Below are 72,089 nucleotides of genomic sequence, written 5' to 3' on the forward strand. Positions count from 1 at the left end.
AGTTCAGAGTTACAACTTTGAACTACACATTGTGAAAGTTCAATGGTAATTTGGTGTGGTTCAGAGTTGTGACTTCGAACTACACCGTGGTATTTTGCAATGAAAATATTTTGATGTAGTTTGAAGATACAACTCCAAACTACACCATGGTGTTTGGAAAATACTTTGGTTTGGTGGCGTAGTGGAGTTGCAACTCCAAACCACACCGCTTGTAAGTTCAATGGGCATCAAAATGAAAAGCATGTAGTTTGGTATTACAAATCCGAACTACATGCTAATCATTGTCATTCGGGTTCGTAACACCGAACTACATGCTAGCATGGGAAATGCAAAGAATAACGGTGTTGTTTGGGCTTATAAGTCCAAACAACATCGTTTCGACAAATCATTCAAACAAAAATCAAAACATGATTCGATGACACAAAAAACACAAAAAACCCTAATCATATTACCGAAATTAGGGCATGAATTTCATCTTCAAAAACATGAATGAAAACTAGTGAGAGAAGAAGATGACTCGAACAAAAATGTCAAATTTTTGAGCTTTGAAGAGTGAATACACAATCTCCAATCGACACACATAAGGCAAGAGTAAGCTTATTAGCAAGAACACATAGAGAATAGCATGAAAATGATGAAAATGAAATGAAAGGAAGAGATTAAAATGGAAAAAGAAACTAATTAACATACAAACACTTAGCATTAAATGCCACACATACCAAACCTAAACAAGTGTATTTCGGGTTTGTAACTCCGAAATGTAGCCTAAACATAAGAGTAAAATCAAAGTTTAAACTTTGAAAATACATATAAAAGAAAAAACTCTCTCTTTTTAAAAGAGCACTTAGTCAAGCTTTCAAAATGACAACTTGGACTCAAATCAAGGCATTTTCATGAGGATTAAAATATTGACAAGGGGAGTGAAAATTCACCTCGATTTTCATGCTTAGAGCACATGGGCTACAAATTTGGACAAATCTTTTTAGGGGTTATCCCATGTTTGTGCCATAGCTGAAAATGGGGATAACATTATTGAAATTTGAAATCAAAATAATGTACTAGAAAAATATATGGACATGGAAAACAATAAACACACTCTTTATATTGCTCTTTAATTTGCCTATATTCTTTAGATTACTATTCGACAAATGATCTTATGTAGCTGCTTTTGTCTATAAATATTTTTTTGCATAGTAATCATTATATTCAAGTGTGCTTATACACAATTTTGGTGGTGATCTAGGATAGCGACATTAAAAGCATAAATGCATAGGCATGCCTACTAGCAACAAAGAAACTCCATTCACACAGTCCAATTTTCCCACCCAACAATGGATTAGTTTTGGTGAGATTGATATTCTACATTTACTCCAAAGATAAATATTTGAACTACCCTAGCTACTCACTTGATAATGATGGATTGCTTCTTATTTATCCCAACTATAAGATTTCATTTTTAAATGCTCCATTTATCTACATTGTGTGCTATTAAGTATGCTTGCCATCAATAAACGAGATCTAGTGAGATTGACATTATGCATTCACTCCAATGACATTATATGTAATCTTTAAATGCGTAGATCCATTTTGAATGCTTGAATTGTCTTCATATATCAATTCGATGACATTTTTCAATTTCTTGATATATGACACTTCTCCCACTAAAAGCTATTGCAAATATAACCTATCAACTAAACCATTGTAATGTAATCCATCAACTAATTAAAATTTGTTTACCCATTATAATTTAATTATTTTGACTAAGACATTTATGTGAGGAGGGCTTTATTTTCATCATACTCTTGAAGTGGAAGCCAGATTTATATACGTTTGCAATGACATTAGGCAGGGGAGAGCTAAGATAAGATGCTCTCTGACCCAACCCCAAAATGTATTGATAAGAACGTAGGTAGCTTTAATTATGGTTGCAAAAGCAATGGTTCCCTCCTACCACATTTCCTTAGGAAGAAAGCAAACAACATATACCTACAGTGAATAGTCAATGTCAAAAAATAAAATGCTCTCTTAGGGGTGGTCCCCCAAAAGGCGATGAAAATGATGACAGCACTATTTGGTTGAAGAACAATTTTCCACAGCACGAGAAAAAGTTGATGCCTCACCAACCAGGGGCCACCACGTTTGGAAAAAGGAAAATATTATTCCCAAAGTACAAAACCTCCAAAACGGCCTCCAAATTTGTCGCGATCTCCACCAAAACCCCATAAATCTACTACTCTCAGTCCGCCAATTAATAGACCAGGACAGCCAGTATTGAGTATGATTTTGATTATGAGTAGGAGTATGAGTAAGGGTATCCGTTCTCCATTTCTGCTAATTTTCACTGTTGAATTCCATCATGCTCACAAAATTATAATGCTCACCTCATATTGCGCTCTTTATAATGCTCACAAAACGCGAAGGAAGGAAAGATTCCAAATCCTTGCGTCTAGGACAAAGTGTTTCTGTATCCGCATTCTCTGGAATTTGAACACCTCGGAAGATTTCAAACCCTAACCAAGAAAACCCTAAAAGGATCTCACAGCCCTTTAATGGATTCCCGTGTTTGGCAGTTCAAGAAGAGATGAACAGGGGCGTTTTGTTCAATTGCAGGTTTGGGGGTTAAATGAGGGCCAAGGGGTTTAGGAATTGTGATGCAGAATAAGGTCGTTGAGCATCAATGGGGCAATGCTATGCTAGAAATGTTATAGTACAGGGGGAGGAGCCCGCTGTTTCGACATCGTCGCAGGATCGAGCCTCGGCCACTCCATTGCATTATGTAAATAACACGTATTCTTATGCTTGCACTCCTCAACCGAGCCCGCTTCCGGCTGGAGTTTCTCCTTCCCCTGGGAGGGCTACTCCGCGGAGGTTTTTTCGCAGGCCTTTTCCACCTCCTTCTCCTGCCAAACATATTCAGGCTTTTCTTTTGAGAAGGCAAGGAGCTCCCAAGGTTAAAGAGGTTCCCCTGCCTGAAGGGGATGTCTTGGAGGAGGATAAGCCGCTTGATAAGAGCTTTGGTTACGCTAAGAATTTTAGTGCGAGGTATGAGCTCGGTCAGGAGGTTGGTCGCGGCCATTTCGGACATACCTGTCAAGCAAAAGTCAAGAAGGGAGAGCTCAAGGGGCAGTCTGTGGCTGTTAAGATCATTACAAAGGACAAGGTAGTTTTCTTTTTTGTTTTTTGTTCTTTTCTGTTATAGGTTTCAGGGATGATCTCAATTTCGCGCTTATAAAATATGGAAAGAATTGACACGGACGTGCATTTTCCCTCACACTATTTTGCAAAGACACTTATTTATGCACGTGTCTGACACACGATCATGAAGAATGAGATTGTTTATATAGTCACAGAGATCGTGTTACCGTACAATTTTTTTAGAATTAAAAAAGAAATAACTAGTATCTTTTCCAATTATATCACTTACTTAAATCAGATTATTGTGTACCCAGACCTTTTTTTGTTTTTTTGCCAGGGATTTGCCTTACAGTCTATTGATTTTTTCTTTTCCTTTTTTAAAATGAAGAGATATTGAAAAGGATAATGCACTCAATTCATTTTTGTTCTACACACTCTTGTAGGTGCCATCATGCTAGATTGTATTATTATGGACCGCTTTGTGGAATCACTAGTTTCTTAAAACGATTTCAATTGCATTGCTCGCGTTGATGCATTTAAGACTTATCATGATATCTGCCAGTATTTTTTTTCGTTATTGGTTTGCACCATTTAGTATCAGATTAGGAGAGTTTTGCAAATCATTTTCAGTCCACAAGTGTTTTTTTTAAAAAAATTGTTAGTGTTTTTTAAACAATTCTTGATTGCAAAAATAATGGAGATGCGCATATGCCAGATCCTTCATTGATTTTTACTATTGCTATGGACCAATTGGTGCAAGATTTCCATGCTTTTTGAAACCATTTTCAAATTATCTAAATCATATTGACTCACTTATGCTAGCCAGATCCACTGTTTTTTTTGTTATAGCTGTGCACTACTAAATGAGAGCTTAGTTTGTATTTTCAAATAATTTCAGTTAATATAATATGGCACTTGTTTTGGTTTGCCTGTAACTTAAGGTACATTAAATGGAAGAACTACTGTAATCTGCAATGGCATTGAATCATTTTCTAATTATGTGTAATTTGGGTGTGTTATTGCTAGATTACTACAGCCATAGGTGTTGAAGATGTACGCAGAGAGGTTAAAATCTTGAAGGCACTCTCGGGACATCACAATTTGATTAGATATCATGATGCATGCGAGGACAACAATAATGTCTATATTGTAACAGAGTAATTGACTTTAACCCAAGATAATACTTTATTTTATATTTACATCTCCAAATTTATAAATTTAGTTAGATATATGCAGATTATATGTTGAATTTTGAAAAGTGTTATTAGATTTTTACTTATCAGAAACTTATATATTGTTGTGTGCAATTCAATTTTAAAGTCCCAAATGTACATTTTAAGAGAATTTTATGTTCTTTGCTGTTTAGTATGCATTTGGGTATGTTCTACAAACCTTGTTCCATTGTAAGATAGGTGAGTCTTATTAGCTATCTAAATTTAATTTTGTGGTGTAAAACCAGGAAGTGAATGTCATGCACAGTTTCATAAATCAAGTATTTAATTGCAATTGCAGTACTTCCTTAACTAAACCTTTCAATGGACATTTTCCCCTCTTCCATTATTTTTAATTACCAATGAGAATCACATGTAAATCGCAATTGATAAATATCAAGCATATTAGATGGCTCATGCTCACCATACTTGTGATATTGGCAGTCTCAATGTATAGTCTATTAGAAGTCCAGATTATATTGTGTATTACGTCTAATTTAAGACTCAATGTTTTTATTGCCAACTAATTATTAAGGTAACCATTCATACTATGCATGTCTCTTTGTTTCTGCTTTGTATATGCATAGCTTGCCGTGAGACAAGAATTCTGAATAAATAATGAATATCGCAGTGTCTGTTTGTTCATTACAAGTATTCTCTAATACCGGAAATAAATTGTGTTATTCACACACACATATTGTTGTATCTTTGCATGTATGTATTTATAATATGTAGGTTTGTGTGTGTTCACATATACATGTGTATTTGTTTATGTATAACCATATATTGAATATCTTATTTTGTGATAAACAATTAGAGTTATGTGAAATCTATTATTTAAATTTTTTATTCATACACCAATTGCATGCTAATTGAAGTTTACATGTTGTCAACCTCTTAGTTTCACAACTATAATGCCAGTAACATTGACCTATGCAGTACTAGAGTGCAAGGTTGTTTTAATACAACTAAATTTGGATATAATCCTATGTTGTAGGCTATGTGAAGGTGGGGAACTATTGGACAGGATATTGTCCAGGTCAGAGTATTTCGTTTCTTGTCAGTGTTTTTCATTTCAGAATTTTGATAAAGAAGTGATTTTGGAAACAGGTCCATTATATGTAGATAGAAGCTTACCTGTCAATTGTAACTAATTTTCTTTATAATATTTGAATTTTAGATATTGAAATATTGTTAAGTTTTTGATGCAGGGGTGGGAGGTATCCAGAGGAAGATGCAAAGGTTATTGTTGTACAGATTTTGAGTGTAGTTGCCTTTTGTCATCTTCAAGGTGTTGTGCACCGTGATTTGAAGCCAGAGGTAATTTAGCAGGTTGATTTATCACATTGATGTTAATCTCTATAGTGGAACTTGATTATTCGCAAGGTTCAGTTGTATTATTTTGAATGTGAAATTTAATGAAACCATATGAAATTTGACATCATTTTGGAAGGTAAATCATGATATACAATTTGCTAGTTCACATCTGAATAAACATGTTCTATATCTATGATTTGGTTATTTAACGTTTCTTTTAGTCATTTTTATCTAGAGGTTACTGCAGTTTTGTCTCTGAATGGTTTTTCATTTTTTAATAGAATTATGTTGGAGCTAATTGGAAGGGGTGCACAATCTATTCAGTGTCTCTCATATCTAGAGACAATGGTTTCTTTCCTCCTTAGGTATATTTGTTAGGTTTCCACACCATAAGTTGGAGTTTTTCCAATGTTCATTCCTGTGGGCTCTGGTTATGGAACATGGACTCTGGTTTGGTTACATAACATGTAAAAAAATTACTGATAAAAGTATAAAAAAATCAATCAAGGTACAAGAAATTACTGGTAAAAATATAAAAAATGACATCTTTTTGTTTCCATGGAACTGCCACGATGCATCTAATGTACAATGAGGACCAAATGAGGGACAAGCTAGGGGTAGCCAAATGCTATCTTTCTTGGAAAGATGCCATGCACAAATAGAAGTCAAAGACAGACACATTCTCTAACCGATACGCATCCATCAAACTTGATCACGATGATATAATATCTCAAATAGCCTAGTGTCCCTAAAATTCCCATGACCCTGCCATCAAGAGCCCTAAACTAGATCAGAAAATTGGCTTATGAAATAAGACTTCACGATTTTTTTGTGGTTTAGATTAAAGGATTAATTTATCAAGCAGCACTTTGTATGACTCATACAAATACTAATTGCCCATGTCAGCATCTTAATATTTATCAAGCAGTAGTTATCTTCATAAAAGCAGAGATTGAAGCATACACTTGTGTACATACAGTGATCTTTATAAGGCACATGTTAGAGATTTGTATGATTTGAATGATTAAAAGGCACATGTTAGAGATTTGTATGATTTGAATGATTAAAAGGCACATGTTAGACAACAATACATCAATAAGGCACATGTTAGAGATTTGTATGATTAAAAGAGCATCAAATTGTGCTTATATTAACATGTGTTATTTATCATTGATATGGAGCAATTACACTTAGTCAACAAACTCAATAAGATTAACAACATCGATTTATTAGCAAAGGGGGGAGGGATATAACTCTTTCAAACTGCCTTAATACATTATAAGTGCCCTTAATTGTTGCGATTCCTTTTCACTCTTCAGTATCCTTTTGTTTTCTTATGCCAGGACAAAAGGCTGTGACTGACTTGTCTTTTGTTTTTATTGCTGATTTGGTTTGTCTAATTCAGCACTTTTGATCTCCTTTGGTGGCTACAAAAATCAGCGGTGGTTAAAAACTAATTCTTCTTGTCCTCTAATGGCTGCATACAGCTGCATCCCCTTTCAAACTACCTCAATAAATTATAGATATTTTAGAATATTTTAATTAGTTTAATTTTGAAGTGGGGACATTACTCTTTACTTAATTTTGATCTTAAGATTTACACATTCAAATGCTCATTTAAAGAGAGCTTTGTTTACTCCAATTATCATCTTTTATCTGCATTTCCAATATATGTTTCTTGGAAACCAACTTCAATTTGTTGCAAATATGTTTACTTTTGGTTTTCTTTGGACAATTAAAATATTCTTGTGATAACTATTTAGCTTGATTGCTTCTTTATAAGGTTTGGGTTTCCTTTGGAGGGTTTCTAGGCCTGCAACTTTTAGAATGCATCTGCGAGAAAAAGGATAATATTTGTCCATTATTCCAAATTTATCCATGTGCCTTTTTTGACTGAGTTTTGTACATAACCTTTGATAGATGCTAATGAATGGTGTGTGCTATCCAATATTAAACTTAATATATATATATGTTTGATCAGACGAATAACAATATTAGATTGTAAATCAGAAAGATCTCTTAAATAAACATTAAAGAGAATATGTATATACTATTCATTCTTGCTACTTCTGTCACTATTTAAGAAGATGGGATTGAGTTGTTTCCAAGAGGGGCAGTCTAAATCCAGCCAATAGGATGATTCCCAAGATAGGGTAAGGGCTTGGATCCGTAAACTTTGAGGGAGCCTATTGAGTTTGGTATCTAAGCGCATGGCAACATAGTCATCTCCTTCCTTAAAACTGGAGTAGTAACAAGGATTGAACTTTGCATTAAGAATTATGGATGATAAAATTAATTATCTAATATGTTAGAATTAATTTTCTAGTATGGTGGATTGAGAATTTATTCATTGAAGATTTGATTTATGTTAAGGAAAGAGCTAAAGCCTAAGAATAGAGTTGTCTCCTAATCAATCTAGTTTAAGTCATAAGTATATTGAAATAGATTAATTATGGTTAAAACAGACCTAAACTCAGTATGGGACATTACAGTTTCTATTTTCTTCGTTTCATTCTTACTGTTTCTCTTGCTTGTAGAACTATGCTATAGGCTTTTGCTCATTGGGAAAAAAGCACAGTAGATCATCTTCTTTTTTATTAATCTGAGCCTAGGGAGACATTAAGTGAACTGATCCAAATTAATTTATAAGTTCCAATTTGTCATGCATGCCTTTATTTTTGCTAGAATATTGTCATACAAGTTATCTGTCATTTACCTTATCATAGCTGTTTCTATTTAGTCATTGTTGGTTTTCTCCTCTATTAGTAAGCATTCTATGCAGTTTGCAGAGAAATATTTCTTTTATCTAAGGTATAATATATTTTTGATCTGTACTTCAAGAAACGTAGATCTTAAATTTTTTTGGACTATTGGTATCCTGTTCGAAAGGCATTTGAATCCAATTGTCGTATATGAAACCATAAAAATTGAATGTAGAGCAACTTTCTATGTCTTGTACTAAATGTCCAGCTTCTTTTTGCACATGCTTCATTCCAGTAACAAAAAATCCTTTTCTATGCATTTTGAAAGTGTGGCCGTTTGTTTCTTTATGGTTTGTTTGTCAACATCTATCACAAGGTCCACACTCCAACTCTATTTAGCTTTTCATTAAGTGGTCCTGACATGTTTCCTTTGTTTAGAACGTAGACTTTGTATTCTTTATTTTCAGTTTTTCTTTTATGCACTGTAGATCATTGCAATGGTCAAAACAGGTAGTTCATTTACAGATTTTATTCTGAGAATTAATTTTTGTTGGAAGCAGTTATGCACATCGCACACAGTGTAGTGTTTTTGGAAAAATGTTGTAGTATGGCTTAATGCCATAGGCTTAGGGATAGCTTTCAAATTTCTGGAGGAGAAAGGATGTGTTTGTGATATGCATTGTTTGAAGTAAAGTTTGGAACCTATATTTGTCTTGTCTCTCTTTTATTTGATGATCATATTTAGTATTTTGGATCTTTTCTTTTCAATTTTTCAGTTTCATAACATGATTTTGTCTTGTGTCATTTTCATGAATTGATGATTTTTTCTTTTATGCACTGTTGATCATTGCAAGGGTTAAAACAGGTAGTTCATTTACAATTTTCATTCTGAGAATTATTTTTTGTTGGAAGCAGTTATGCATACAGTGTAGTGTTCTGGGAAAAATGTTTGAGGATGGTTCAATGCCTGAGGCTTAGGGATAGCTCTCAAAATTCTTGAGGATAAAGGATGTGTTTTTGATATCAAGGGTATTATTTGAAGTAAAGTTTGGAAACTGTATTTGTCTTGTCTTTCATTCATGTGATGATTATATTTAGTTCTGATTTAGTCTATTTTTTCTTTTATGCACTGTAGATCACTGCAAGGGTTAAAACAGGTAGTTCATTTACAATTTCCATTCTGAGAATCATTTTTTGTTGAAAGCAGTTATGCACAGTGTATTCTTCTGGGAAAAATGTTTTAGGATGGTTCAATGCCATAGGCTTAGGGAAGCTCCCAAAACCCTTGAGGATGAAGGATGTGTTTGTGATATCAATGGCATTATTTGAAGTAAAGTTTGGAAACTATATTTGTCTCGTCTCTCTTTTATTTGATGATTATATTTAGTATTTTGGGTTATTTCTTTTTAAATTTTTAGTTTCATAATATGGTTTAGTTTTTTTGTATATTTTCATGAGTTGACGAGATTTGCGTACTTCACAATGATGACATAATTTTCTAATACTTTACAATGATGACAGAATTTTCTCTTCACTACAAAGGATGAAAATGCACCTTTAAAGGCTATTGATTTTGGGCTGTCAGATTTTGTCAGACCAGGTTTCTCCTTTCTTTGAGCTGTTCATTATTGTGAAATAGATGCTTGTTATATCCAGCAATAAAATGGAGTTCTTTTTGTTATCCTTTTTCTTTAACCTTTTAATATCATTTTCTCAATGCTAGTTGACTATTTGACAACCAGAATAATAAAGATTTATATTTCATGATCATTTCTTTGCGTGGACCTTGCAGATGAAAGGTTGAATGATATTGTAGGTAGTGCATATTATGTGGCACCAGAAGTACTTCATCGATCATATAGCACAGAAGCGGATGTATGGAGCATTGGAGTGATAACATATATCCTCTTATGTGGCTGTAGGCCTTTTTGGGCACGCACTGAATCAGGAATATTTCGTGCTGTTTTGAAAACTGCACCTAATTTTGAGGACACACCATGGCTTTCAGTCTCTGCTGAAGCTAAGGATTTTGTGAAAAAGCTTCTTAATAAGGATCTGCGTAAAAGAATGAGTGCGGCTCAGGCCCTTTGTAAGGATTTCCTACTTTCATACAAATGTTTTTTTTATTTTCAGTGGATTTTAGTTGGTGTAGAAAGGAAATACCATAATGTTGTAACTTCCCAAAAATTTCTATTTTGACAGCACATCCCTGGCTTCGTGGACGGCATGTTATTCCATTGGATATTTTGATGTACAAACTAGTCAAAGCATATCTCCGGTACTCGCCACTAAAGCGTGCAGCTCTTAAGGTATTTTTGAGAAATTGATTCTTCGGTTTATTAAAGAAGCAAAGGGATGCAATCTAATGATGTGAATCTTACTCTGATGCTCATTTGGTCGTTGAAGCTTCTAAACCTCGGCAATCCATGTGTATTATCTTATGTACATTGTAAACCATTTAGCTGCTTTCACTTGAGAAATGGAAAGATAGGATGCAATTGTTCAACAGTATAAGCTACATACACATATGACAGTGGCTGGCTGAGCCGAGCCATGGAAAATCTCTTTATGATTTTGAGAATAAAGAGTTATTATAAAGTTGTTAAAATCTGCATAACTTGAAATTCACCCAAAGTTAACTTTCCGAATCCATAAAGAAGTAGGCATCCTTTTAGCTGTTCTGCATCCTACAAAGAAGCCTCAAAGGATAGTTTTAAGTACATTTATTTTAACTGTTACAACTTTACAAGCAAGCCAGAAGTAAATCTTAAGCGAATAATGGCATATCATATAATTACTATACACAACTGTACTTTGTAAGTCAGGAAAATAACTATGCAATGCTCTGTATATTCTATTTTACTAATATGCTGTAGGTTCAAACATAATTTATAGCACTGGTATATGTAGACAAGCATGTTCCTTTGTTGGCTAAAGCTATAACCGTAGATTACCATACACATAATGGCATTTCATATAATTACCTTACACAACTGTACTTTGTAAGTCAGGAAAATAACTATATAATGCTCTGTAGATTCTATTTTACTATCATGCTGTATTTTCAAACATGATTTACAGTACTGGCATATGTACACAAGCATGTTTCTTTGTTGGCTAAAGCTATAACCATTTTAAGATGAATTACTTCTGTTGCTCAGTGATGCTCTTGAGGTTCGGAATTGCAATCTAATTTGGGACTTGCTTCTAATTTGTAGTCGTTATTATGTTGGGAAGTTGCAGTGATTTTATTGATAATTCACTTACTGCAAGTGGATGTGTAAGAACTATGTTTTTAGGACAAGGCTATCAATGGGAACTTAGAAGACAGTTTATAAATTGCCAAAATAAAAGAACAGATTATATTTTTGGAGATAAAAATGGCTTGTGTTAATTATTCATTTTGAATGTTAACTATTAAGGGGAATAAGCTAGGATTTTGTGCGTATTTGGGCTCTTTTTATTGAGTATCAAATGAAAAAAGTTTTTAGTTGGCTGGTGATGGATTTGCTTTAGGTTTTAAGTTTTATATGCTCTAAATTTCTTAGGAGGATAAAAATAGACATCTAACCTAAGCATGGATATTATGAAGGTTTATTTCTGTGTCCAGGTGTCATATACTTGTATATCACAGATTTGCACTTTACGCTTCAAAACTAGTTTAACTCCTATTAATAGGGCTGATGAACTCTTGTCTAGTAAAATCTAAATTTCATTTTCCAGAGCTTTCCACATATCACCATTCACTATAATTTGTTGAACTTTTGACAAGCACTCTTCTTTATGTTATTTACAAAGGTTTGGAATTTTGGTTTATTAGTAATTTTTTAAGCATCAAATTTGTAAGACCAAGGGATTGATATGTTAGCAACATTTTCAGGCATTGGTAAAAGCATTAACAGAAGATGATCTGGTGTATCTTAAAGCTCAGTTTAAGCTCCTTGAACCTGATAAAGATGGCAGAATTTCTATAGAGAATTTTAAATTGGTTAGTGAAATTTATCTTTTCACTTTGTCTGGTCCCTGGAGTTTTTATGATATAAGCTGGGAAATTGTCTGGTTGTGTGTAGTTTGATTTGTATAAATTTTAATGTTGCTAATATGCATTCGTCACCAATGTTTCTAATCTAAGTTTTGCATTCTTTTGCACATTTCTGCTGATTTTTCCTCTGTTTTTGCATATCAGGCATTGAAGAAGAATGAAACAGAGGCCATGAAAGAATCTAAGGTTCTTGATATACTAAATGCGGTATGCATGATGTTATTTTGGTAATTGATCATTTCTCTTGTATGTCATTATTTAATTTATTAGTTTATTACCATATGCTGCTTGCCTGATGAATAAGGCAAGTTTTTGAAATCTTAACTGTCTTGGTTTTTCTTTCAATAACAGCTAATGCCAAGTATATGAAAAATGCCATCAAGATGAATTAGAGTTGAGTCTATATTCAACACTACTAGAAACTGCATAAGATAACTGATTACAGAAATGATTCAACAATCAAGAGTAGCGACTTACACCCTTTTTGTAAACTAGGCTTTACATTCTCAACATGCAAATGAGCTGGATCAATAGTTATCAAGATCAACCTCATTATCATACATTTCAAATTTGGATCCAGATTGATGGGTAACCAAGTCTGTTGTCAGTGTTGCCAAGGCAAATGTCACTGAAGCAAAATGACTTTACTTCTCCAAAATGTAGAAGAGAGATTTGATAATTCAATATCTTCAAAAGCAGTTCCTTATAGGTTAAGGCAACTTATATTTCATCAAAGGCTATTTAGGTGCGTGTACCTGTCCAAAATTGGATCACACCTATTCATGTGCTGGGTAATGTCACAAGGTTTGTGTTTGAGTCGGTGAAGAAAAAAATTTGAAACAAGTTTGTCAACTAATAGAACTCTGAAAAAAAAATGCAATTAAATTTTAATAATATAAATATACACTTTTTAATTTAAGTAAAATATTAACATTAAAAATCTAAAATTAAACTTTAACCTAAATAAATTAAATATTAAAGTAGTAGTTTATAAAACTATCATTTATAAATAATGCCCAAGGAATTACTAGAGAAAACTCAGATAAAGACTGACATATTTTTTCTTTTTCTTTTTGTTGAAACTATAAGTAGCTTCGGTAAGATAAATGATTGAATGAGAGACTTTATTTATCTCTCATTCAATCATCTACCTTATCGATGTAACTACAAGCTAATGGTACACTTCATGATTGAGTGAATAAACTTGTTATAATCATCTTTATATGCATATTCCAAGCATCGGATTGCACATTGCGACACTTGGACATCATTACAAATCTGTCATCGATCGTGCTATGACCATATTTCTTATGCTGTGGTGTGATTATAATTAAGCAGATCGGATTTATGTTATCATAATTATCATATGATAACACCGATTGATGTTATCATATGATAACTATTATAGTTATCGTATTAAACTTGCTCTTGCTTTAATAAAATAGCATTCGAAACATACCGATTTGTTATCGGTTAATATAACAATTAAATAGCATTTTATTTGAACCAATAGTTATTGGTTAATATAACAATTAAATAGCATTTGATTTGAACCGATAGTTATCGGTAAACACCTTAATGAATCGGCGCTTGTGAACCGATCAAGACGTGTCTTGATCGGGCATGTCAAGAGACATGCCTGGTCAAGGCATGCCTTGATCGTTGGGCATCACACACACACACACACACATATATGCCGTGAGGAATGCTGCAGATATCATTGAGATCAATACATGTGATCTACAACAATCTGCAACATAAGAAGGAACAGTCAATACAAACAGTAAAAGATTATATATATTCCTTAAGCATTGAAGTAATTCAATAAGAAAGTAAAAGAATATCTAAATTCTTACAACTTCAGATTTTGAACATAAATTTGAATTACATTTACATGGTACCGAGCCAGGTCGATTGAACCTAAGGCATTCAAATTTGAGAAGTTCAAATCGAGGATATAAACATCACATTTTCCATGGCTAATGCTATTCAATTTGAGGATAGACTTGAAGGAGGCGATAATTTCTCAGCATGGAAATTCAGAATTAAGATGATTCTAAAAGAGAATAAAGTTGAATCATCTGTAAGAGTTGAATCTAAAGAACCAGAGAATGAACCCGACAAATCGACATGGATTGAGGGAAATGAAAAAGCCATGATCATCATAGTCGATGGAGTGAGAAATCATATTATGCCAATAATAATAAAGCATGAGATTGCCTACCATATGTTCAAAGCACTCGAAAGTGCATTCGAGATAAATAATGCAAGTAGAACCTTGGCTCTAAAAAGGGAAATAAATCATATAAGTATGAACAAAGGAGAGTCAATCAATGCATACTTTATGCGGATATCAGCCCTAAGGGATGAATTGGCAACGCTTGGATATGAGATCCAAAGCAAAGAGCTAACGCTCATTGCTCTAGATGGGTTGCCTAGTACATGAGAAACATTCGTCCAAGGCATTAGTGCAAGGGCTAAATATCTGAAATTTGAAAGGCTAAGAGCAGATTGTCTTCAAGAGAAGTCAAGGTTAAATAAGAAGGGGATCAAGCAAAAGAACATAGATGAAGACCTCCATGTTCTAAATACAAACTCCAACAAGAAAAGCAAGAAGAAACATTTCAAGAAGAGAAAGAACCGACGTGAGAAAGGGTCAACTAAGAAAGACATCTCTCACATTCAGTGCTTTAGGTGTGATCAATATGGACATTATGCAGCAAAATGTTCTGATAGAATCAAAGAACAAGCTACATTTGCAAAAGTGAAAAGGGAAGAACATGACTCCGAGAAGCATGTATTTTACTCTGCCCTCTCTAGCCAAGTATCCAATAAATCTAACACTTGAATCATTGACAGTGGGTCTTCAAGACACATCACTGGGTATAGAGAATTATTGGATTCCATGTTAGAAGAAATTGATGAAGAAGTAACCATTGGTGATGACTTTGCACATCCAGTGAAAGGTGTCGGTACCTGCACCATTAAGCCGAAGACATGCATGTCCCACCAACTCATCGGAGTCCTATTCGTTCCCGGCATCAAGAGGAACTTAATCTCCGTATCTGCACTTGAAGATGATGGGTACAAAATAACCTTCATGAATGGTAAAGTTCTAGCATGGCCCCAAAACTCTTCCATTAAGAAGGGTATAACCATAGGGCATAGAAAAGGCTATTTGTACGAGGTATGTACTGAATCTAACCTAGCCCTACTTCATGAGATTGCAGATTCTAATGAAATTTGGCATAGAAGATTACGTCATTTAAACTTTCGTGCTTTATGTTCAATGGACAAATTAGTAATTGGTTTGCCTAAGTTAAAACAATACCATTTTGGTACATGTAAGGGGTGTGCCCTAGGCAAAAATACTAAGAGTTCCTTTCAGAATAGTTCTAGGAAAACAAGCAATGTTTTAGAACTAGTTCACTCTTACCTATGTGGGCCAATGTTTGTACCATCATTAGGAGGGTTCCTTTATTATGTAATATTCATTGATGACTCCAGGAAGACCCGAATCTATTTTCTTAAACGTAAAGAATCTGAAGAGATCCTCAAGAGATTTAAGGAATTCAAATCTCTCTCTGGAAACTCTTCTGGAAAGAAAATAAAATTCCTAAGGACTGATAATGGGAGGGAATATGCCTCAGACATTTTTAGGGAATTTTGTAAAGAAGCTGGGATTAAGAGGGAGTTCACTGTTCCTTACAACCCCCAACAAAATGGGGTTGCTGAGAGGAAAAATAGAACCATTGTAGAAGCAGCCAAAGCCATGCTGCTTGATCAAAACTTAGAAACTCATCTTTGGGCAGAAGCCTCCAACACTGCTGTATGCATACAAAATAGATGTCCTCACTCCCACATTGAAGACAAAACTCTTGAAGAAGTTTTCAATGGGATAAAGCCCGATATCACTCACTTTAGGATATTTGGATGCCCTGTTTACTTTCATATACCTAAAGAGAAAAGAACAAAACTAGAACCCTCTGGAAGAAAAGGAATCTTTGTTGGATATAGCGAAACCTCTAAAGCCTACAAAATATTTGTGCCTAGACATAGCAATATTGAACTTAGTAGAGATGTAATAATTGAGAAGACATAGCCTTCAAAAGGGCTAAATACTCTATTGAGTCAGAAATCTATGCTCCATCTTTAGACCTAGAAGAGGATCCCACTCCTGAGATTCAAAGGGAGTGTTCAAAAGAAAATGAAGTACAGATTCCTCCCCAAGAAATCCCTAAAAGACCTCTATGGGCTCACAAAACAATGGAAGATGCAAGGGACTTTGCAGCTCCTTCAGGGACTTTTAGAGAAAGTAAGAGGCCCCGAAGATTTACTAGTTATGTAGCCTTAATGAATGATCTCTCCAAATCAGAACCCGCTAATGTATCAGAAGCTCTTAAACATCAAGTTTGGAAAGATACCATGTCTTAGGAATATAAATCCATCTTAAACAATGATGTTTGGGAAATTGTTCCTAGGCCAAAAGGAAAATCTGTTGTTTCATCCAAGTGGCTATTCAAAATCAAACATGGTGCAGATGGTAGCATAGAGAAACATAAAGCCAGATTTGTAGCCAGGGGGTTCTCACAGAAAGAGGGAATAGACTATGATGAGACATTTGCTCCAGTTGCTAGATACACCTCAGTCAGAGCAGTACTGGCCATTGCAGCAGCTAAAGGTTGGAAAGTCCATCAGATGGATGTAAAAACTGCTTTTTTGAATGGGAAAATTGAGGAGGAAGTCTACTTAGAACAGCCAGAAGGGTTTGAGATCCACAATGCAGAATCACGTGTGCAGATTAAAGAAAGCCCTATATGGACTAAAACAAGCCCCCGGGGCCTGGTATGAAAGAATTGACAGCCATCTCATGGGATTGGGATTCTCAAAGAATGATGCAGATCCAAATCTATACTTCAAGGAAGTCAAAGGTGATATGTTGATATTGATCTTGTATGTTGATGATCTTTTAATTACAGGAGAAGATCACCTTATTGGCCAATGTAAGAAAGACCTTGAGAAGGAGTTTGATATGAAGGATTTAGGCCTTCTACATTACTTCCTTGGATTGGAAGTTTGGCATAACTCTGACAGTATTGTACTTAATCAAGGAAAGTACACCTTAGACATATTGAAGAGATTTGGTATGATGAGCTGCAGACCCATGACTTCTCCTATGGAAACAAATCTTCACAAACTAAAGGAGGCAGCAACAGACTCCCCATTGGTAGATCCTACTCTCTACAGACAGATGATTGGATTGTTGATGTACCTGGTCAATACTAGACCTGATATCTGTTATTCAGTAAATGCCTTGAGCCAGTTCATGTGTGAACCTAAGGAGATACATCTTATGGCTGTGAAATATATTATGAGATACCTTCAAGGTACTCTTAACTATGGACTCAAGTATGAGAAAGTTGATTTGGATCTTCATGGGTTCACTGATTCGGATTGGGCTGGAAGTGTGATTGACAGGAAAAGTATCTCAGGGTGCTGCTTTAGTTTGGGTTGAGCCATGATATCTTGGATTAACAAGAAACAATCATCAGTAGCTCAGAGTTCTACAAGGGCTGAATATATCGCAGCCTCCATGGCTGCAAGAGAAGCAGTATGGCTTCGGAAAGTGCTTGTGGGATTATTCAGTGAGCCACTAAAACCTACTATAATTCATTGTGATAATCAGAGTTGTATAAAACTCTCTGTGAATCTTGTATTTCATGATAGATCCAAACACATCGAGATTCCTTATCACTATGTGAGAGATATGGTGGATAGGAATGCAATTCAGTTACAATATATCAGTACAGGAGACCAGACAACAAACATACTTACCAAACCTCTATCCAGAGTGAAAGTTGAACACTTCAGGAAAGGTCTTGGTATGATTGAGTTGTAGTTTGTTTTGTAATCTGTACTAATATATGAGATGTTTAATGTGTAAACTTCTTTTGTCGTGTTGTGACTTTATGGGCTCCACCCCCTGTGTACATTTCTAAAAGGTGACGATCTTTTAGACAATGAACACTAGTATTAAACATTATAAGGTGACGATCTTGTAATGTTGATATCATGCTAACTTGATATCATCTTGGTTCATGGATGTGCCATGATATGTTATGGTAGACATTATGTGACTTAATGTCAGTGCACATACCATAACTTGGATATAAGGGAATTCAACATTCTCAAGTATTTTATAGCCAAGGTATCGCGTGTTATGCGATACTGATATCACGTGTTATGTGATATCTATATCATGAGATGTTGTGATATATTCGTGTGTCACTTGTTATGTGATACATTATGTCATGAGCATATGTGATATGATCCTTTGTATTACGAGGTCATGTAATACATTCTATAATGAGAAATGTGATGCTTATTTCAATGTTTACATAGGTCTCCATTTATCTTCCCTAGCTAAGAGGGAGTGTTGAAACTAAGTAGCTTCGGTAAGATAAATGATTGAATGAGAGACTTCATTTATTTCTCATTCAATCATCTACCTTATCGATGTAACTACAAGCTAATGGTAGACTTCATGATTGAGTGAATAAACTTGTTATAATCATCTTTATATGCATTTCATATTCCAAGCATTGGATTGCACATTTCGACACTTGGACATCATTACAAATTTGTCATCGATTGTGCTATGACCATATTTCTTATGCTGTGGTGTGATTATAATTAAGCAGATCGGATTTATGTTATCTATCATAATTATCATATGATAACACCGATTGATGTTATCATATGATAACTATGATAGTTATCGTATTAAACTTGCTCTTGCTTTAATACCGATCTGTTATCGATCTACATTATAATCGTATTGCACTTGCATCATACCGATTTGTTATCGGTTAATATAACAATTAAATAGCATTTGATTTGAACCGATATTTATCGGTAAACACCTTAATGAATCAGCGCTTGTGAACCGATTAAGACGTGTCTTGATCGGGCATGTCAAGAGACATGCCTGGTCAAGGCATGCCTTGATCGTTGGGCATCACATATATATATATATATGCCGTGAGGAATGCTGCAGATATCATCGAAATCAATAAATGTGATCTACAGCAATCTGCAATATAAGAAGGAACAGTCAATACAAACAGTAAAAGATTATATATATTCATTAAGCACTGAAGTAATTCAATAAGAAAGTAAAAGAATATCTAAATTCTTACAACTTCAGATTTTGAACATAAATTTGAATTACATTTACAAAACTATCATTTATAAATAATGCCCAAGGAATTACTAGAGAAAACTCAGATAAAGACTGACATATTTTTTCTTTTTCTTTTTGCAAAACTATGTCACATCATTGAATGCAATAAACATACTTGAGCAATATCTACTCATGTGATATGAGATGCAGATAACAAATGGAAAGGGTATGCTCACAAATGCAGGGAATAAGTGAGGAGTAGTAGCTAGAAGGAACAAGAATTACTTGAAGTCCCCAAATCTGATGAGTTATTTGTATTTTAAAAACACAAAAAAATTATAAATCTATAACTAGTACATAGATTTATTATAAAAAGATTAAAACGCTAACGCTAAACTAAAACTAAAAAGGCTTTTAAGGAGTCTTCCTTCCCACTGATTTCCTTGCTGCCTGATTTGTTTGGGCCATCTCTTTCAATCATAATCAAAGCAATTGGTCAAGGGTGCAAGGCTGGATGTCTCCAGCTGGACTGTGCATGGCATGACTAAATGAGCGTGGGATGCTTTTGCGAGTGAAGAAAGCATTCATCTCTTTGACCATTTTTTGCATTTCCTAGTGTGAATAGCGATTGCAAATGGAATTTAAGGAATGGATTTGATGAATCACTACCATTCTGGTCTTTATAAATGTGAATGAAAAATTTGTTGCTCTCATTGATTTCAAATTGTGTCAGTGTTTGAGGATGGAAGACATCTCACCCCTTTGATCCTCATCGTTATCAGGGGCTCCAAGTGTTTCCTCTCCTAATGATCTAAGATTGCAATGGACAAGAAAGTGTGGATTTTTTGTAAGGTTCTTTCCCATTAAACCAAAGTTTTAAAACTTGGACTCGCCATGGACTCCGCAAACCAAAAAATTGGATTCGGACTCTGACTCGTGAAAGATTCATGAAAGACTTGGCAAGGACTCAGTAAAAAAAAAACGTAGTTTTACAAAAAAACATAAAGAAATTAGTGCATTTAGAGAACATAAGAGCCATAATTGAAACATTACACATGTCATATGATCTACAAACACTCAATATTTGAAATTTTATCATTCATGCTCCTAGTTTCAAACTTTAAAATGTATAATAGCTGCATAAGTTTATAAATGTTTACAAAATTACATATAATGATATGTCCAAATGTGAAAAACAACAATGAACAAACTAAAGAGAAGACTACATCTTCCTCTTTCCAACTCTAGTGAAAACCAAGGAAGAGATAGAACTAGAGGGTCTAGTTCTAGGAGTCCGATGTGGGTTCTCTAGCTCTCCAAAATTAGGTTGAGGGTAGCACCACTTACTGGGGTTTGAGGGTGAGAGAGAGAGGGGTAGAGAGATAGGTCTAGATCTTGGGGGAGAGAGGAGAGAGTAAGATAGAGAGTGGTAGAGAGAGGGGATAGAGGAAGAGTGATAGGGAGATAGATAGGTCTAAAATTCGGGGCAGATAAAGTGAGTGAGATAGAGAGAGCGAGAGAATGCTAATAGGAGCCTACTGATTATTGAAATTTGACTGTGTTTGAAAATTTAAAAGATCTTCTAAAACCTAGAATTTGCATTATATCTCCTAGAGATCTGAAACCACTCTCAAGCATCCTGCCAATATATACATGAAATATAACTTGAAGTATAAGATTTCCTTTCTTATACTTAAATGTTATATTTCATGTATATATTCTGATGAAGAGAATGAAGCTGTTTTAATGTGTTTTGCTCTCCTCCTCCAAACCCTACAAACCTGTTTTTTAGCAAGCGAGAATGCCAAATGAGTGAAAAAAGTGAAAAAAAAAACACTTAAAATCGTGGTTGGGTGTGTTCAATGAATGGCCTGAGTCCAAGTGAAAGACTCGCGAGTTCAAGTGAGACTCGCGCGAGTCCACTCAAAAAACTCGCGAGTCCTTGGGAAGGACTCTCCAGGACTCGGCTCGTGAGTCCTTGGCAAGTCGACTCGGCCCGCCAATGGACTCGCGATAAAATGCTCAAATTTGTATTAATATAAAATGAAATATAATATCTCACTATTTACATCAAATGTCATACATCTCAAATGAAATAGTGCTTAATCCAGGTATTAGCACATGAGAATGAGATAAATAATAGTACATGCATTTATTCCTATTTTCTTGCATGTGTGATGGGTTTACCTTCCAGGATGGGTGTTGTATATGGGCTAACAAAGACAATTGATCCTCTTTTCAAGAAAAACCAAATATTTTAAAGTGTTTTGGTCAAAGCCATGTTTTCATTGAAATAGATGAATGTAGCCTAGCAAAATTATATTGATGTGTTTCTTTGCCATTTCTTGATAGTAGGACATTGCATGTTCATGTTAGAAATGCATGTTGATATGTCAGGCTGCATTGGGGTTCCCTCCAGCCTATTGTTTCCAGGTAGCGAAGCATTTCACACAAGGTCAAGTATTCTTCATGTCATGAAGAATTTCGGGGAAGTATAAGCTTCATGGTTGGGCGGAAAAGCACTTGAGCCATGTTCTTGTCTCCAAGACTTGCAGATGATTGTTGGTGCCAATGGCGTTCAGAGACTCATTGATTATATTTCATATATCATATCTTGTATATCACCTGTACATCATTATTTGTAGTGAGTTGATTTCATGGCATGAGAGCCTAAGTTGTACAATCATAAGATAATTAAACAATCATAAGATAATTAACCAAAGTCCAATCCAGTTTATTATATTAATAATGCAAGTAAAAGAATGAGATGTGACATTTTTTTAGTCTTTCTTATCGTATATGCAGCATTTGTTTCCTCATCTTTTAGTTAGGAAGAAACCTAAAATATCCATTTTTATTTGTATCAATGATTTTCAAGGTTAGTTTTAAGTTTTTTGGTTTATGCATTAATGTCTTGTAATTGTTTTTTGTTGGAATCACCAATTTCTGAGACATAGGTGATAGGCATGTAGGTGCAAGTGTGAAACACACCTCTTTGTGCACCCTAGATGTGTGTGCCAATAGATAGGTTGCTTTACCTAGTTAGGAAAACTGCTCCATTTAAACATATAAAAAAGCAAAAAACTTGTGTTGTAAGATTTGGTGAACCCGCCTTGCACTCGTATGCTTTTGGTTTGGGGATAGTTCTGTTGAATGTTTTGGAAAACCGAGAGGGGAGGGGGGGGGGGGTGGTTGAATCAGTTATCAATTAAACTTATTAAATTTTTCACAAAAAACGATTTGACAAATTAAATTTTAGATTGCATAACCATGAATCATGAAAATAGCACACACAATAGATACTAGATATGACGTGGAAAACCCAAGGAGGTAAAAACCACGAAGATTGTTAGGTCTCATAATAAAAGCACTTGTTAGGGTGACACCGGTTAAGGTGATTTTTACAAGATGGCTCACTGCCATAATTGCTTATTGCATGTGAGCTCACTGCCTAGAGGAAGAAAGAAAGAATCCAGCACAAAAAGGCACAACTGCCACTCTGCTGCAATGCTGGAAGAAACCTTAGGCTCATTGCCATCAGTACCAAACAACATCAACAAACAACCATACTGATCAACCACTTCGCATCACAAAAGATAGATTTTCCTTTTACAATCAACTTCCTTTTACAAACCTTCTTGATTTATTTTTCATTACAAGTGATCTTTATATATATTGATCTCTAGAATAGATTTTTCAAGTTGGCCAAGGAGATAATAAAACATAATTCAAAAAATAGGTCTTCACTTAAGCTTTCTTGCGGTGGAGAGGAATGAAAAAGTGGACCACACCACAATGCAACAACACTTTATCCAAATACCGCAATCATCGGACCAAAAGATAGAACATTTGGGGTAACCGGACCAAATAAGAATACTTCCGGAGCACAACAATATGTGCCGAAACAGAATAACAAAGATACATGCACTAGAAGCACAAAACCAAACATGCAACAAAAGAATTGAAGATGCGGAGCTTTGCAGACAAGCATTATCAGCACAACATAGACTTCTAGAAAACACTTTCCGGACCACCAAAACAAGAGAAAAGAATCTCAAAGCAACATCCAACAATGAGCCAACATATTGTGAATTTATTTTTCATAAGTTTGCACATCCGGAGCAAAAACCAAGCATAGAACCAGAATCAGTATGTTGACATCAATGACAACCACACTGAAACATCGATCATCACATTTGCAACAGGTTCTGGGTCCGAGATGGTTTGGGATTCGACTAGGGTTAGCCTTGAGGTGGATCTAGGTTGCCCAAAAGAAAAAATAAAAATTTATTTTTTGAAATAAAAAGAGTGCCAAACACCTAATTTCACCCTAAAGTGATAAAATTGAGAAAATGGTGTTGCCCCTAGACCCTTGTGAGGGGTGCTGGTCCTCAATCCCATTGTGGTCTCCACTCGCAAATGTTTAATAGTTATTGGGATCTCTTGTCACAAAGAAACCTGATTACAATGAAGGGGGTGGCAAGGAACTGGGATCTAACTCTTGAAATGTGCCAACTTACATGTTATTGTTACACAACTTGCCAAAATCCCTTTAGATGAGGCAGCTTCTACATATGACATAGCTAGTGGAAGTGGCATTGTAATTCATTTTGGGCCAAATGAAATTGAACCATATATATACATATATGAACCTGTAGCCATTGCCTGCGCTCAAATAAAAAATAATAATGCCCTATTGCTGTACCCAAAGCTTGAACGTGTACTAGGACCAGTAACTTAGCAGAGAACAAAGCAAGAATATTCCTTTTTAGTAATAAATGTTTCTCTCAGAAGATACAAGCTGTTGTACTGTTTTTGGTATGAATCGATTTTGAACAGGTCTAATGGCAAGTGTGTCATTATGGTTAATTTGTTGATAATGTATAACTTGGTTTGTAAGGAAAACTACAAATATAGAGATCTTGTGGGATTTTTAAAATCAATTTGTAGAAGTAGAGAAAGTATTTGACAAGATATGTAAGTATTAGACAACCCAAAAAAGTAGTGACAATACTCTGCAATGCTGAATTCTGATGTGGTGTTGGGATTTGGTTGTGGGTTGTGCCAAATTTTGACAGAGTTTGGCACAAATACTGAGATGGATGCCTTGTCAAAGATCAATGTGTTCAAATTTTTGCTTTAATAACCAGCAAGTTTGGCATTAATATTCATTTCATAAAATGCTATGGAAGGTTGCAATTGTGATGGTTATGCAAACTGATTTTGCACTGCATGAATATATTTTGGATGGTGTAATGGTGAAAAATTAGGGTTTCCACCATAGAAGAAAGAAACCACTAATTTATGACTTGGGCACTATTCCATTAGGGAAAGATAGGAATTAGATCTAGATTCTGATCTAATTCCAAGGGGTTTTGAATGTGCCCTCTTCTTTCCACTTAAGTTGAATTGATTTATTGAAGATGTTGAAATTGGGGTAAATGGGTTGAAATTGATGTAAAAGTGCATGAATAGTGAGCTATAGTCGTCAAATCGAGCCACAAACTTGGATATGAGGATTGTAAGAAGATTCAGATTTGTTCCCAAAAGGAGCTCCTGATTTGTTGGGACCGGTGTGATGGTCGCTCTGGTCCTCTGAACTTTTCACACTCTAATGGGGGATTGATTCGTCTCTGTAAATAAAGTTTATTCTAAAGATCGCAGCTCTGTACCTACTTCCTAGACACAGAAAGAAGGGGAAATATGTTGGGAATAGGGGTTTGCTTAAGTCAAACCTTGATTTAGGAATTTACCTTGAATGAAATGTTGCAAATACTGAAAAAAATGATGGAAGGATGTACCTCAGATCTGCAATGACTGATAATGATGCTTTGCTTCTTGAATGTAATCACATATGTTATATGAAATGGCATGACAAAACCCTAATCACATACATGCTTGCATATGAATGTTGTGATTTGCTCCACAATGGTTGAATGAAGAATATGTAGCCTTGAATGTTAATTTTAGGATCAGACTGATAAATATAGATAGCAAAATCAGAGAATCAAATCATTGAACACAAAGAACACCAAAATACCCTAGGAAAACCTCCCTCTTGGAGATGAAAAACCCAGCCAACTAAATCCAGATCTTTATTAGACAAACCAGTATGAGACTTTACAATTGTACTTCAACACTTGAAGTATTCAGAACAGCAGGGTATGCACAGTAGCATAACACAATAAGAACTTATTTGGAACACAACTTGCAGATCAAGGAGAATAATCGCTGTCTTTCAAGTTCGCTGACCCTAGAATGAAGTCGCTGTCATTAGGAATGACTTCGCTATTCTTGATAGTATCTTTGCTGTCCTTAATTATATCTTCGCTGACCTTGGAGTGGTGTTCGCTGACCTTAGGAGAAGGTTGCTGCTGAATGAAGACTGTATTCGCTAAGTGTATATGTTGATTGATTAATTATGTCATGCAAATGACTTGCTTATATACTTGACTTGTGGTGTCAAGTCTCAAGTCGGCCTGCCTTGTTAATTTAATAATAATATTATGTATATCGTCCAAATAGGTCTTGATCTATTAAGATGTTATTGCTTGATTGCCTTTACCACACGCTACATGAGTTTGGGCCCAACTCAATTACATAATCGCTCAAAATACATATTTGATTTTACCGCCCAAATTGGGCCTACCCTATCTACACGTGACATTATACATAGGTCTTGTCCTATCCATAGCAAGATATAATTACAAGTTACATGTATTTGATCCTAACCCTAAGTTACATCATTTGCCTTCACGTTACATGTGTTTGGGCCCAGCCCTAAGTGGTTCGGATTGCATGAGATAATACATAGGAATTTTAATTGTCATTGACAACATTAAAATCTAATAGTCAGGTATCCGAGCTAGCTACAATTTTCAACATTGAAGACCTCTGAAAATGCTTGATGATGAACACTTCAATGCTTGAATGCTTTAGGTCAAATACTTGGAGTCTTAGATATGAAATGAATTGATTAAATGCCTTTATATATGAGGATCTAGGTCAATTTTCTGATTAGGCCGATTTCCAACGGCCATATTGAGCCACCAATTTATTTTCTCGCTGGAGAGATGGGTCTCACCCCCTCCTTGAAAATTGGCCCCCAAAGATAGGGACTAGGGTGCTCGGGTCCAAGACCAGTGCGCTGCTGGTGCCTTGGTCCTCAATCAGGGATCAAATTTAAGGGCCAGGGAGGACACATCTCCAGAGAGTCATTTGGTAGGTGTTTGAGATATAAAAGTTGGAGTTAGGAACTTAACGAACCTAGATAAGAGATGAGGGGGAGATGTGCTAAAGTAGGGGCACAAACATGAGGTGTAAATTGGCCCCGGTGACAATTTATAATGCTACATTTAGCCCCCACTTTAACGAGAGTATGAGCATATGCAAATACTTGCGGGAAACTAGACGAAAAAGAGATTAAAGAAAGGAGGAATGAGGAGCACAATCACAAGGAGTATAAGACATCACTAATTTTGAGGAACTAAGCCCCCAATCTTAGGATCTTAACTCACTCAAACGCATGCAAGGGCACACAAAACAAGACAAAAACAAAAAAGGCCAACAAAAACAAACAAAGACAAGAAGGCAAAAAGACACACGACACAAAAGCTAAAGACCAAAAAGAAGACCTCAAATCAACTAGCCAAAGAGACCTTGATATCAAAATGCCTCAACAATATCATTCTTGAAAAATGCCATCTCAAGAACACAAGTGATCACATAGAAGAGCAAAGCACACATCGTCCATGAACCGCCAATAGTAAAGCTATGAGCTCATGAGAAGAAGGAAAGAGAGAGCATGGATACACGCTAGATGTGTTTTTCTATGTGATTCATGAGAAGAATGATGAAAAGGGCATGGCCCCTAGATATGTTTTTCTAGGTATCCATGTTGGGGAGGAGAGTAGGAATAGTCTAGCCGTGTTTTGCTAGTTCCACTCATTCTCGTGCGTGTGTGAAAGTGATGTCTGGTTTCAAGTGTATAGCACCTCATATAAGAGTTTGTTTCCTCTAGTTTTGAGTGTGCTTCAACTTGTTTAAGACAATGCAAATGCAAATGCCAAGGGGCGAATGTGTAAATGCCAAGGGCCGAACGTCTGGTTTCGGGAACATCTCGTTTAAGAGTTTGTTTTCTTTGGTTTCAAAAATGTGTAAACTTGTTAAGGTAGATACATGCCTAGTTTTGAGGACATCCCGTGTAAGAGTGTCTTCTTTGGTTTTGGGAATGCGCACCTTGTCTAAGACATATATCAAATGCTGCGTTTGGTTTCGGGAATGAAGCATCTCGTATAAAAGTTTGTTTTCTTTGGTTTCGCGAATGAACACCCCGTTTAAGAGATGCAAAAATATGATACAATATAGTACAAAGAGGTTGATATGGGTGCCCCACCTTAAGATGTCAACATAGCCCTATGTTGATGTCTTAAGGAAGCTAAGAACAAGGATATCCAACCTTCGACACCAAGGAGATATACTTTTAGGCAACAATTTCATAAATCCAAGCTAAAGAGGAAATACTCTTCAAGCAAAGATAAGATAGTTGAAAAAGAGATATCTTGCAACAAGTGTAAAGAGGATCCTTGGAGGAGAAGAGATCTTTACTCAAAAGACATCTACCTCCAAGAGGAGTTCTTGAACAAACATAGCATCTTCTACCAAAGGAAAGGAAGGAGAACACAAATGCATTCCTCCTATTGCTAGGTGAAAGGGATTTTTGATGAAGGATGACACACTTTTGACCCAATTTGAGGGGTAAGTTCATAATAGGATATACATTGCTAGGTGAGGAAGAGGTTGTAGCCAAGGACATACACCTCTTGCATAAGAGAGAAACCTTGAGCAAACAACTTATTCACACAAGGAATGACATCAAATTTTAAGCCAACATTGTTCAACAAAGGAAATGTAGATCCTTAGAAAGGAGAGAAAGAAAGAGAAAGAAATCATTGCCCCCCAAGTGTAAGGACAATGAGAAGAATTACACAACCTCTAAAGAGAGATTAGACATAAGCAAATGCATGATATAGTCACACGAATAAATATCCAATGCAAGAAAAGACATTAATATATGTGAAATGCTACTCTAAAGAAGAGGTAATCTTCAAAAAGAGAGAATATTAGAAGGAAGGATGACATATTTTGCTAAAGAGAAAGATTAATCATAGAAAGACATACCACTTTATGCAAGAAAGGATATGAATACATGAAAAATGCAACCTCTAAAGGGAATAGTGACACTTTAAAAAGAAAGAAAAGGATAAAGTTCTTGCCCTCCAAAGTATAGAGGCAAGAATGAACCATGTTGCTGCCTCGAGATGTTTTATATTGAAAAAGCATCACCTCTTATGACAAAGAGCCCCCAATTATGTTAACTACAAGTGTCATAGGGCGAGGAGCAACATGTAGTGTAAGAAGAGTGCTAAGGCACTACTTTCTCACCAAGAAAGAGAGCAAGGTCAGTGGAAAGATTTATTTGAGCCTTATCAAATTGTTCTTGAACAAATTCTTTAAATGCTTTACAATTTCCAAGAGAATGAGATTAACTATTATGAAAAAGACAATGCTTATTATCTTCCTTATGCTTATAATTGTAGTTAAGTCTAATGAAAGGAAAGACAACATTCTTATTATACTTAGATTTCTAAAAGATTCTAGTGGCTAGCCTTTCTTGATCATCAATAGGATTAGGTTTTATCTCTGGTGATGTAGAACAAGGATTGTTAGAAGAAGAATTATCATCAATGACTTTAACTATGCCTCTATCAATGAGTCCTTGCATTCCATTTTGAAAATTGGGACAATGATTGGTAGTGTGATCATTTGTTTGGTGATATGAGCAAAAAGAAGTTTTTGAAGAAGAAGCATTTTTAGATGAATGATAGGTTTTTTGTCTTGCAAGATGATCTTTGAAGTCTTGAATCATAAGGAGATCATCCATAGGAGACTTATGATAATGTCCTAGGCCTTTTGTGCTATCTTGTGTAGGAGGGTTTATAGGGACTCAAATTCCTTGTTCAAATTTTCCAAGTCCTTGTCATCGAAAACCTTGTTTTGATATTATGTTAAAGCCACTCTTATAAGAATCTTTTAATTGAAAACGAGGAGGAACGTTATAATAAATTTCCATGAAATTTGTAGTGTAAGTGTGTTTAGAAGGGACAAAGGGACAAGTAGATGAAGAAGGCATATCTTGTGGAGGAGGATTTTCCTATGTCATCATGCATATCGTCTTTGGTAGATAGGAAAGGAAGATCCTTATCATCTAAGGCCTCATCTTTACTTAATGTTATTCTGGGAGATAGATCATGAATAAAATGCATAACATCATTTTTTCTACAAATGTTTTGATGACTAAGGTAGGCTCTAGGGGAATAAGGAGGATCTAGAGAGATAGAAACACCAATATTTTGATTTTGTGCCCCTTGTGCTAGCCCCTTGTGCCCCTTGTGCTAGTGTATGTGTGAGAAGAATATGGTGCCATGTTGCTCTTCAATGCTTGCTCTCCATTAGAGAGATCATTGATAGGAGTATTAGCTTGTTCTTTATTCACATTAGATACCCTAGGAGAGGTACAAGTATTTGGTTTTCCATGATCATCTCTAGGATTGGGATCTACAAAAGCTTTAATGTGATCTATATATGCAATGCATTTTTGTAGAAATATAATAATGAAACAACATGCACTATAAATGAAAGCTTTGAGATCTAATTGATTGAAAGGAAGAAATTTAGAAATTCCAAAAATGCAATATACCAAAGAGCTATGGATGAAAAGAAGCAATGTGAAATGAAAGAAGCCATTATCCAACTCATGATTATGATAAATATAAGTGAAAAGCAAAGTGGTCATCTGTGAAATTGCAAATAAATCAGATCTCTATTAAGTGCCATTATTAATTTTTAAAATCAGATCTGAAAATTAAAGTGATGAATTTTTACAAATCCAATTAACCAAAATAAATTAGGGTTTTGATGAATAAACCTCTAAATTTATGCAACTTGATTAAAATGAGCTCTATGAATTTGAATTTGGATTCTGAAATTTTTCTAAATCAGATCTGAAACAATTAATCCAAATTAAACAATCCGCAAGCTCAATTTTAGAAAAAAAAAATTAGGGTTTTTGTGAATTAAACCTCTAAATTTTTGAAATTCAATTGGAAATTAAACTTGTAAATGTAAATTTGAATTTTAAATTGCATAAACACTTAGATTTGAGAACATAAATTAGAATTAAGGGTGTAAGGAGTCGGGTTCACCAAAATGTAATGGTGAAAAATTAGTGTTTCCACCGTAGAAGGAAGAAACCACTAATTTATAACTTGGGCGCCATTACAGTAGGGAAAGATAGGAATTAGATAGATCTAAGCCTAATTGATCTAAATTCTGATCTAATTCCAAGGGGTTTTGAATGTGCCCTCTTCTTTCCCTTGAGTTGAATTGATTTATTAAAAATGCTGAAATTAGGGTAAATGGGCTGAAATTGATGTAAAAATGCGTGAACAGTGAGCTATAGCCATTGGATCAAGCCACGAATTTGGATATGAGGATCGTGAGAGGATTCAGACCTGTTCCCACAAGGAGCTTTTGATTTGTCGGGACCGGTGTGATAGTCGCTCTGGTCCTCCGAACTCTTCGCACTCCAATGGGGGATCAATTCCTCTTTGTAAATAAAGTTTATTCTGAAGATTGCAGTTCCGTACTTGCTTCGTACACACAAAAAGAAGGGGAAATGGGATGGGAATAGGGGTTTGCCTAAGTCAAACCTCGGTTTAGGAATTAATCTTGAATGAATGTTGCAAATACTGAAATAAATGATGGAAAGATATACCTTAGATCTGCAATGACTGATAATGATGCTTTGCTTCTTGAATGTAATCACATATGTTATATGAAATGGCATGAAAAGACCCTAACCACACACACATGCTTGCATATGAATGTTGTAATTTTCTCCACAATGATTGAATGAAGTATATGCAGCCTTGAAGATCTTTGGAAATGCTTGATGATGAACACTTCAATGCTTGAATGCTTTAGGTCGAATACTTGTAGTCTTAGATATGAAATGAATTGATTAAATGCCTTTATATATGAGGATCTAGTTCAATTTACCGATTAGGCCGACCTCCAACGGTCATATTGGGCCACCAATTTATTTTCCCGTCGGAGAGATGGGTCTTACCCCCTCCTTGAAAATTGGGCCCCAAAGAGGGGGACCAGGGCACTGAGCACTCTGGTTTAGGACGAGAGCGCTGGTCTCCTCAATCAAGGACCAAATTTAAGGTCCAGGGAGGAGGACACACCTCCAGAGAGTCATTTGGTAGGCGTTTGAGATATAAAAGTTGGAGTTAAGCCACTGAATGGACCCAGATAGGAAATGAGGGAGAGATGCACCAAAGTAGGGGCACGAACATGAGGTGTAAATTGGTCCGGTGACGATTTACGATGCTATAGATGGATGTAAATTGTTAGTACTGAAGGACCGTTGGGATTATCTTTTGAGCTTGAATCAGATCTTACATGATGTGGTACAATGATTCTTATCATTGAAATGAAGTTATTTTTTTGTTATCCTTCAATGTGCGTGTAATGGATGGTCAATAGTGTATTGAATGGATGCTCACTATAATTTTAATAAGTGAATGCAGGGATCTACTCCAAAATTTGCTGACATTTGTTATGACGTTCTTCATTTCTGTTCTCATTCACATTTGGGGATCTCTTGGGTTGAGGGTCAAATTTATGGACATATGGATTCTGTTGGTAATTTGGTAAACGATATGGATGGAATATTTTGTTCAGTTAAAATTTTGTTCTATTGCCAGGGCCAAAAAGGAAGAATGCCTGAAATAGTTGTGTTGCATTGATATTAGACAAAGGCTAGTATGAAGGATTGGTGAAAGGAGTGGACAACTTATACAATTAGTGCATTACTGGTTTCCTAAACAAGACCCAACTTTCAACACATTCAGTGGTCTCTTGGGTGTAGAATTTTGGGTAGTGATTGACATATAGGATCATAAAGTTTTGTTTTTCACCAAGTTTCTGTCAGAAACTGCCAGAAAATTAAAGCTGATTGATATCTCTGATACTGTGCAGGCGGTAATTTCAAAACTGCCTTGGTGGGCTCGCAACTGGTGGTCTGCAGAAAGTGGTAGTTCTGCCTGACATGTTTATGTGAGAATTTCAAATGAATCATCGTCTTTTTGTCTCGAGTTCTTCCTTGTCTTGGTGACCTTTTTAGTGCATCTTTGTATACACTTGTAGAAGGTGATTCAAGGGATGGGAGGAGGATTTGAGTACCATAGACTTGGAGAAATAAGATTCCAACAATGTATGTAAGGCATAATCTTGGCAGTGAGTTTGTATGAGTGGAGCAAGGGGCAGATTTTATTCCATATTCATTTGCAATTTATTGTACTTGTCCAATTTTTAATAGTTGCCACTACGAACTGGTTTTTGCCTCTGATAGAAGGATTTCAAGGACAAAATCTGAGTTTTTCATTTCTCTTTGTCCCGGGATTCTATCCCCTTTTTACTTGTCATTTCATTTTAATTAAGTAGTGCAGTCCATTGCTTGTGATTCATGGTTTCTACAAACATTAATTTGATGAGATTAGGGATCATTTTGGTATCATAGTAATTACCTATTCCTTTGTATTTGTGGAAAGCATAGTTGTGGCTCTATGCCTATGACCAGGTCTATGGAGAATCTAATATATTGGACCAAGCGTGTAGCCCTTCTTGAAAGTATTATGGATATTGTCCTGAAGAATTAGAATTGATTGAGCAGCAAATAGAACAACTCAGCCAACAGGAGTTTATTAACCAGGATTAGTCAGCTATGGGCCTTGTAATCTGTGCATCTGCACACTTGCTAAAAGTTTTGGTATTGGAGAATATGGTTCGGACATCGAGGGCCAAGATCCTACACAAGATGAAAGACCATCAAAGATGGTAAGTATACACAAACTCTATTTAGAGTTGAAGCAAAAGTAGAAACACAAGCTTTTGATGGGCGAATGGATGATAAACTTTTAAATACATGGATTAAACAGTTAGAGCTATATTTTAGTATGGATAATAATACTGGGATGCAAAAGATCTCCCTTGCATGTCTCAAGATGACTGTGTTTGCTTTTGTATGGTGGGAGATCTATGTAATACCTTTCGAAAAGAAACTAAAGCCAATTGTGACTAGTTGGGAAAGACATAAGGAATTGCTCCAACACTTTTTCTATCCCATTTTCCACAAGACTAATAAAAAAATTAAGGAAAGATTTGAGGAATGGTTACAACAGGATTTCTACCCCATTGGCCATAAGACTAACCAAAAAATTAAGTGGTTGATTCTCAAACATGAACTGGGCAAATTGTACAAATGGAACTGAATTTAGAAAGACAGGTCATGTTCCTGTGCATGGACTTGGATGAATCTGACTTATTCATCAAGTATGCTGGATGTTTTCTCACCTCCATCACAGGAAGGTTGAAGAATTGCTATCCTTAATAGAAGATCGTGGGGATCGAGAAAAAATTCCGGAGGATGCGGCAATGTAGAAGAAAACCACAGAAGACTACGAGTTTTGGCAAATTGTAATCAAAGGGAAAATGGAAGGCAAGCAAAATGGTCTCAAAAGTCTAGAGAAGACGTGGGGAATTTGGCTCCTCCTTAAGGTGTCATTAAGCTCTTGTGGAACCTAAAGCGTCCTCTGATAAGGAAGTTGTGATCCATATTGGATAATAAATATTGTTTTTTTCATCAAGGGTCACTTGAGCAAGTTACTGTCCTCAAATATTACCACAAAACCTGATAGATTAAAACTGCTGATGCTATGTAGATAGCAATATCAAAAGTTCAAAACTGCTATGCTGAAATCAAAAGTGCTCCAATGGTTTTACAACCACTGGTCTGTAGAAAGTGACAGTTTTGCCTGACGTGGTTATGCAAGAATTTCAAATGAACTAACACCTTTGTCTTTTAGGTTTATTGGATTGGCAATCTTTTAGTGTGCAAGGACTCTCCAACATCTTTATATACACGTAGATGGTAATTGAAAAGATAGGGATGAAGATTTGAGTACTGGAGACTTAGAGAAGCAAGATTCCAGCAATATTTGTTGAAGCATAAGATTGACAATGACTTTTCTTATATCAGTACAGTTTAAATTGTAATCCACGTTCATTTGCAATTTCTTTGTACTTCTTTTTCTAAATAATACTTGATAGCAGTGCAATTGCTGCTACGAGCTGGTTTTATCTTCATTAATAGGAGGATTTCTAGGATAAAATCTGACTGTTTTATTTCTTTCTCCTAGATTGTTATCCACATTCATTTGCAATTTCATTGTAGTTGTCTGTTTCTTAATAATATTTCATAACAGTGCAATTGTCACTACCAGCTGGTTTTACCTCCACGAATAGGAGGATTTCTAGTATAAATCCGGGTGTTTTATTTCGTTCTCCTAAGACTACCCTTTTTTGGTTGTCATTTGTTCTTATTAGCTTTTATAAACAATGAACTTTAATTTGGTGAGAATCGAGATTACAGATAATCTGTATATTTCAAATTTGTGGTAGATTTTGATCGGGTGTAAGAAGCCATTCATGTAGGTTGCTTAGGGAAGAAATATTAAGAATATTCTTCTGTTGATAAGAAATTTGATTGGAAGGGTGTGGCATGGGTTGTTGATTCTCGGGGGCAAATGTTGGTATGGTCAAGCAGGTCAGTGCCAGTGATTGGTAGTGAGGAAGCGACATTGCCAAGAGAGTTGGCATAGGAATGGAGAGTGATCCAACTGTGAGATGGATAAATAATAATACTAGGATGAATATCAAGTTAATTGACACATTGATAAGAGGTTTATGTTAATTGAAGAATAGATGAAGAATCAACATCAATAGTGGAAAGAGAAACTTGAGAAGACCATGGAATATATTGGAAAGAGGCCAGGGCCACTACCAGCAGAGTGAGAAGAAAATGTTGTCGTTGGAAGGAAAAGAGATAGGGCCTATACCTTTGGTGAGATGAAAAAGATTGCATGATAAAACAGAGGGGTAGAGCTTAAAGAAGCTACTGGAATAGAGGAAGACAGGTTTTAGGATAGCGACCGTATTGCTAGTAGCTGTGAAGGGGGTTCTTTAATGTTTGGAGGATAATGCTAGGGCAAAGAGCTGCAAGTTGTGGTTAGCAGAAGAAAAAGATAAACTATGAATTGATTTCCTTTACCATGTTGTAGTTCCTTTTGCTGGATGAACCCAAGTATTATTAAAAGGAAGCAACTTGGTATTATAGAATTCGAGCAGATCAAATATAATTCATAAAGATTGACAACATTGTGAAGTAATATAAGGCCTAAATATGCAACATTTTAAAGTATATTGGAGAACTTAAGGACCCGGGAGTGAATTGAATTGCAAGATTACGTTAGAAGAGATTGGAACTTTATCATTTACATCCTTGTTATATGTGGAGATAACCAGTCACATTGATGGATTCCATCAGGTTGCTAGACTCATCAGGTTAATTGATGTTTTGTGCAAAAAATGATAGTAGTACAGATGCTAAGATGAGAGTTAAAGGAGGAACTGATGCAAATGTGAGTATTTTTATTTTATGTAGATTTCTAGGATGTGTAACCATAGTAGCAAAAATATTTCTTGACAACAATTTTTTTTTCGTTTTTTAGGTAAGGGGCACTTTTGATCTGGAGCTATGAACTGGTGAGGTCACAAATGGTGGATCTCATACCCATTCAAACATTCAACAATACCACCCCCGTGGGGTTTGAACTTTGATGGCAAGAACATCAACACAACAACTTAACCATCACACACACCATGCCACTACTGGCAATAATTTCTTGACTATAAATTGGCTTAAAGATGAAATATTTTTTCAACCTTGATTTTATTTTTGTGGGTTAGGATCATGGTTGGTTAAAAAGTTCTGGTTAGTGTTAGGGAAAATCAGAAAACAAATGCCACAGAAATAAAAGAAGCCCAAAAACCCTAATTTTTAAACCCCAAAAAGTGCCAGAAATTGTGGAAAACTGCTAGTCCCTAATTTTCCTGATTTTATAATGATTCATGATTTAAGTTCAACTTTCTCGGTATTTTGCTGCCAGAAAATTGTGATCTGTCGGATATTTTTAGGGAATAAATCTTCTGGCATGATTCTTTGCCAGACATTTTGAGTTTATGGGTGAAAAAACTATTTTCTGGTTCCATTTCTGGTAATTTTCTGGTGAGATTGACTATTGGCCAAACTACCTGCTATTTATGATCTGCTTTTTTATTTTTATTGGTAATTTCTCCTCATGGTGTGTTCTCTGGCTTAGATTTTATGACAGAATCACGTATGATTTGAACCTGAGCTCATCGCATTCGATGATACAAGATCTGCTTATAAAAATTTGGGCAATGTAGATATATTTGTGGATAGAAACCCTGATTAGCAGACATCTATTTATCAGAATATTGTGAGATTAATAGTGCTTACTGCTTATACTCTCAGAAAGGATTTGCATTGTGTCTCAAATGTATAGATAATTTATGTAAATCTCAAACTTGATAATGATTCTTTTAATTTTTGTTCGTATTTTTCAAGCTTATTGTTTTGGTTTTGTGTACTTAAATTCAGCATCAAACTCTGCAATTTAGGTAAATAGTTTCTCACGTGAGCTACATAAATGAAGTGAAAAATGGTTCATTGAGGATCTAGTGAATAATAAGCTAGAATCATTCCTCCAGGCACCTTTTATCATTGCAGATTTTCTGTTGCTTATTATCAAGGGCTAGGGAACTCTTTTCTTTACAGTTGTTACAGCTTTTCTTGATAATGTAGAGAGGATATAGACTTATGTGAATGGACCTTGGAAGATATGATGCAGGGGAACCCAATTTCTCTCCGGTTTGAAGACATTAGGATTGCTTCCTATTAATGAAAAACTGCTTTGAGATGGATGCTTCACTTATGTGTGCTATTTGAAGCACTTAACGGCATGATGAATAAAACGTTATTGATCTATACTATGCAGGAATATATCCCAATGCCCTCACTGGTTAAAAGACCCTGTTTTGTTTCACATTAATAAAAATTTGTTTTTAGATGGCTGCCTCTCATATATTCTATTCAAAGCGCACTTACTATGAAGTAAGAACTTTTAATTGGTATCTGCTTGTAAAACTGATTCTTGTGCATTTATATTTGCTTTTTTTTAATTCAATCTGCAGGAGTTTTCTGTTGTTTATCTAACGGTAGTAGTGTTCTATTGTATGAGCTTTAGGAAAGAATTGTTTTTTCCTATTCTTGTTTTATTTAGGATAGAGGACTGTACATAATTTGGGTGGGTCCTTTTCCATACAGCTGCCATTTGTTCTTTTAAGTCATAGATGTCCCTTTTCTCTTTCATTCTCTGAACTTTCTATTTACTTGTACTGCTACTGTTCTCCTAGAGATTTCTCTTTTCAGTTTTCTCACACCTGATATTGTCTACCAACCAGATGAATCAACTTGCTTTCAGAAAACTTGACTTTGAGGAATTCTGTGCTGCTGCAACAAGTGTTTATCAGCTTGAAGCTCTTGATCACTGGGATCAAATCGTACATTCTGCTTACGAATTCTTTGAACATGAAGGAAATAGAGTCATTTCAGTTGAAGAGCTAGCACGGGTATGCTCTTGTCTGAACCGTTACTGTTGAAGTAATTATCTAGCATCTCAAATACAAATTTTTTATTATTCAACTTGTTCCCCTTGCAGGAGTTGAATATAGGGGCAAATTTTTATACAGCTTTGCACGATTGGATCAGACACACGGATGGGAAACTGAGTTTTGTTGGATTTGCAAAGTTTCTACATGGAGTTACACTGCGAACAAACATGAGGCCTCGGTAGTTGTATTTAACAGTTATTAATTAATGATAATTTTATAGTTTTGGACTTTCTGATTGTTGCTTTCCCCATATCTGATCATATTTTTCATTGGATTTTGTAGGAATTAGAAATCATTTTCAACATAATTGTATTGGCCTTCCACTGGGACTCTTTGCAGAGCAACTTCTATGATTGATGTGATTTCCTTGTCCTGTTGGAAGGATGCTTGATTTATCCCATTTTCTTCTTTTTTGGTGTACTTTATGTGGAGTGTGTATAGGACAGTCTTAGTGCTAACGAGAGGCACTGTACAGCCTAAGACAATACATTGAAGCAACTTATTTCAAATGTTTCTGAATGTGGTAAAACCGTAAAGTTCAATGGTTGATCTTTGTTTCCGTCAGCCAACTATATGGAAAGCATTCATGTTACCTCTCATGAGGCCTTGCTGCATAGAACAGGCTTAATTAGGCCTTGCTGCATAGAACAGGCTTGATATTGCCTAGTGTATTGGTATGCCTGAAGAGCTTTATTGTTAACTCAATGGTTTTTTCAACAACCCAAAATTTTTACAAGTTGGGTTCTGTATCACGAAAAAACACTGCAGTAAGTTATCTTTAGCACTATCTTTCAATAATCCATTGATTAGCTTTTAAGAACTTTCTCACTAAAGTTATTTATAGTGTTGTTTGTAACTTATGGTTAGGGAATGAATTTTAGAAAATAATGCAAACTAAAAATTATGGATCACCATCACATACATGCCCATTTGACGATTTTTCTTGCTTGCCATATATTAAGTTTAAACAAAATTATGAAGTAAAAAAAATAAATGCAAAAAAACATTTAAACTTGAAAGAGTGGCAGTAGCAGAACAGCAACCAATAATACTTGCAAAAAAGTGCGTCAATTAGTTACTTATCCTACATATGACTTTGAAACGAATCTAGATGTGGGATTTACATGTATGTTCAGATTTTGTGTATGTCAGTAGCCTGATCGTAAGGTCTTTTGTGGCAAGAGCAACGAATGTATGTGATGGGTCATAAATCTGGAGCTAGCAAGGTACAATGTCTACTTGTAGCCAATACTTTTTTCATGTGATGGGTCATTAATCTGGAGCTAGCAAGGTACAATGTCTACTTGTAGCCAATACTTTTTTCATTTTAAGAGTGCTTGAAATCTTACTTTTTAGCTAGTATAATGGTAATCTTGCATATCATAATCAAAAGGGCATATGAAGGTCAGAGAATTTTCAAGTTTGGATTCAAGATGACAGTTGCTTCTTAGTGCTTTTGCTTTGATGGGTTGTGATGATTCTGCTTGCAATGAAATTGATGGGGGAGTATCAGAGTTATGTAAATGGGAATTTAAGCAATATGGTAGTAATCTCATAACATGATAGAGAATATGGACTGAATTTCTTGTAAGATCTTTCTTATATTGGGTTACTGATGACATCATCATAAGGATAAAAAAAATGGATCAAAAACTTCAATCCGTTGTTATTATTGTCAATGCATAGTTGTAAAACTCAAGTTTTACTATATTAGGACTTTTAGGTTTTGCTATCAATAAGTTTTTTTTTTCATTGAAAGTATTGGACTAAAATGACACTAAAAATAACAAAAAAAATTCCATTGGACACATGCACATTATTTTGGAATATGTATCAATATGGCAACTTAATGAATTGGAGTTTGATGGGAAATACACCCATATTTTGAAAGTTCATGACTACTCACTAACAAATATATGGCCCTTAAATGAAGGTTGGGAAGAATATGTGCTTTGAGAAAGAATAGTTAAGTAGTGAGAGGAACTAGGTCAGGCCTAATCTCTTAAAAAGTGAAGGAATGGTCGAAGGCCATGAAGAATATGACATTTGAGAAAGATTAGTTATGTAGTGAAAGGAACTAGGTCAGGCCTAATCTCTAACGAGTGAAGGAATGGTCAAAGTAGGCTGAGAAGAATATGTGGCCTTCAAGAAAGAATGCTTAAGTAGTGAAAGGAACTAGGTCAGGCCTAATAAATTAAAGAGTGAAGGAATGGTCAAAGTAAGGCCGTGAAGAATATGGCCTTTGAGAAAGAATAGTTAAGTAGCGAAAGGAATTAGGCTGGGCCTCATCTTTTAAAGAGTGAAGGAATGGTCAAAGTAAGATAAAACACTTGGAACAAATGGAAAATTTAAATTTTAGTTTAGACCTTGACACTTGTTTCTATGATGTAAAGCCATCATTAATCTCTTAAAAAGTGAAGGAATGGTCGAGGGCCATGAAGAATATGACATTTGAGAAAGATTAGTTATGTAGTGAAAGGAACTAGGTCAGGCCTAATCTCTAACGAGTGAAAGAATGGTCAAAGTAGGCCGAGAAGAATATGTGGCCTTCAAGAAAGAATACTTAAGTAGTGAAAGGAACTAGGTCAGGCCTAATAAATTAAAGAGTGAAGGAATGGTCGAAGTAAGGCCATGAAGAATATGGCCTTTGAGAAAGAATAGTTAAGTAGCGAAAGGAATTAGGTTGGGCCTCATCTTTTAAAGAGTGAAGGAATGGTCAAAGTAAGATAAAACACTTGGAACAAATGGAAAATTTAAATTTTAGTTTAGACCTTGACACTTGTTTCTATGATATAAAGCCATCATGTTGGTATCTATGTTTGTCCTGAAGAGTGATCTCAAGAACTAATAAAGATTGATCTTGTAAATGAAAAGGGAGATTTGCTCATGTGCCAAGAGCTCTACAACCTTGAATAATCTAGTGGCTCCTAATTGGAAGTTGTTTGGGTTGAATCAAGAAAATTTAATATTTAGGTGCAAAAACAAAACAAACTGTTTATAGTATTAGATAAACAACTTTAATATTTAGGTCCAAAAACAAAACGAAGAAATTATAGTATTTACATAAACAAGTATTATCATCACATTGCATAGACATGAATGAAGTGCACCAAGGAAGTACACACATATAAAATAGCCAAAAGAAAATAAGAAAATAACAACTATAAAATGTCATCAATTTCATCTTCACTAGAGTAAGAATAAGGTGGAGAAAAGGCTTGGACGACATGCACATAAAAGTTGAAGTCAACCTAATACAATAGAAAACAAATGTACAAATGATAAAATGTACATTAATATTTTAACCTCACAATAAACAACAATTTTATAGATTCAAATATCATGATTCACTCTTTAAAATATTTATATTCATCAAAGACCTTGGAGTGTGGATTAGTGTAGATTATTTATATAACAAGTTCCATCAAACCAGACTTATTTGTTAGAGAGCATTTTAGAACAAATTCATCATTACACCTCCATTCTATCTTGAAGAGAAGACATGGTTGTAAAAAAATTGACAACTCAATAAGATTGGGGTGGACTTCTTGATCATGCATATGTTTTGATCTTTTATTAAGCTATTAAGCTATTCTCACAACTTTGATCTTGACCTTATGTTTGTCTATATCTTAATCTTTATTTGATAGTTCATTATAATGAGTCTTTGTTAGCTAATAAATTATTTTCATTTCACTTTGTACAATGCGTTGTTTATTATATAGGTAAAGTAGTTTTTGAAGGGGTCTTGGAACCTTTTACAACAAATGTCCAACTAATAGCCAATCAAAATTCCAACAAAACCACATATTAGTATGTTTTGAAAGGACCTAATATCTTGAACACTGTTGTAGCCAAGTTTTTGACACAAAGATGGTTTTGAGGGGATCATAAACTCTGTATAATGAGGTTGTAACTTAGCTAACAAACAAAACATATATGATAGGCCACCTACATAATCCAAAGCCTCAACGTAGCATTTTGAGCAGCCATGTCTTGCATATGGTAAACACAAGCTTGTTTGGGAGGACATCTCTCTCTTCTTTGAACAATCGTCTATGACACATCATCCTCCAAAGTTTTGAAATAACTGGAGGGGGAAGGGCTAACCATTGTTCAAGACTTGAACAAAGTTCTCATAGGTGCAAAAAGAGAAGTTAAATGCTACATTAAAACCTCCAATAGAGTAGTATCAATGGACTCAACACCTAGTGGTAGGAGGTCCAAAGGAGGAGGAGCCAATATTGGGCCTTAAGATGACCCATCAAGAGAAATATTTGAAGTCTTGGCACCTCTAGGGAGAACCAATTTGTAGTAGGTCCCCATCAAGGACTCATAATCCTCAATATCAGAATAATTGACAATCAAATGACCATGGAGGTCTTTCTTCCACCAAATCACTTGACCCTTCTTTGGTGGGAATAAGGGCATTTTGAAGCAAGATATCGAATAGCGAGGCATCTCCTACAATGAAATTGAGGAACCTCATAGTAGTGTTTGAGTCCACAATATATCCCAACAAACATGACAATATCCTTAGGTAGCTCCTTAGCGATGCCAAATCTCCATGAGAATGTGGACGCATGTATATGGCCAAAGTTTGATGAGAGAACATCCTCTTATAAAAAGTGAGCTAGAGCATTGTAATGGTTTGAGTGAGAGGGAGTCTTGTCCCCATATCCAAGCCCTACCCTCCAACATCTACTCCCTATCATCTTTCATTTGGAAGGAAGCATTGAAAAATCCTTGATATAATTCAATCTTGACACTAGTCCTCTAAGACTTCAAAACCCATTTGTTCAATTTCCCAAAAGAAGGCAAAAAATAATTGATTTTGCGAATGAGGGCTAGATGTTTAAAACTTTCTTCATTATCCAACACCTCCTTGTCGTAGATGATGACATGGGAGGAAAGAGAATAAACAATAGGTAGAGGTTTACCCCATAAAGATTGGTGAGCAAATCCTATGAAATGGCATGACTTAAGAGAATTGATAGACACCCTACCCTAGTGTAAGTCTGAAAATAGGGTTCACAAGTTTAGCTATATAAACTAGGAATTAGGCCTATTTCACACACATTACTTTAAAAGGGGAATGAACTCAATAGATTCAACCTCAATTTTGTGTGGAAGAGGATTGACTACTGATTGGATTCTATTCCTTTTTGATTGAGTTAAGGATGCAATTGAAAGGATGTAATTTGAACACAAGATCTAGGGTAAATGATGTGAATTTGACATAAAATAACGCGAACAACGATCTACAAACACAATATAGAGACATAGAGCTAAGTATGAGCAAAAGGAACATAGAGGAACTCGTGTTTGAAAATTTGGCTCGAAAGTGTGGGATCAGAATGGGAAAACCGACTTGGTCCCAAAATATTAGGTGCGAACAAACAAGGTATTTTTGGGATCAGGAGGTTGCTCAGGATTTGTTTCCAGAAGCTCGTTTGAAGTTTACTTCTCAAGACCATGGCGCTCAGGGCATCCTAGTCCTCTGCTTTTCACTCTTGCAAAAGTTAGATCTGGTCGTCTTTGTTTGCTCTACCTAATTTTGTAATTGTGGCTCTTGAACCCGTCACCTACACACAAAAATAGAGGGAAGGGTGTTGTTGATAGGGGTTTGCCTAGGTCAAACCTCGGGTTTGGAATTAACCCTTGAATTGAATTGAAATGATTGACTGAATTGATTTTATAGTAATGTTTCTTAAAATAAGTCCTCCATGTGTTGATGCAATAACATGATAAATCACATAAAATCCATCATGAAATCATAAGTGAAACATAATTGAAGATGTCTTGATATAGCTTGCTGCTACTTGAATAAGAATTGCTTTTAAAGAAAAATAGTTGTTCTTGAATTGGAATGATAGCATAATGATGAGATGCAATAATGAGCTCCCGATAGCCTAATGAAATGAATTGACAATGATGCCTTATATAGGGATGTCATAATAAAATAACTTTCTTGTATTATTTTTGCATTTTATTTTTAATATTGACCCCTTATAAATATTTAGGATTTTTTTGTTGTAATTTATACAACTTCGTTTGAAGGATATACTTCCTCTTAAAAGGGGTTTAAATCCATTAATATTTTGATTACTTGGTCTAGACAAGTTGGATTTATTGAAATCTAATATTTGGGAGTCCCATAATATGGTACTATTATTTATAGTCTAATTTGGACATACACAAGTTCTAACTAGTTTTCTCTCAATATTATCTCCAATTAAAAAAATTAAGCTTCATTATATTAAAGAGTAATTATTTAGCAAACATAAGCTTGTAATGATATTGAAATAATTCTAATCTAATTTGACTCTATTTTAATTCTAATATAAATTCTAATCTAACCTACTCCATCTATTTATAAAAACAATCAAAATAAATGGAGAGAGAAGAAAAAGGGGTAAAAAGTGAGCATGCTTATCCATATTTACACTATTGGTTTTTGACTCTCCCAAGCAAGTGTATGAGAGCCATTCAGTTGGCAATCAAACAATCATAACTTGAACACTAAGATGAATACATTCAATAATATTATGACCATAAAAATGCACAAATCAATAAGGGCATGCACCACACACAACATATATATGATAAATCATTTAATTTATTAGAGAGATTAACTCACATTGTATCAATAAATAAAAAATTCATAGGTCTTAGTTTGGAAACAAGCAAAATAATATTAATATTAGGAAAATAAGATAAGTATAGAAGTCGCATAGATGCCTCTAGTGGGTTACAATGCAAATCATCTTGGAATATATAGAATTCCCATGTTGAAGAGGTTTCGAGGGGCTTTTACAACATGCAAATTTAAGGAGAGAAGCTTAGCATGATGCATAAAGGAGACTCTAAGGGATGACACATACTTCCCAACGTTTTTAATAGTTTGTAAGAGGTACGCTCTGTATAGTTGCAATCATACTAATGCCAATTTATGGAAACATTTGGATCCATTTTGCTTATAACTATCATAATTTTCAAGCAAAGGAAAATAAATTTCATTTTACACCATCTTTTTGAATGGTTTCTCTTGGTTCTTTAGGTTTTGAAAGTTTAACAGATTTCCTATGTACATAGGGGAAGAACACCAGTTACCACCCATGTTCCAATTACTATTCACTCCTTGCTCACCAAACCCCCAATTAATAACTTTAAAGAAACAAAAAAAATGATAACTAAAAGCCCAATAATAAATTTCACAAACTATTGATGCCATGCAAACAACTCACCTCATCTACATGAGTGAGTAAGACTATCGAAGGAGAGTCAGGATCACAATGAGAAAACTGATATAATTTAGATTGATTATATGCTTTTCCCACAACAATAGTAAACCCATTATGCACTTCACTAATTACCACTGTATCTAGTGTGAACTCAACTCGCTTGCTAAAACTAGTGTGAGTGATCTGCTAAACAACTAAGAGATTAATTGATAAAGATGGAACACAAAGGACATCCTCAAATGTTCCTTCACCCACATCAATAAATCCTCTTCTATGCACTTCAACAAGTGTCATCACCCATTGGTATATTAGGCATAAAATGTGACTTTAAAGAGGCGAAATCATCTTTAGAAGAAGTCATTTGGTCGAAAGCACCCGAGTCAATGATCTGAGAATATGGTTGTGAAGTAACAATAACTAGGGCCTTACCCTTTCCTCTCCCTTTACTCTTATCCGTGTCCTTGGAAGATCCTTCTAATGAACTCTATTTGACTGAATTAGGTACCTTGATATTATTTTTTTCTGTAAGATTTGAAAGGTGATAAATTTGTTTATTTATGCACTTATGTTCATCACAACCAAGCCTCTTATAGTAAGATGACCTTCTCCTTCTTAGGTTGTTCACCTTTTGATGAAGAGGTCAGATTATCTGCTCTTGAATTAGTAGATTTCTGATCTTTCTTCTTCTCTCCTTGGTACTTTTATTTCTTATCTTTCTTACTAGACCCTTTCTATTAGTTTGTGCCTTGATTTACAGCTAAGGCATGTGACTTTGATGGTTTGATTGTACCCAATTAAACCAATTTGTCCTTCTCCCTAGTGAGTTTTGCTATAAATTCATCTAGAGAATGCATTTTGAATATGGTACCTAGGGCACGTTTTGTAGTATAGAATGTAGAAACAAACACTGAATAGTTAGGACCAAGCTTAGAAAGAATACTCAAGATCAATTGCTTATCATCCTTATTGACTCCACTCTATTCCAACTATAATCTTACAGATTTGAGTTTTGTGAAGAAGCATTATATAGTGTCAAAATTGGTTGGACTTAACCCTATGGGTTCATTATCCAACTGATGACCTCTTAACTCATCCTACTTTTTCAAAGTGGTCCACACTCTATTTGGTGTAGTGGAAAATTTTATGTGAAAAAAGAAGGTCAGGAGAGACTGACATACACAGAGTACTAAAGGCTTCATCACAAACCATTTTATCTTTCCTACATCATCCTCAGGTTCAATTTCAAGTCCCAAAGTAACAAGATGATATCCATGCCTTTTTAGATATATTATCATCTTAGATTCCATTTAAAATAATTATATTGTGTTTAAAAAAGAGAATTGCAGATGCATCCATGATAGCAAAAAAGAAGGTTGTACAAAATGAGGAAAAGTGCAAGAAAGAAGACACACGAGACACCCCCCTTTTCACTAGTCTAAAAAATGACCCCCCAAATATTACAAGGTTGACACTTTATAATTAATGCATTTAAAGGGTCTTTTATCAAATTACAATTCTTTCTAGGCCTCCAAGGGCCAAAATTTAAAATTTTGATAAAAATTAAGCTTATACAAACTATGATATTATTAGCCTTATAGTTGTGTAATACTCTTTAATACCTTTCCAATGCCTATTTTTTTTTGAAAAATGGAGTCTTGAGGTGAAATATATGACCAGTTGGAGAGAAAAAGATATAGTTGATTCAACTTGCAATATCAGATGAAAAATGACATTTTTTTTTATAAAAACTGTGGATAGAAAATGCTCATTTCTATCTTTTTGTCATGTACTTGTTTGCGTAAATCCAACACCTGAGGCAAACGTTATTCAATTTTTCAAAAAAGTTAATGAATCTTCAAGCCAAAAATGACATGCCCAATTCAAACTCAATTTTTGCAAAATTTATTTTCTTTATGAAAAAAGTAAGAGATAACTAGATGGTTTTTTGAAGTTGAGAAGTAAACCCAAAAATTGATTTTCTTGCAAGGTAGTAGAAGCTAGATTTCTGAACCCAAAATGAAATCAACTCCAATTAAATTTTAAAATTTTCACTCTGATTTTTCAAGCCTTTTGGACACTTTGGAAATGTTGAAAAAGCCTCCAATATTGCCAAAAATCTCTTATCACTTAGATCTCATAGGAACACATGTATATATTAACCATATCAATTAGAAGCTTATTTATCTTTAAACTATCCTGATTCTCTAGGTCACATGAGAATGCAGGAGAAGAGCATACGTGGTGTTTGAGGAAAATATTAGTTATCTAATAGTCTCAAATCTCTCTAAAAGTTAGAAAAACAATGAACTGTACTAGAGAACATGACTTTTATACCATGTTAGATTTTGCGAGAAGCGGGAACCCAACCAAGATCTAATGTCGATTGTAGATCACATGCAACTCCAAGCAACAGATGATCGAAGATCAAAATAGTTGAATGAAGATAAATCTAAATAAGAGAAAAATAGAGAAAAAGAAAGAGAATTTTGAGAAGGCTCTCAATACTCTCACCAAGCTATCACTAAACTAGTGAAGGTGAGAGTAGAGTGCTAATTATATAGAAAAATAATAGCACATACATCTAAGAGGTGCATTAACTCACACTCTCCATAAGAGGTGGTAGGTTTTACCTACTTGGAAAAATGCCAAAACATGTGCCATAGCCTCCTTACATGAAGACATGAATCGATCAACATTGAACCAATGTGCTTTGTTGTCATTGATGTCAAACAACATGGTTTGGATATGTTCTGGTCTCGACATCTGCTATGTGGGATTCAACATTCATTGTGTAGGATTTGGTGTTGAAGTGTTTTGTTGAAGTATCTAAAGTTATGCTTTTGTACCAACATCTATGTTTATGCTTTTGTACCAGAGGTTGTTATGATTGGTTTTTGTGGATTGGACATAGATTGATTGCATTGGCAGTTGTTCTAGTTGATATTAGCTTGTTTTTTATGGTGAGGATAGTCAAAAGCTTTATTTGTATGGTCAGGGTGTTGTCAATTTTGGTCCGAACTCTTTCAGCGCTTGTGTTGAGATATGTTATCAAAGTTCGATGTATATTCCTTGGTTCGATGATTTCGTGTGATGTATTCTATTGGTTCGGTGTTTCTCGGTTTAGGTTCAATTTATGTTCCATGTTTTATATGTTGGTTCGGTTGAATATCTTGAATAAAAAATGTGTACACATTACAATCTATCTTTTGGCCAACCCGGTGAGAATGTTTTGTTCTGGTTTGGTATACACACACACACATATATATGATGATGATGATGATTTTTTGAAAAGAATATATAGATAGAGAGATATATGTGTGAGATGCAAGTGAATTGGATTCAACAGTAAGTATGTACAACTTGATGTAAGGATGTCAATGTGATTTGAGTTGTCGTGTTAGATAGTATTGTTGTGTAAAAGTGGCAGTGGATGTAGTTGCGGTTGTAATGTTGAAAAAGGTGAATGATGGAGATCAAGAGGAAAACTTTTCTTCCCTCTGAGGAGAGATAAAAGTTTCACTTCGGATCTCCCTTCAAACACTTTTCATGCATTACATTAGAAGAGGGGGGGAAATGCACTAGATTCAACCTCTAGAAAAGGAGATTGAATTCTAAGTGATGGTAAATTAATCCCCTCTTCTGGAATGAGATTTGAATTGATTGAATTGTGTACTTATGACCAAGTGAAAAAGTGACAAAGATCTGATTATAACTTGAAATAGAAGCATAGGATGAAGCTGTGCACTTGGATTTGGCAATAATATGTCGAGACGAAGCCACCCTGCGAATTTGAGAAAAAGTTGCCTGGACCGTGATGAGAATGTACACGGTCCTCCAAAAAATTCACGAAACAAAAAGGGTTTTTCTGCCTTTGCAAATGGAGTCCAAATCTGAAAGTACAGTTGTGCACCTGCAATCTACACACATAAAAGAGAGGAAAAGGGGTTGGGATTGGGGGTTTGCCTTCAAGTCAAACCCCAGTTTTGGAATTAACCAAATGATGAAAGAAAGTACTTGCAAGTAAATGTAAATGAAAGACTGAACTGTAAATCACCTCAAGGGAGGTTGTGATAGAAATGTTGATAGAATTGCTTGTATTGGATTGAATGTTGAAAGGGATCTCCTCTTCAATGGTTGAATCCTTGACTTGAATGCAACACCTAGCCTTGAAGGGAGACTTGAGAATGCTCAATGCTGGAAAGGAATGCTTGAATGCTCTTGAATGCTTGATCTCATGTAAACTTCCCACTCATCCAACTTATGCAAATGAGAGGACAAATGCGACATATATACTTGTCAATTAGGGCTAATTGACTGATTTTTCATCACAGGCTGACATTGGGGGAGTTTTCCCTCTCAATGCACAACCACCAAAGCATAATTGAAAAGGGTCCCGCCCCAAAATGGGGCAGGGACAGGGGCACCATGCCCCTGTCCTACCCTTTTTTCCAAGACAGGATGGAGTTTAGGTAGTGCAAAGGGCAAGAAAGATGCAGTTTCCAAGAGTTGAGAAAGTCTCGGGTCTCCGATCAGGCTTAGGGATTCAAATCGCTAATGTGAAGACCTTAATGTGGTCGCAAATTGCAAGGGTCACAATTTCAATCCAGAAGATCTGGTGATTTGGATATCTCGGTAAGGTCAGAGATTGTGCTTTAACAATGTTTGTAATCAACATATGGAGATGATTTTATTCATATAGTTCTTTTCTTGAAATTTGTAAATATGTATCTTGCTCTATTGTAGTTAGCTTTAGGTTTGCGAGTCCTCTTTTGTATCTTGCGCCATGAGAAGTGAGCTCTCTCTTTTGTAATCACTTCTATATAGTGGTTTATCTTTTGAGTTAACACTCACCGTGGTTTTTCCCAGTTCGGGTTTTCCACATATAAAATATTGGTGTTCTTGTGTCAATGATTTATGATGATCTTGTTCAAAGTTTTTGATGTGTATATCTAGGATTAATTGGTTAACATAAGTTTGTAGGTTAAAATTTTAATTTATGCTGATTCACACCCCTCTCAGCATGCAATGTGTGTTAAACAATTAGCATCAGAGCAAGGTTCCTCTTGAGTTAGCTTAACAACTTGAGGTAGATCCAAAGTTTTGAACAATATGTTTGAAGAAGCACTGAATGATATGGATGCTTTAGGTCAAGGTGATTGGGATGATGTTGAAGGAGTTGTTGATATGGAAGGAGAATTGAGATCTGTGTTGGCCGATCTGGATGAGTGCAGAGACAAGTATACGAAAGCAGTTGAGAAGATTACTTTATTAAGAGGTTTAGTGGACAAAGGAAAAAAGACAATTGATGAATATGAAACAAAGCTTGATGAGAAGACCAAATAATGTTCTAAATTATAAGAAGTGACGAATTTGAAGAAAGAACTCAAAGATGCTAAAGATCAAATCAATAATGGCTTAAGTTGGAAAGGTGGAAAAGAGATAAGGGAATTTGTCTTGCAGTTTTAGAATAATGGAGATTTTGGTGAATGCTCGAAGATCAATGAAGAGAAGGATAATGGAATGAAGAATGATATTGAGGATAAAAAGATTTGTTGAATTGGTTGAGTGGACCAGAATAATGATAGTGGGGTGAATCAATATTTCCACAATTTCTAAAAACTTTTACTGACATCTCAATTTCATCATTTAAGCTCATCAACATGAAATAGAAAATGCTTAATAAAGAAATAGTACAACCAAAAATTGAACACCATATTTTATACATGGAAAACCCAAACGGGAAAAACCATAGAGAGTGTTAGCTCTCAAGATAATATAACTAGTTATATGGTGTTTACAAAAGGTCGTCTCACTGCTAGATTACAAAAGCGGCTCATTGCAATAGAAAGAAGTCAAAATGAGGAAAATTGCATCTCGTAATGCAAGGGGTCAGTTCCATATTAAGCTTAGATAACAACTCACAAAAATCACAACAAATCCGATAAGGGATCATTGTACCATTGTCCACAATCACCTGCAATAAGTCCGGTAAGGGATTACTGCACTACTCTGCCGAACCAATCACTTGCAGCAGATCCGGTAAAGGATTACTGCAACACTGTCTACACTCTGACTCTTCTATATATTCCTTCGCTCATAAAACTGCTTCTCTTACTGCAACTGCTTTGCTATCCATTACTCATACTTCTTTGACTCTGCTAAATCATACACATGCAACACACTTTTTCATCTAATAAATGCAAACACGCATACATATACTGGTAAGCTCATACACTGAGATAATATATCAACCAAAAAAAAATGGTTTACATAATAATAGGCTACTTGGATCAACACGTTATCTAATAAAGCCTTGACCAAAAATATGACAACAAAGTCAACCTTCACTAGATCTCCTGCATGCTTCCTTCACACATTTCATTCATCGAAACATACACCTTAATTATTGGAACAAAACAGGGGTCTACCAGACCCATTAATAAGACCCATAAGAACAAAACTTCCAACCACAATAACTCCTAACTCCAAGATACAGATACCACAAATACCAGAACATAAATCACAACAGATACACAACTAATATGACTGCTACCATTGATACCAAACCTCGCACAACTGATACCAACCAAGATAAGCACAACTTAGGATTTTGGAGATGAGGATTTTTTGAAAATAACACCATTAGATTATCTATTCCTTACTACTTCATATCACATACTTTTCATCTATTCAACCAATACCAAAATTGCTTCCAACACCATACCACATCTGGTCCTAACCAGATAACCAAGTTTGAAACGACAATGACAATATTCACACAAGTCTAACAATCTCCCCCTTTGTCATTGATGGAAAAACATCTCAAAAGAAAATAATGCATGAAACTCCTCCTTACACATATGACTGATATCTCTGTTACTCTACCTATCTCTATTTTCCTCCCATATTCTATTTTTCTCTCCATTTCTCTCTCTTTCTCTCCCCCTTTGACAACAATGACAAAGGGTGCCTTCAATCCATGACAAACAAAAAGAAAAAAATGTCAAAAATGTAATCAAGAAAAGTTCCTTAACTACTCTTCTTCTAAAATATCTGCTTGTACTTCTTTAGTTTCAAAAGAAGAACCTCCTAGGAGTGCACAACCAATTTAATACTAACAGATAAGCTTCTGCATTCCACCAACATGTCAACAACATGAGAGAAACTATCTAGAGTAGACAAATTCTTCTCATACTCAACCGCAGTATTAAGCAATGCTGAGAAACGTTCCAATTTTGCTTCAACAATCTCCTTCACCTTCCAAAAAACACTCAAATAATATTTCCTTTGCCTTTACAACAATAACAATTCATCTTGAAGAGAATTTACCTTTTTCCTTTGTTCTCCATCCTTGTCGCTCAGGAAGTCAAATGACTAAGCCATGAAAGACAATACCTATAAACTTTGCTAACACTGTCGATTCAGACTCTCATTTCATTTATGCATTCAGATAGAGTCCTCTATGCATCATTGCATTTCTCCAACATACTCTACATATCATCAGTATCTTCCTCTGAATCTTATACACTAATAGATTGCTTAATCATTTTCTCTTTAACACTCAAATAATCTTTCCTTTGCCTTTACAACAATAACAATTCATCCTGAAGAGAATTGACCCTTTTCCTTTGTTCTCCATCCTTTTCGCTCAGGAAGTCAAATGACTAACCCAAGGAACACAATTCTTCTTCAACAACTTCAATCTTTACTTTATGCTTCACTGCAACAGTTAGCCATGAAAGACAATACCTATAAAATTCGCTAACACTGTCGATTCAAACTCTCATTTCATTTATGAATTGAGATAGAGTCCTCTATGCATCATTGCATTTCTCCAACATACTCTACATATCATTAGTATCTTCCTCTGAATCTTATACACTAACATGTTGCTTAATCAATTTCTCTTTAACTATCTCCGATAGGGATTTCAGAAGCACATCACTAACATTTTCAATCTGAATATTGTTCTAGAGAAAATGATCTATCATGACATTCTCAATTCTATCTGCCTCAACAGAAGTAAGCCACATTTTTCCAATCATCTTTATTCCATCTGTACTGCCAATGATTTTCAGCAAATTAGACTCATTATTAGATTCAAATACTTTTGCTTTTTGTTCAGCAACAACCACTTCTCCCTTAGCCACATGAGATTCCAAATCCTCAATCACAACAAAGTCTTTCTCCTTTTGATCCTTCTTTCACTTCTTAGATTCCAAGGCACTGATAAGCATAGTTCCTTTCCTTTTTCTCTTTCTGGAGGAAGAACCCTATCTAGTTAAACCTGTAGCAGGGGATACCAGACTGATACTCCACATATCCAAAAATGATCTGAAATAAGCATTGCACACATCTTCTCTCTTATCCAATCCATTCAAATATCGAAAGATTTTCTTAGCAATCGGGGCTCTAGATTCCCATATCACATTTTCCTTAGATGGAAGGGATCCTAGAGAATACATAGTTAAACGCACAAGCAATGATCCAGATCGGAAGGGGTAACCTTGCTCTTTTGTCATCTTGATGTTGTCTAGTAATAAATTCTTTAATAGTTCACACAAGTCAAATACTTTGTCTTCCATAACAAGTATATGTGCCATGTATACAACAATAGCCGAAGCAGAACCTTTACTATTTCTTAAATAAATCTTGTAAGAAATACCATACACAACATACCTTAAAACGGGATTGATAATTTTGTCGATCAACAACACTCTCTAATCACCTATCACACCGGTTAGGATTTCAAATTCCTTATTCTTTATATATTTATTAACCGGTATAGATCCACTATCACATAAACCAGTAACAGTTGAAATAAAATCCTTTGTGATTGGATAAGGTTTATTCAACACGATTCAATCATTCTCCACATGACTCAATAATACTCTGATCACATCCTCATTGTCAAGCTAGGGAAACTCAGTCCATAGATCCAATCCTTTATGCTCAATTTCCTTAATCTTCTATAAATCTATGCCACTCAAGCTCTTTTCCACCTTTCTAGTCTTTTCAGGGTTAAATTCATCTAGCCATACCTTCTCTAAAATCTGAAAATCTCTATTGCTCGATTCTCCAACAATCATTTTGGCTTCCATGACTATTAGCTCTGCTTCTCTTCTCTTTTCTCTTTAACTGCACACAAACTCTTCAAGCACTACTATTATCATAATAAAGAAAAATAATCTCAAACATCAATACTTATGTTGCCAAAAATATCTTTTAGGGTTTCCCGCCAAAACGTGTCTTGTCAATGATGTCAACAAACATATTGAATTACTGGATAGCATCTCCAACATAGTCAAGCTGGACTGATGACATGAACCAAGTCAGAAGGGGGGACCAAAAGATAATCTTTGAAGAACCCCCTGAACCAAAGCAATATGCTTAATTACTAGAGGAAGAGGTGCTTGCACTAGATTCTGGTACACCAAGCTCGCTTCCATTATTAATCTCATTCTTTCTCCATACCAAAACTTCCTTTTTCTTTGATTCATTAGCCTTCATTAGATTCTTCTTAGTAGACTTATCCATATTTTCATTTCTGCATTGATTATCATAATGTCTTGATTGCTTGCACTTGTAACAACTAATGTTCTTCTGCACTGAATTTACTAAATGTGTTCTAGATTTGTACTAATTAGCTTTGTGACCATAACCATTCCATGTATGACAATATCCATGAAATTTATTATTCACCTTATTTTCTCCAACCGAATTAAGATTCTGATTCATAGCATGATTTCTACAGTAATTTTCTTATGACCAAACCTCTTGCAATTGTAACACTAAATACTTCTTCAGTTTGCAACCTTATGACCAAATTTATTACATTGCAAACAATAACCATTAAATGATGGGTAGCTTTGTGCATCTTCTGATTCCGGGTTTTGCTTGCATCTTCTAATTTCTTCTCTGCTTCTGCCTTAATTTCTTTGCCTTTGTCTTTGTCATTCTGATTTGAACATTCACTAGTCTAAAATCCAAGTCCAGTGTTCTCTAAAAGAGCTTTTTGCATGTTAATCAAATCTTCCAAGAGTTTACTGGTATCAAGAACCTTACTTTCTCCCTTCGACTTCTTCACTTCTTGTTCTAGCTTCTCACATTTTTTGGTCTTTAGTTTGATTGATTCCTTCAGGGTTTCCTCTATCTTGTTCTCTCAATCTTCTGCATCAATTCTTTAACGGTTTCATTCTCTTGCTTTAACTGATTTTTAACTTCCTTATGTCTCAACTTGAACTTCCAGATTTGTTCTCTCAGCTTCTGCACACATTCATTCACTACCTTCACATTATCTTTCAACTCCTCATTCTCAGAATCAACACTTTCCAGATATTCAAGAGTTTTCTATAATTCCTCATCCAACTGATATTCTCTGGTCATACTCATCGGTGCCATGATTCAACCAACAAGGATCTCCCTCAAGCAGTTAAGATTTCAAGCAATGAACCAAAGCTCTGATACCAATTATTGAATTGGTTGAATGGACTGGAATACTGAGAGGGAGTGAATCAGTATTCCCGAAACAATTTCTAAAAACTTAGACTGGCATATCAATTTCATCATTTAAGCTCATCAACATGAAATAGAAAATGCATAATAAATAAATAGGACAACCACAAATTGAACACCGGATTTTATACGTGGAAAACCCAAATGGGAAAAACCACAGAGAGTGTTATCTCTCAAGATAATATAACTAGTTATATGGCGTTTAAAAAAGCATGGCTCACTATCGGATGGCTTATTGCCAGATTACGAAAGCAATCTACTATCAGAATGCTCACTGCAATAGAAAGAAGTTGACATGAGTACAATTGCATCTCTTAATGCATGGGGTCCGTTTTAGATTAATCTCAGATAACAACTGAAAAAACTCACAATAGATCCGGTAAGGGATCATTGTACCACTGTCTACAATCACTTGCAACAAGTACGGTAAAGGATAACTACAACACTATCTGCACTCTGACTCTTCTATATATTCCTTCACTCATAAAACTACTTCTCTTATTGCAATTGATTTGCTATCCACAACTTGCACTTCTTTGACTTTGCTAAATCATACACATGAAACACACTCATCTATCACACCTTTTTCATCTACTAAATGCACACACACACACATACTGGTAAGCTCATACACCAAGATTATATGTCATCCAACCACAAATGATTTACACAATAATATGCTGCTTGAATCAACACATTATCTAATAAAGCCTTGACCAAAAATATGATAACAAAGTCTAACTTCACTTGATCTTTTACATGCTTCCTTCACGCATTTCATTCACCAAAGCATACGCCTTAATTATCAGAAAAAAGTAGGGGTCTACCGGATCCATAGATATGGACCCATAAGCACAAAACTTCTAAGCACAACTACTCCTAACTCCAAGATACAGATACCACAAATACCGAAACATAAATCACAACAAATACACAACTGATTTAATTGCTACCTCTGATACCGATTCTCACATAGCTGATACCAACCAAGATAAGCATAACTCAAGATTCTAGAGATGAGGATTTTTTGAAAATAACACCAGTAGATTATCTATGCCTTATTGCTTCATATCACATACTTTTCTTCCATTTGACCAACAATACCAAAACTGCTTCCAACAACATACCACATCCGGTCCTAACCAGATAACCAGGTTTGACATTAATGACAACAAGGACAATATTCACACAAATCTAACAAAATTTTATTGCCTAATCAGAATTTTTGGAATTTTGTGACGGACCAAAGACCTCCTCATATTTCTTCCAAGTATTCACTTTTAAAGGAATTTTTTTTTCATGCAATCAAGTAGGACACAAAGCGAGTGAATGTAGAAATCAGATAAGGAATTTTATTTTAATGGAAATTCTCATTATTGAATTTGGTTGCAAGGCTAGTGAATGTATAAGCAGAGTGAATATGAACAATAGTGTCAGCTCTTTCAATGAATGTTTCTATGTTTGCAATAGATATGGACACAAAGCTATTGGATGTAGGATGAATAAGAAATTCAAAAGAAATATGAATGAGAGTATGATACAAAATGGTTCGGTATGCTATATTTGTAATGTTGGGAATATTGCAATATTTTGTAAAAGCAGTAAAGGAAATAATGCTTATTTGGAGAAGGTGGTAGACTCTAGTGGAAAAGGAAAGAAGTTGTGGGTAAAGAAATCAAAGGAAGTGTTGGAGGTGGTTTGGCATCCGTTGAGGGTGCAGCTGCCTCTTCTGATAATTGACTCAGACAAAAGGGTTTGAGGGGGAGCTTAAATGAAAACATCTTCTGACCCCTCTTGGTTTGTTGCTAGGTATCCTCTTAGCATGTGTGTGGTGTTCTTTCAAAGGTTTTGAGCTTATCTTGTGGTCTAGATATACTTTTTATAGGTTCAACAATAGTGTATCAACTTTTTGAAAACCTAATTCATGAGTATTTATTTCGGCGATTACAATATTTGTGCATTAGCGATTTGGGAAGAAAAGGAGAGCAAATGAGCGAATTCAAGCGAAAGTGTGTGAAAAGGAATTGCAGAGCAATTTTTTTTGGCAAAATGGCTTTCATTCCATCAGATATAGATTCGATTGGAGCTTTTTTTGGTATTGATAATTGTGTTATTCATAAAGAGGATGCTTGTTAGTATATTCATGTTGTTCTAGAAGAGTATGATCATGGGAAGATTAGGGCTTTCAGGTGGAGTAATTTGTTTAACAATTTTCAGAGGTTGCATAATGGATTTGGTAACCTAGGGCACAAGGGTTTGAATACTTGGAATTATTTCTTGATGTTTGAAGATGAAGAAATTATTAGAATTGTTCTTAACAGAATTCATGATTTACATATCTGGCTTGATAAACCATACTTGATTTCGAAGGATGTGTTGCAAGTTGTGATAGGGTTATGTGTGACTAGAAAAGTACCGATGTTGAAATCTGTAAAGAATGTTGAAGTGAATTGGTTGGCTGGAGTAATATCAGATGGAAGAGCTTTGAAATTGATTCTATCAGAGATGTAAATGTTAGGTATGCAACAATGGGGATCTCATACAAAGTTTATTATAGGAATAGGGAAGTTTATATTGCATTTACTAGAGTATTATCTTATAGGATGGTCAAAGAAAATGCTGAATATGATCTATGTGAGATTTTGAGGTGGCAATTGTTCAATAATATCAAGATGACAAAAAGTGATATGTATCAATTCTGGTATTTTTCTCTGATTGTCTGTTTAGTTTTCTATTTTTTTAATGCTTTTCCCGGTGTTTAGAATGTTGCATTGAGAGGATATATGTCTATTGAATGTAAGATTAAGAGCTACTTAGAGGGTTTGGATGATAGCTCTAAAAAGTGCAAGAATTTCTTTTAGAAGCTCATATGTGTGTTGGTTTTGAGGAATCAAATTCCTCCTTAAGTTTTAGATTGGTATGAGAATGACATTATGTTTTTGGTAGACAAAGATAATTGCTTTTTAGAAGCTATGGTTCCTAGAGTTTCTTGGGTAACTCTGTTACCTTATGAAGTTTCAGAAGATGAATACATGAGGTTAGTTGAAAAACTTCTGAAGATGTCGAAGGATCAAAATGCAAAGAAATTTGGAACAAGGGAAGAGATTCTTGGAAGGTTTGGAATGATGAATCCAGAGAAGAAAGTAAAGAAATCTAGAAGGCTATCTGCCACCTATTCCAAGGTTCGAAAGAAAGGAAAAAGAGTTCTGGAGAAGAAGGATATTGAACCGGTGGATATAGATAGTGATGAAGAAGAAGAAGAGATGAAGGTAGAACATAAAGTTTCTCAAAATGAGGAAGTTGAAGTGGTGTAGAAAGAAGGTGATGAGGAAACTGATGATGATGAGATTATAGTGGACATGGTGCTTGAAATGATCAAGAAGCGCAATGATGTGAAGTTTTTTGGTAATTCATATCACAATTATGTATCTTATGAGTAGGATGTTATTGAGAAAGAATTTGTAAAGTATATGGTTTTGAATAATTTGGTTGCTATTGATGTTGCTGATTGTCTTCCGGAGGAGCTCGTTGAGTTACTTATAGAGAGAATGACTAGAGAAGATGACAATAATGTTAAGGAAGGATTTATTTAAGATAATATGCATGAGTTGATAATAAAGAGATGTAGGAAGGCATGTCAGGTGATAATTCTTAATCTATTGAATTTCAGGAAATCAATTGAAGTGGTTGAAAAGTTGTATAAATTCTATTTGAGGTGGCCTGCTACTACACAAAAGTTCAAGGATGGAAATGAGTCTTAGTTGGTTGAATTGGATAAAGATTATAAAGTGTATATAGATATTTATGGAAAAGAAAGGAATAAGGCTTGAGAATTACATAATTAGCTAGCTTTGAGAAGGAGATAAAGAGATGAGTTCATGAGAATATTTGGAGAACTAAGAGCGAACATGGAATTAAAACTTTCTTCTTATTTGAGATTGCTAGTTGAAGCAGAGAGTGTTGAGAAGGTTGCTAAAAATTTAAATTCTTTTGATGATGCAATAAATAAATGTATTGATTGTGAGAGTCATAGCAGGATTCTAGGTGCTACTACTTGTGTTTGGAAGGCCTCCGTGATCAAGTTGAAGAAACAATTCAAAGATATTTGTCTAGGTGATTTTGAATAATTTCAGTGTTTTATATTTTGGCCTTTGTCTTTGATGGAAAAGGGGGAGAAAGATGCTGAAAAATGTTTTGTTATCTATTTTGGTAATATTATTGTTAGGGGGAGTTGTTATTGGCAGTTGTTTTTTTTTTTCCAAAGGCTTAAGGTGAAAACATTTTTGGTTGTTTGCCATCAATGACAAAGGGGGAGATTGTTACAAATGTGTGCTTTGTTGTCATTGATTTCAAATAGTGTGGTCCATATATGTTTTGGTTAGGACATTTGTTGTAAGAACCTCCATATTATTAAAATAACAAAATACACAATTTGCACATAATTAATCATTAATTAATACAACTTGATCAATATACAATAAATAGATACTAAAAGTTTCAATTTGACAAAATGTTTAAATACATGTGCCAAAAGATTAGTAAAACATAATAAATTAATTTTAGTTATAAAAGACCATAAGGTCAATTACATTGAATATATAAAACATAGCTGATAACCATCCTGACAGGGGCTCCTAACATCTATCTCCCACAAGCACACCATAGACAAGAACACCGCTAGAGAACTTTACCGCCTAACCACAAAGCATTTATGCTTCCCCAGAGTTCTTCATGACACGAAAAAACCTCCAAGCCTGCACAAGGACGCCTAGTAACTCAAAACTATTGTGGGATAGAATCTGGTGCAACTTAGTGTCTCTATAATCTATGATGCTTTTGTAACAACACTAAGATATGGAAGAGAGTGAAAATATAGATTCACTTAGCAAGCATACACTAAGAGATCAATATAAACTTTAGCCAAAGTTCTTTTTGAGATGACTACCGACAAATGAGTTTAAGAAGAGACTTAAGATTCTTTGGGAACTCACCCTTCTCTTTACTCCATATTTGACACTCGTCCGACAAACATTAAAACACATTGAATACAAAAAACACAACAATGCAAATATGCATAGAAGTGAAAAAAATAGTAAACTTGAGTTTATAACGTATACATGAACATGCAATGACACACAAAAGAAATAGGCTAGGCATATGCCTAAGTCTACAAAATCACTCCTTGGCTCACAAAAGCATCTCTATATGCATGATCCTATTGGAAATAAGTACAAGCATATAACTATTTCAAGATCAAATTATACACATGATAAGATGTGCTGATCATTTGGGCTTATTCAAACATCTATATAATAAAATATGAGTACAAAAATACATACAAAAGCTACAATCACTATAAGAGACATGGCAAGGGCCTCACACTCAAAGATCAACCATGGAACCTTGAGTCATTTATAGGAGCTTAAACACATGTTTATGTGAAAGATCACCACTACCTCAATTACTCAAAGATGTATTATGATATCTAAAACATGGTTCATTCAATGAATCCACTCTTAGTCAGAATATTCATTAAATGATGTTGCAAAAGAGATACAAAATTTAAGATATTAAATTGAAAACTTATCATTAACATTCTTAATCTTCAATAAGAGATACCTAACCACTCAAGATATTCCAACTCTATATTGATTCAATGGTTAATGAAATAGATTATATCCCTAGATTACCTCCAGATAATTTAATCTATAACCTTTATATCCATAGGTACTATCCCATCATTGCAAACTATACATCAATGTGTACCGATAAGAATACCGTGCAATCTCATAAGCAATATAGTGCTAACAACTATGAAATAGGAATTTGTTAGTAACTTTGTAATAATAGATACATGGTACTTAACTCTATCCTCAAACCATGATTTTATCTAATTTCAAGATGATAACAATAACTCACAACTTATCCATACCGAAGAGAATCTGATTAGTCTAAAGAAATTTACAATCTCCCCATAATATCAAATGGTTATAACTAGGAATTGCACCTTGGTGTGCAATGGGTATGCTGAATAATCATAGAAGGACAATTGGAATAAATTTTTATTTTTTTTGCATACATTTGTGTATGAGCTTCAAATCAATTATGCATTCACTTACAAGGATGTAAACACAATTGAAAAAATCCTTGAATTAGGAATATAATAAAGTTCAATCACCAACAAGGAGAGATGTGGACATGGGGGGAGATAGAGGGAGAAAGAGAGAGAGAGAGAGAGAGAGAGAGAGAGAGAGAGAGAGAGAGAGAGAGAGAGAGAGAGAGAGAGAGAGAGAGAGAGAGAGAGAGAGAGAGAGAGAGAGAGAGAGAGAGAGAGAGAGAGAGAGAGAGAGAGAGAGAGAGAGAGAGAGAGAGGAGAAGAAGAAAACAACAGTGGATAGAGGGAGAGATAGATAAATATAGAGAGACAGAGTGGGAAAGGGAGAGGGGAACATATAGATAGAGAGAGAGGGACCTCAATGAATAAATAAGAAGAGAGGGGGTGATATATAGAGGGATATATAAAGAGATATAAAAGGTCTTAATGGAGAATTAACAGGGTTAAATAAACTATGCATCTATTTATAAGGATTTAAACAAGACTAAACAAAATCTCTCAATCAAGGAGACAATAAGGGTTCATTACTAATAACTTGATGTTATGTTTGAAAGAGAGACAGAGAGAGGGGGATATGGAGAGGAGAGGGATAGATCAAGAGAAAGGGATATATACAAATGGAAGAGATGAATATATAGAGAGGGAGAAAATGTGAGAGGGAGTGATAGAAAGATATACATAGATAGAGAGAGATAGAGATGGAGAGAATAAAAGGAGAGGAACAGATAGAGAGATACAGACGGCGAGACAAAATGATAGAGATATAGATATATAAGAAGATTGAAAGAGGGGGAGAAGGGAAGAGATATCTAGAGATAGACAAATGGAGAGAAGTAGAGATATAAAAATAGAAACATGAACAGAAATAGGGTGAGATAAAGAGAAGTAGAGATATAAAAAAAGAAACATGAAGAGAAATAGGGTGAGATAAAGAGAGAAAGTTAATGCTAATTATTTATAAATTATTATATAATATTAGATAAAATAAAATAATATTTATTGTTAATTTATCATTTAAATCTAATACTTTAATTTAATCATCACTAAAAAGGTTAAAGTGATGTTTAGACATTTAAATGAGTGAAAGGGGGAAAATAAAAGTGGTTGGAAAGCATATCTACAACTACCTATAATTGTGGTGGTGAAATTGAAATATAACTGAGTTAATTAAAAAGGTCAAAGTGATATTTATTAAATACAAATACGTTTAAATGATTGAAAGAGAGAAAATTGAACCAAGGGAAACTTTCCATGCAAGGTTAGTAGGTTACTCTGAATCCAAATAAGTATAAAAGCTAAACGAAAACAACAAGCTAACTAGATTATACCTTGCAAGAGAGGAGTCTCTCTTGTTCCTCCATTTTAGCTTGATGAAGTAGAGGTGCCCTTGTGCTCCACTTGTTTGGATGTGCTCTTCTTGTGATTTGTGAGTAAATGAGACTCCAATTTATAGATTGGAGGAGGCCAATGGAGGGCCAAGATTGATTTTGGTATGAAGGGTTGAGATTGATTTGGGATGGAAGACATGGATCAAGGTGTATTGGGAGAATAAAAAGGAATATAAAATTCCTTGGGGAAAGGAGAGAGGAATTAAAAATTCGAAAATAAAGGATGTGTGGGAAGACTAAATGGATAAAAGAATTAAAAATTCTTTGGGAAGAGGATGCATGGGGAGATTCAAGGAATTTGAATTTCCTTGAAAGGATCAAAAGTGATGTGACATGAGAGGAGGAATATAAAATTGTAGAATAATGATAAGTATGGTTAAGGAAGAATTAATTAGGTTGAGTGGGGATTAGGAAAAGTAATTTGTAGGAATCACATGATTTAAGTTAATTAATTAAAATTAATGAAATAAGAGGAATTTAGAAGACTTAATGATTTGGTTGAATTTAGAAGAATAGAGAAATAATTAATTATTGGAATATTGTGACAAGGTTGATTAAATTTGATTTAATTAACCTTAAGAAGAAGGGAATTAACACAATTAAATTGGTTAATTATGATGACAAGCTTAAATTAATTAAACATTAATTTAATTAATTTTAGGTGTCTACGTTTTGCCCCTCCTTGATATAGCGTCATGAGGTGATGCTATATCAAATAAGAGGAAAACATACTTGGATGGTGAGGATAAAGAGTAGTAGCTTGATACCCCAGTCATGAGATGAGGAAGAATGACGAGGAGGAAGGATGATAAGGAAGTAGTGGTATGCCCCCTCGAGAGGACAGGCGGGTTCAAAGAACACGGGTGTGCTCTCAAAATGGATTAGAAGACTAAATAATGAAAGACTGAAGATGATGAAAGAGGGAATAAATGAATTGGAGCCTCTGAGATGGATGAACAAAATGAAGTGGATAGGATTTCTTGTTGTGTAGATATGGAGATAAAACCTAGTTTTTGATATTGCCACATATTATCTACACTGCTGATTACAAGAATCAGGATGTTTTGAATATCTGAGGCATGGACTAGACTCTCAAATAGTAGGTATCTCTATGTACATAGGTTTGCAAACATCGATGATGATGTAAATGTGAGACAGTAGGATCGTACAAGAGAAACCATCAAACACACCATACCACAAAAACACTGCCCCATTATACACCAACCAAGACATGCCGAGATATAGGATGATCAGGGCAGCCCTAAACATGTATAGTCCTAGGACAGAAGATGAAAATAAAAGTGACAAGCTCAATAATGACATCTCTTACCAAGAGTGGGACATGGATTTGGTTAAAATGCCAGACATGGGAATGATACATCCCAATGGAAAGGAAGATGGATTTGGATAAATTGCCAGACATGGGAAGGATGCATCCTGATGGGCAGGGTACATATAGATTGATAGATGCAAGAGACAAGATGGTGTGCAGGATCTCTAGGTGAGAGGATTGATTCTTGGATTTGATTAACACAGAATGGATGGGTGTTTGGATTACGTGCGAGTTAGCATAAGCTTAGATAGATGGGAAAATATTAGTGTGATGGGGATCATAATTAGATTGGATAAAATGGGAGGGGGATAAATGATTGAATATGATTGGATGGGATGGGGAATATGATATGATATGATGGGATTGGTTTGTGGATATAGCATAAATGGAGGGGGACCAATGACAAGATCAAGACCAAAGGTAGGAATGAGAGATGAATTTGGATAAGATGAGGGATATGATATGGAGGATATGGATAGGATAAGAGCAAAGATAGGAAATGAGGATGTACTTAGATAGGATGAGGATAGAGGATAATGGATATGGATAATGTAGATGGTAGGATAGCATGGATGAAGCTTGCCACCAAGTGTAGAGTGCAAGAAGATGGGGGGATAAGTTGGGTTTGGATAGACTTGATAAAAAAATTAATGAGACGATGTTAGATGAAGATGAGGACTAGGACTTAGCAACTTTAGATTGGATTGATGGATCGATTTGATTTGGTTTGATTTTCTTAGATCGGGTTGAATTTGATTAGATTGGATTTGGTCCTTGGGTTAGGACAAGATTGATTTGGATTAAAATGAAACCTTAACCCTTGGATTAGGACTTAAGTGAGGCAGAAAAGGATCCAAATGATTAAACCTTCTTCTACTTAGGGTGGACTTGCGTGCCTAAGCAAAATATGGCAAAAGATCCAAATGATTAAGCCTTCTTTTACTTAGGGTGGACTTGCGTGCCTAAGCAAAATAGGGTAAAAGGATCCAAATGATTAACCCTTCTTCTACATAGGGTGGACTTTCATACCTAAGCAAAATAGGGCGAAGGATCCAAATGATTAAACCTTCTTATACTTAGGGTGGACTTGCATGCCTAAGAAAAATATGGCAAAGGATCCAAATGATTAAGCCTTCTTCTACTTAGGGTGGACTTGCGTGCCTAAGCAAAATAGGGCAAAAGGATCCAAATGATTAACTTTCTTATACTTAGGGTGGACTTGCGTGCCTAAGAAAAATAGGGCAAAAGGATTTAGGGTTTTGATTAACCCAAATGATTAAGAAAAGGTACTTGGGGAGATTCTTTCCCAAGCACAAAAAGCCAATTGATGATTGATTAAAGATAAAGGTCTAAATAAAACTTTCACAAAGTGTTGAATTTGGATTATGATTGATGATTGATTGATTGGGTTGATGAAAATGATTGTGGAAGAATGGATTGATGGTATGAAGAGAAAGGGGAAGGGGAAGGTTACCCTAGACCGGATTAATGATAGAATAGAGATATTGATTGGGGATTGATGATTATTTAGATAGATGAAAATGAATTAGGGATTTGATATGGATGATGATGAGAGAAATAGTGGTTTGATAATGACAAGGTGGAATTTGAAGGGCTAGTGTTTTATGATAATGACAAGGTGGAATTTGAAGGGCTAGAAAATACATTAGCCATTGATGCAAATAGATACTTCAAGCACAACATGCTATCCTAGGAAGTCAGGTGAGGAGGAAAACCTTTTCTTGTTGACTCAGGTACACACCCAATAACTAATCAGAATACGACCATTGAGTCTCACACAATGGATCCTCAACGCCGTATTAGCCGACTCCAAACGCTAATGGGGGCATGATATGGCAAGTCTCTTGGGGGAGTTACTATCTCCCTTGCACAAAGATTATCCACCTTTTGGAGGTGAACCAGGTGGCTTCTATTCCTAGAGTTCTTAGTAAGGGTTTCCGTTCGAAGACTATCCTTTGTAGTCGAGCAAGCGTGATTGAGGCCTATAGCCCAACAAAGTACCAAGCACAATAGTAGTCACACAAACATTATTTAGACCTCAAGGCCCTTACAAAGTGCTTGATATGAGAGTAAACTCAGATAGCTCCATCCTCCGAGATTTTCACCTCAAAATGTGATTTGATTATAGTGAGTTGGAATGCTCGGGTTCAATCGTACTCACTTGGGTCGTTCCCCTCTCTCCAATGCCTGTACGAAGTGCCAGGCGAATCGGGAAGGTAGACCCTCTAAAGGTAAAAATATGCAATCGAAATAAAATAGGACAATGAAAGCATGGTGTTTATTTTAGTCCCACATGTTCATGATTTTCTATGCTAAGAATGCAGGAAAAGAAACCAGACTAATGAGAAAAAAATCTTTGACTAGGGTGCTGCAGGAAAACGGATTAGTAGTTTAGATTTCAGCCTTGGACCAACGAGAAAACCTTGCAAAACTCAAAATCTGAACAGTAAACAAAAATTTACTAATGATATAGCGCACGCGTTGATTGACAGGCATAGGCACTGCAGTGCCTGTGTAGGCATTGATTTGCCTACGCATGCGCTAAAGGAGGTCTTCACGAATTAGAGAAATAGAAAGCCAAAAAAATAATAATTTGAATTTTGAATTTAAAACTAACTATAACGGGCGTGCTGATCTTAAATCGCATGCGCTAAAGTGCGAGCGCGGTGCCAAAAGCAAAAAGTTTAAATTTTGAAAATGAGCGGGCTTTTGGGTTCAGTGAATTCGCTAAACCAGAAGCGCAGACATTGGTTCGCCTGCACAGGCGTTGATCCGCCAACAACCTAAAAAACTTGATTAAGACACCTAAAGTTGATAAAAAACCGAATTAAAAAGCTATGCTAGAATTGTTTTTGTTCTTTTTAAGGCCTTTTTAGATGTTTTGATTGTTTTTGATTAGTAGAAAACAAAGATAAATAAAATCTAAGCTTGAAATAAAGTGTCAAAAGACATTGGGCGGACGCGTCGAAATCGAGGCGGACACACTGTTCCACAGTTTGCAAAAAAAGAAGGGGGTCAAGAAAATTAAGACGCTCGCGCTGATGTTGTAGCGCTCACGTCGTTTTGTGGCTTGCAAAAAAAAAGACAGTCAGAAAAATTTAAATTTGAAACAGACACGCAGAAGCACTTGCGCACGTGCTGAAGCTGAGGCGCACGTGGTGGTTTGCAGACTCTCGCGCTGATCCAGAACATGCGACTAAAATTTGTGCAAAACCTGCAAAAAAAGGTTAAATTTTTGGGACATGGGTCCCACGGAGTATGCCAAAATGAACCAAGGGAAACATTCCATACAAGGTTATTCTAAATCCAAAGAAGCATAAAAGCTAAATGAAAACAACAAGCTCACTAGATTATACCTAAGAGAGGAGTTTCTCTTGTTCCTTCGATTGAGCTTGATGAAGTAGAGGTGCCCTTGTGATCCACTTGTTTGGATGTGCTCTTCTTGATGGATGTGGAATGCTCTCCAAATTCATAACAAGATTGGTGAATTAGGATTGGATTTGGATTATGATGGATGAGGAATGGATAAATTTGGATGAAAAAGGGATTTGTCTTGGATGAGGGACTATTTGGATATTATGAAGACATTATGTGGATATGATAGAAGAAGATGGAGGAAGAAAGGGGCAGCATAAGACTAGAGGAAGATTCCATGTAGTGATTTGTGAGTAAATGAGACTCCAGTTTATAGATTGGAGGAGGCCAATGGAGGGCCAAGATTGATTTTGGTATGAAGGGTTGGGATTGATTTGGGATGGAAGACATGGATCAAGGTGTATTGGGAGAATACAAAGGAATATAAAATTCCTTGAGGAAAGGAGAGAGGAATTAAAAATTCCAAAATAAAGGATGTGTGGGAAGACTAAATGGATAAAGGAATTAAAAAGTCATTGGGAAGAGGATGTATGGGGAGATTCAAGGAATTTGAATTTCCTTGAAAGGATCAAAGGTGATGTGACATGAGTGGAGGATTATAAAATTGGAGAATAATGATAAGTATGGTTAAGGAAGAATTAATTAGGTTGAGTGGGGATTAGGAAAAGTGATTTGTAGGAATCACATGATTTAAGTTAATTAATTAAAATTAATTAACTAAGAGGAATTTAGAAGACTTAATGATTTGGTTGACTTTAGAAGAATATGATAAATAATTAATTATTGGACTATAGTGACAAGATTGATTAAATTTGATTTAATTAACCTTAAGAAGAAGGGAATTAACACAACTACACTGGTTAATTATGATGATAGGCTTAAATTAATTAAACATTGATTTAATTAATTTTAGGTGTCTACAAAAATAAAAATAGTTAGAGTGCATATTTACAACCATGGTGAAAATGAAATCTAACTCAATTAATATTTATCTTGATCTCATCTAATTAATTTTTTTTTATTGGCAATAATGTTGTGGAAAAGATTTTAAATTAAAAAAATAAAGAAAAAATATAGTGGGACACAAAATAAAATGATATATTAAAAAATACTTTGATGTAAATTCTCATTCACATTTGAATGTTATAATTATACATTTTGATTCTATTTATTTTTTATATTTAAAATTATAAAATATAAGTATAATACAATATATAACTATTAATATATAATATAAAATAAATTATATATAATATAATTACAATATCATTATATATAACAATAATTTTATAAATTATATTATTATTAAATAATTATAATTCTATAATAAAACCTATTGAATACAAATGTAAATTATTATAATTAATAATGGACAACAAATTAAAGTAACATATAAATCTAATACAATGTATAAACATTACCATAAAAAGATACGACTCTGCGAATTTTTCCGCAAAAATATCCAGACATCGAGCGACATAAATGGTTCTTTGGGCAAACAATATATGTGGTTTCAGCTTGCAATTTGGGGAATTGGGCTCCCCTTCCTCAGACAAAATCAGAATGGCAGATGGTGAAATCCAAGAGATATCAGAGGGCAGTGAGGAAGGGCTCATCATTTTCTAGGGATGGAAGATGTTTCAATGGTAAACATAATACCCTCCGTCTGGAAGGCTCTTTTAGGCCGACCATCTCTAATAGATTCACCCATTTGCAGAAGCTTGAGGGAGGTTTTTCAAAACCGGTTCCTCGAAACAAGCCAAAAAAAAAAATATCGAGAACTTGGATAGCTGGAGATCGGGTGTTAATAATTCCAGACCTCAGATATTTAAGGAAAGATGTAAGAAACCCAAATCTCTGCTTCCTTCCAAACCCACGGAGGCGAAGTCGAATTTGGAAACAAACCCTAAATCAGAAAAGAAAAATGTACTGGAAATCAATGATAGTTTGGTTGAAAGGATTCAACAAACATGCAAAACATTTGGGGTTTTTGCTAGATGGTACGGACTTGGAATCCCGACAGAGGTAACTGCAGATGGGTTCAAATCTTCCTTCAACTGGATAGCGAGTATTGCTATCTTGTTTGAGGGTTTTCTTTATATTGATTGCGGAAATGCCAAGCATAAGAATGAATTCTTAATAGGTAAATCTCCAATTTTTAAAGGCTTTGGTTTTAAATTTTTAGATTGGCAACCTGCTTTCATTCCAAGTAAATTGGAATCATTTAAAGTAGATAGACTAGTTTTGATCCCTAACTTACCAGTATAATTAATGGATAAATAAATTATTAGGAAAATAGGTAATCATTTAGGAAAATTCGTAGAGATTAGTGACAAAGGCCAGATGTATTCAGACTGTGTATTGATAGTTAATATGGACATTAATGTTAATTCACTCAGCCCTATTGAAATTAGAACTAGGGAGTCGACTTTCCTAATTTACCCCAAAATTTATAGAGGGATTTTAGATCTAGATTTAGCAATCAAACCGATCTTAGGGGTTTTACCCTTTCAAAAAACCCTAGGGAAAACCCTAAGCTAGATATTTGTTTCAATACGGAAAAGGGAGGGTTTGTGATCAAGGATAGCTTTCCCCAGGCAGAGCAGTCTGATGAGGTAGAAGAAGGGGAAATTGTGGGTGATCAGAGCATGGCTGAGGGAGTGAATTCCTCTCCCTTGCTATCCCATAAGGCTATTTTGATGGATGGGGAAGGTAGGGATAATGACACAAAGGAGGAGAACAACTGTTGTGCCCATGAAGAGGTAGGAATGAGAAAATTTAAAAATTTATCTAATGATAATAAGGATGAAATCAATCTTGACGTTAATTGTCGGGTTGCGGGTGAGGTGGGGGATTTGAATCCTATCCCTGAACAGGATGTTGGTACGAAAGTCTGGGGTAGTCTGGAAGAAAATGGTTTCCCCCAATCGTTGGAGGCTCTTGACAGATTGGAAAAGGATGAACAAGAGGAGGATTTCGTTCGTAAAGAAGAGGAGGTGAATTGCATTATCAACTATTTATGCGATTCAGTTACTTAGGACATCCTGGAGAATTTATTAGATGAAATAGTAGATAGAGAAGAGTTAGAATTACAAAAAAGGCTGTTGATGAAAGGGATTACGAATTTTATCAATCCTCCAAAGTCACAGATACAAAGGCCCTTATAATGGAGTTAAATGACAAAGAAAATGGTGAAAATTTTGAAGCATTAGGAATTGAACAATGGGTTGGGGAGCAGGTTACAACGGATTGTGCAAAACAATGTAAGAAGAGAGGCAGAAAATCCCTATCGGAGTTGAGAGATAATGATGGAATAGCTGAAGGCCAGGTTAAACTTACTAATATGTTTCATGCAGGGAAGAGGAAGATCCTTCCCACAACACCATGAAAGTATTATCATGGAATGTTAGGGGCTTAAATGCCCCTAACAAGCAATAGATTGTTAAATGTTTTCTGTCTACCTATAGTTCTGATTTAGTTATGTTACAGGAAACCAAACTAGAGAAAGATGAATTAGCCTCTTTTGGTAAATGATTATGCTTTAGACATATTACAGGAGTACCAACCATTGGAGCCTCTAAAGGTCTGGCCATGATTTGGGATCCTCGCAATATTGGGTTCTCATTATTAGAAACTCATGGCAATTGGATCAGTGGTAGAGTTTCTAGTTTTAAACATAAACTAGATTTTCTCATTATTAATGTCTATGGACCAACACTAAATGAGGACAAAATAAGGTTTTGGAAGGAAATCAAGGAATTCATAAGTAGTACCCAGGAATAAAT

At 35.1% G+C, this 72,089-nt stretch overlaps 1 protein-coding gene across 3 annotated transcripts; it reads left to right on the forward strand.

Moving 5' to 3' along the window:
* Nucleotides 1-2,206: 2,206 nt before the first annotated feature.
* Nucleotides 2,207-39,133, forward strand: LOC131044146 (CDPK-related kinase 3). 3 transcript variants are annotated; one of them, XM_057977409.2, is made up of 12 exons: nucleotides 2,207-3,160; nucleotides 4,162-4,292; nucleotides 5,344-5,385; nucleotides 5,558-5,666; nucleotides 9,887-9,965; nucleotides 10,158-10,454; nucleotides 10,568-10,674; nucleotides 12,246-12,353; nucleotides 12,552-12,614; nucleotides 38,104-38,271; nucleotides 38,361-38,491; nucleotides 38,596-39,133. In XM_057977409.2, the coding sequence occupies exons 1-12, from the start codon at nucleotides 2,678-2,680 to the stop codon at nucleotides 38,600-38,602; spliced, it is 1,725 nt and encodes a 574-aa protein (XP_057833392.1). In that variant the 5' UTR covers nucleotides 2,207-2,677; the 3' UTR covers nucleotides 38,603-39,133. The 3 variants fall into 3 exon arrangements, with proteins under 3 accessions (XP_057833392.1, XP_057833395.1, XP_057833393.2); XM_057977412.2 differs by lacking the exons at nucleotides 38,361-38,491; nucleotides 38,596-39,133 and having other exon boundaries at nucleotides 12,552-12,634; nucleotides 38,104-38,239; XM_057977410.2 differs by lacking the exons at nucleotides 38,104-38,271; nucleotides 38,361-38,491; nucleotides 38,596-39,133 and adding an exon at nucleotides 21,988-22,373.
* The last annotated feature ends 32,956 nt before the right edge of the window (nucleotides 39,134-72,089 follow it).

Source organism: Cryptomeria japonica, chromosome 6 (assembly GCF_030272615.1).
Source record: "Cryptomeria japonica chromosome 6, Sugi_1.0, whole genome shotgun sequence".
Taxonomy (NCBI): domain Eukaryota; kingdom Viridiplantae; phylum Streptophyta; class Pinopsida; order Cupressales; family Cupressaceae; genus Cryptomeria; species Cryptomeria japonica.

What these genes read in the sequence shown, in the direction of transcription:
- LOC131044146 (XM_057977409.2), top strand. Translation starts at nt 2,678, where the DNA reads ATGGGGCAATGCTATGCTAGAAATGTTATAGTACAGGGGGAGGAGCCC. An exon ending in ACCGTGATTTGAAGCCAGAG is followed by an intron (nt 5,667 to 9,886) that starts GTAATTTAGCAG and finishes CAATGATGACAG; the next exon opens with AATTTTCTCTTCACTACAAA. An exon ending in CTATAGAGAATTTTAAATTG is followed by an intron (nt 12,354 to 12,551) that starts GTTAGTGAAATT and finishes TTTGCATATCAG; the next exon opens with GCATTGAAGAAGAATGAAAC.